Source organism: Lissotriton helveticus, chromosome 1_1 (genome assembly GCF_964261635.1).
Source record: "Lissotriton helveticus chromosome 1_1, aLisHel1.1, whole genome shotgun sequence".
Lineage (NCBI taxonomy): Eukaryota > Metazoa > Chordata > Amphibia > Caudata > Salamandridae > Lissotriton > Lissotriton helveticus.
The window spans coordinates 1,530,239,190-1,530,311,278 of NC_136057.1; the positions used below are offsets into that span (position 1 = coordinate 1,530,239,190).

General features: G+C 44.9%; 1 long non-coding RNA gene across 2 annotated transcripts; it reads right to left on the minus strand.

The window, feature by feature from the left end:
• Nucleotides 1-1,326: 1,326 nt before the first annotated feature.
• LOC144828687 (uncharacterized) lies at nt 1,327-59,696 on the minus strand. Of its 2 annotated transcripts, XR_013610515.1 has the most exons (5): nt 59,593-59,696; nt 43,119-43,388; nt 40,058-40,156; nt 30,765-30,961; nt 1,327-1,669 (listed from the first exon to the last, which is right to left on the minus strand). It is a non-coding gene; the product is annotated as an uncharacterized LOC144828687 (long non-coding RNA). The 2 variants fall into 2 exon arrangements; XR_013610514.1 differs by lacking the exon at nt 30,765-30,961.
• Nucleotides 59,697-72,089: the final 12,393 nt, after the last annotated feature.

Below are 72,089 nucleotides of genomic sequence, written 5' to 3' on the forward strand. Positions count from 1 at the left end.
CTTGTGTGTATAGTGGATTTCCCTTGATGCTATCCAGACAAAGATTTCTGTCCAGGTTACACCTCACTGGAGTGGAGGAGCTGGTTGGCCACACTGGACTGCAACACATGGAGCATGGCCATCTAGAGCAGCATTGTGTTTTCAAGAGTATTTTGTACATTCCTTGAGAGATACAACAATATGTGACATTGACCTTTCTTTTTAGAGGCATGTTTGTATCTGTGTTCAACTGTGCCTGCAGATGGATGGCTATTAGTTGTGTTTAGTCCCGGAATTACACACATCACGCAATTGGCATTAGTGAACTTATAGTGACCATCCAGAGAGAGGTGTTGCAACTTCATGGTGCTACCATGTTTTTTCAGGTCAGTCGAACCCAATATAATGTCCATTCTTAATGTAATTGTTTGTATGCTACTTGCTTGTTTTGGCTGCACTTATTGGTTTCCCTGTTCACTCATGTGTATGTCTGGTCTCAGTCCTGGGGGTGTCAACACAGAGTAAGTGTTATTTGATCAGGATGTAGCCAATTATCCACCTTCATTGACATGCCATACTCATGTTGTTGTGCATGTTACAAATACTTTCTTGCCATTGCATTGCCATGTCTATAGTCCTATATACACATTGTTGATTGCTGATAACTTGCCAGTTGTCCCATGGCTGATCTATGTGCCTTTGTGTGCTTATGGAACCATAGCATTGTTAGTTCAGTGCAGTGTTGATGGATGAATCATGCACAGAGTTAGTCATGAAAGACATGTCTTATTTGTCATTACAGTGACATGTGTTAGCTAGTGAGGTAGTGTCACTTGCTAATGTTGCATGAATGGATATGCTTTGTGTTAGAAGCATCCCCTGCACTGTACTGATACATCCGTTAGTTTGGCTGTACTATCCTATGAATCTTCATCCTCCACACCCACAAGTGGATCTGGTCCACATTTGTCATATATCTTTGAGAATATTGTCAGTTGCCTTTTTTCCTGTGCTGCAGAATTCATAGAGATGTTGTGTTTAAATTGTTATGATGGTTTAGAGCTGTATGTCCCCAGCTAAAATGGAGCATCAGACACACATTGTATGTTGAAATACACTCATGTGTGAAAATTGACCTGATTGTGCTCCTGTGAAAACACACAGTTTTTGATTCTCAATGAGATAGCATACACAATTACAAGTTTGAATGCCCAACACATTATCCTATTCCCAATCTTTCTTTAGTTGTTGTCATATTAGGTGAGTGATCTGTGTCACAGAGTTGTTTTGTTAAAGTGACTTTACATGATTGTTCACCTTCTGAAGACACAAACCAAGCATTTAAGACATTGTTGTAGTGATATTTTATTTTACAAACTCACAAGGTGTAAACTTTGAGTGAAAGAAATGTTTGAAACAAGACATTGGCTTATTGTGATTGTGAAAAAATGGTGTAGAGGATGGCATCCCTCCTTGCTGTTTCAGCTGTAGAAGTTGTGGTGTGTCTTGCATTATCTTCTTCGTCCTGCCCATCCTCCGGATTGTCCTGCACCTCCTGGTCTTCTGGCAGTGGTGTGTTGCTCCGTACACAGATGTTCATCCCTGTGCCACATTGTAGTCTCTCTGGGCCTGTTTGTGGGACACTTTGATTGGGTCATCAGCCATGGTGATAATGCATAGCCTTGATCAGCTGAAACAGAAAATGGAGAGAAGTGATCATTAGTATTTTGCCCTGATGTGTTTGCAGAGTGGGCTTGTTTATTCTGTGTCCATTGTGCAGCTTTGTACTTTCTAGTTCATCATTTTGTGGTACATTCAAGTGACTGGCATCACTGACATTACATCGCCTATACTTCACAGCCTACACATCACTATGTATTATCTCCATAATGTAACTGTCAGGATATCTGTGTACCACAGAACACCTTTGGGTTTATTTGCAAGCCCCTTGCGCCACAGGTATGTCACTTTTACACATAACAAAAATGATGCACCAGTGGCACATGGGGCTTGTAAAGAAGCCCTCTTGACATTTGGCGCATTACTATGTACGTGCATCAGCAAGATCCATCATTTTGAGTCATTGTACTGAGGGTAGCTGGCACCGGAAGCACTTGGATGCTAAATGTTGTACTCATTGTGGGGTAGTTACATCCCCTTTGAAACCCAGGTGGGTCAGTGTTTGAGATGCAGTAGCACTGCTACCTGTTGCACTCGACTTACTGGGACATGTCAAGACAATGCACATGTGTATTTATGTTCTCGGGCATACGGTAACTTTGAATCTGCTTGAATGCATGTTGGGGGCAGGCCATGGACATTGCTGTGCGCATGCGATACAACACACATTTATTTGGCTACATTTGTGCATCTGATACACCTCATCATGGGAGGCGTAGGGATGCACAACATGGAGTGAGATTTACATTTCTCTTGTTTCTATGCTCTTTCTATGCATGCTACATTCTGACATGACTCAAAGTAAAGCTAATTCAACTTTTTTGACTGTTTGTGTGCAGCTAGGTTTCTCTTCATGCAGAAATACTTTCCTCCCCATGACGCAGGCATCCTTGCACCATTGTGCATGGGTGCCTGTGTTTGTGTATATCAGCTAATTTTGCACCAGCAGAGGAGATAGCGGAGTGATCTGCAATCTTGCTGTACATATAACACATGACTGTTTCAGAATGAATGCAGCAAATGCATATGTCTTGTGGCACATGCAGCATTGATTCATTGCAATTTTTGTCTGATGAGTTCTGTAAGATCTGTATTCCTAGAGTGGCTTAGTGCTGCAGTGCAGTTCCTATATTCCCAATAGGCTCTGCGGATTGGAATAATATATCCTATAGATGTGAAGTAGGACTTATGTCTACTAGGTCTCTATCAAATATATTAGACTTAATTGTGAGTGCCAGCTAGCTCAGAGGTCACTAGAAATGTTCGAGTTCACAAGAAGGGATTAGATTCTGACAACCGCATAAACAGGACAACTTTGTTTCCCCAAGATAAAACTGATCTTCAGAGTCGTGGAAACAATAGATAGATATTTTACTCAGTCATTCGTGCATGCTTCGTTTCACCAGAGGTGCAGAGAAATAGAGAGACGGGTGTTTTCAATAAAAGGTATTTATTGAACAGTCTTCTTTATCATGCAAAAGAAATGAACTGCTACAATCGTAATACTGGCTGTAAAGTATAATGCGTACAGCAGGAAGAGTATTATAAAATAATACTGTAAAAGCATGGTATGGTTTCTAAGCCATAAAATACATACATAACTAAATAAAGACTAAAATTACTAAACTGGTGCTACTAAAATACGCCCACCCCGATGTATTTAACCTAAGTCTAGTACAAGGGAAGAAGTAAGTGTGGTGAAGCATAAGTTTAGTATTCTTTTTGCCAAGAATCTATCCAAGATTTCTCTTAGGTCTAATCAGCTCCGTACCTTGGTTTAGAATGAAGGAGGTCTGTCTCAGGACTCAATTTCCCAACACCCCACAAGGGGAGCTTGGAAACACTGGAGCTGGATTTCTCAGAAAGAGAAACTACAGCATCTCTCTCAGTGCGTTTGCTGGAGGGTCGGCTTCCTTCGGCACTTGCTGTAGCGAGATGCGTCGTGCAAGTAGATAGTCGAACTGCTCCAAACCACTGTGTGTTTGCTTGGGCAAGTGTGGGCATATTTATACCTTGAAGGTGCCGAGTTTGACATAAAGCTGGACATAATAACGTCATCAAAGAGTCTCAGTTCTTTGAAAACTCAATGAGTTCTTGGACAAATCAATATTCAAGCAAGGAGAAGTTCCTAACTGCTGAAGCCGAGTTTTCCAAGAAATCGTTGTGGATTTTCGGAACTAGTGGAAGTAGCCATGCCGTATTTGGACTGCATGAGCTATTTCTAAATATGGTTATGATTTCTATGTCTATATAAGGACAAGGTGATTTATACCTATATAAGGGCATGAATCGGGAAAATTACACTTGAGTCCTAAAATGCTATACAACAGTGGTTTGTGGAGTATTTCAAGCCTACTCCCTTGTTGGGACTACTTACATGTTGTTCTTTGGCATTAGGTGTTTGTCTAAAGTAGGTGAACCAGTTACAATGTATGCACAATTCAATTTGCTATTTGTACGTTCTCACATAGTTGAGCTATATGATTGGTGACTTGAGGTGTGTGGCGTGTTTTCCTTTTGACTTACCAATGAGCAGTCCATTTTCATTGATGCCATTCTGGAACAGCTGCTAAATGACAGATTGACTGAAGATGTATGAGTCATGCATTCTGCGAGAAAACTTGCGGATGACATTGATGACCATGCCAAGATGGTCCACAATTGTCTGCCCCTTTATCGGGTATGTGTGCTTCCTGTTCATGTACATGTGTGCAGCATCTGCAGGAGGCACAAGTTGCACATGGGTGCAGTCAATTGCCCCCAACACATGTGGAAAACAAGCAATGGCATTGAAGCTTACTTGTTGGTGAGTAGTTCTGGTGCAGTGTTGGGAAAGTGTAGGTGCTGCGGCATCAAGCTGATGATGGTATCCAAGACAGTGGGGAGAAACCTTGAGAAGGATGCCTGGGAGACTCCAGCACTCTGGCAGTGGTTGGTTGGAAGCTACCTGAGGCCACCATGTGCAGCCCAGCAAGTAGCTTAGTATGTGGCGGGATGTTTGTGCTGCGCTATGATGGGGCCTGCAGCCTTGAGGCTGTCTGGTTAAGTAGGCATAGGATGGATGAACTTTTATACTATAATGGGCTATCACCTCCTCTGGCCGGAAGTGTATCAGGTTGATTTTTGGCAGTGGAGTCACTCTCTTCTGCAGCGCTGCCTCTTTGGTGGTGGTGGGGTTCAAGTTGCAAGAGTAGTACCTCCATGGCATCATTGAAATTGCCAATGAGGGTCTGGGATTGTCTTCCTTATGTACAGGTGTAGTTGCACCATTTTTAATAGCAGCTATTTTTAGGTCCTAAAAATTGCGGCTTTCTGGACTTAGCAGCAGTTTTGGGGGGTTCTCGCCATACACGAATTTCATTGTAAATATCGTGAAGTGTGGTTAGTGGCAGTTTTTTCATGGGGCCTTACGGTAGGGTAGTGTTATAGTTGTCAGAGCTCAAAAAGCAAAACAGTGCCATAATGTCAAAAATTTCATAAATAGAAAACAAATCATTACTAGTAAAAAAAGGTTTTTATAAAACAGAATCAGTTATAAAAATACATCATTATATACAATACACAATTGTTTACAAAAAATCAATACCATAAAAACACATTATTAAAATATTTTCAGGAGGACAATGAGTCAGAAAAAAACAGTTGTCGACGAAGCATTTCGTTTTTTTGCTTTCAAACACCTTCATCAGGACAGTTTTCTAGGTAACAAGAAACATACAATTAATAATGCTATATTCATAGACATTCTCCTACATTCATTGGCATAAAGTTTAAACAAACAATTCAACGTGGCATATTAACAATGTTACACTTTTTGAACAACATTTCTTCTTTTCATTTGTGCTCTCAAAGAATTTTTGGAAAACAACATAACTCTTACCCATGGACAAAATTGCCTTTAGGAGTGTTTTAGTGGGAGAAGGTATTTTCATTTCTGTTGAATAAAAAAAACCATAAGCTACCTTTTAAATGGTATTTTCTTGACAGTTTCTAGAGTTTGAGGTTGTTAGGTTTATTTTGTTCTTCATTTGGATGAGTTTATAATGTGTTGTTTATTTATGTATACTTACTTTTTTATATCTTTTTCATATTTGAGATAGTTTTTTTTCTGGCAGCATATCCATTTTCAGGTAAAAAGATAAAAGCGGAAGAGTGAATAATTTTTATTTTCTATATTACATTTGTAAGTTTCATAACAGTTATGTTGTTTTACTTTAAATATAAGTATTAGTTTCTTGGTTATGGAGTTGTTCAAATGTACATAATTCTTCTTTATTGGCTTGTTGAGAGAACCCAGCAGCAAAGTTTATTTGTCTTGCAGCATTTGTCAAGTATTTAGTTGTTTAAATTACTGTGCCTTATGCATTGTTTATTTAATCATTTGTTTGATTTTATTGGTTAAAATTTGTTATAGTTTTATTTTATCAGTTGGGTTAGTATAGGTAGAATTTTATTTTTTCAGTGTGTTCTAATTTCGGGTTTACTATTTATGTATAATGTATAGTTAGATATTTTTGGTCATAAATGTATTTATATATATGAGTATATATACATATTTGCATACATACACTACCCCCCAAAAGTTGACAACTACAAACATTCAAACACTACCCTAAATATTAGGAAATATCTACATATATGTCCATACTCCTGCACAAACCCTATGCAAACATTGACACCCAGCCAATGTAGGTACACAAAGCCACACAACTTCTCAATAGAGATACCTACTCTAAGAACTAGATGGTATCATTTTCATACTAACAGAACTGTACTCACATATATCAAATAACAGCAAAAGATATGTTTTGACACACGAATATCACAAACAAAATGCAAATTGTTTGATTCAGCCTCCAGAGTATGAAAACAAAGGCCAATGGCAGGTCCAAATGTCCATGTTGTGGGCCAGCAAAGTGTGGCCCACCCAGACCTGCCTTCAGTAATGCTGCTGTGGGATACCTCCCCTGGAAGTGGATACTAGGGGCATGCCAGGCACAACAAAGAAAAACTAGGGGGGACTGGGTTCGTCTTTGAGAGGGATGGTCCTTGAGAGGGCCGGGCTCAGGATTCGAGGGTGATCTGAGTCAGTGGGAGGTAAAGTTGTAGGCGGGGAGGGGCGGGACTTCACCATTTTTGGTATTTTATATCCCTGGAGGGTGGTGAAGGGAATAGGGGGGGACCTTGTTGCCTTTTAATTTCTTTCCCGTGGAGGTACTGGGGTAGGATGGGGAAAAGATCTTCTGAGTTTAGGAGGGGGTTGGGCAGTGGCAAGAGTGGGTGGTGTCCTTTTCCTGAGTAGTCTAGGTGTTTTGGGGTGGATTTGGAAGTGTATGGCAGGGGTACAAGCATCTGTGTAAGTTTGGGAAGAGAGAAGGGCAAGGGCAATGAGGTAGACTTTCTGGGACGATTGGGAACGAGGAGAGGCAATGGTAGAGGTTGTGAAAGCAGAGGGTAGTGATGTATGCAGCATGTCTGTGGGTGCTGGTGTGGTGTCTGTTGTGGCTGTGTCTGATGGTGTTGTGTCTGTCTGCAGGTCAGTGGATGTGGAATGCAGGGTGTATTGTGTCTGCTGAGTGCTAGAACGTCTGTTTTTTGCCCTATGTATATGTGTCTGTGTGCTGCATGTGGATGTTGCTGTGTATGCGTGATAAAGTTTGCATGTGCTTTGATCAGGTATGGGAAAAGGGACTGTGGATGAGGAAGAGGCAGGAGGGGCCTGGAAAGCTGATTTGGGATAATGTTGCCGTCAGTGTGGAGGCTAGAGCATGACTGTATCTCTTTAGGGAAGACATGTCAAAGTGAATGCCCTTCAGGAAAAATACCATCTGAGTCTGCTGATTGGTATGGACCTGGAAGACATTCAGCACTGCTGCCTGACCCACAGAGATCTATCTCAGGAGGTCAATGGCCTCCACAATCAGAACAGCAGAAGAAACATAAAGAGGCAGGGGGTGAGGTGCTTGGTGTGAAGGAGACTCCTCCCCTCTTAGGGTAGCAGCCACGAGCAGCAGGTTTGAGAGCAGCTGTGAGGGTGGTGATGGTAGGTGGGTGGGCTCAGATGTAGTGGACACGTCCAGGGGGAGGGTGATGTCTGTCAGGTCCTCAGTGGCGCTCCCATCACCCTCTGTGCCATTGGTTCCCTCTTCTTCACTGGCTGCACGGGAACCACTGTGGCTAGCTGCTTCACCAACAGTTGTGGCACGTTGTTCCTTGCTGCCCTGGTCTGATACTGAAAAACAGATTAGAAAATAAAATTAGTTGAGATGTACATGGTACATAGGTGTAATAACAACTCTGTCCACATTGGCTAACGTCATAATGTCTACTTGGATGACAGCATTAGGTTATATAGAGTCAATAGCACATTAGTGAAAGCTTCAAGAAATGTGTGTACTCTCACACAATGGTGTCAGGAACATAGATTGATGCAACATCATGTTCATCCTTCTCAGCATCTTAACAACATCTATGCACAAACTGATGTTATGTCTCTCACTCCTGATGCCCTCATAGTATACCACCTTTACCTCATGTGATCTAAGGGAGAATAGACATTCCACTAACAAATGGAAGAACACTGCAGCCTTGACATACAGCATATAGTGAACTTGCCCTAATCCAGAGCTTGTGAAACAGCAGGTCCCTTGCTTCAGTTCACATAGTTTGATAATCAACATCAAGTTTTAGGAGTCATGGAATAGGCTATTTCACACGGATCACATTACCGTTGCACATCTGTCGATTAGCAGATGAAGCAGTTCTAAGTATAACATTGGTAACTCATATAGAAGTTACAAATGGAATGTAGGCATACCAAGGCATAAAGTGATGTCTACAAGTATTGTGTCATGTCAGAACAGTGCAATAATCAAATTTACTGTAGGCAGATTGCAACATATTTATCAGTGCTCCATGTAAAATCAGCTATTCACACTGTCAAACACAATGACCTAATATTACTTACGGGTCATGTGGCTTACTATACCACCAGGCCAGGTAGAATCATTGTTTGGCCACAATCTTAGTGCACAACATTTTACTTGATACCTTTTGACAACACTGATCCTTATTGTGGTAAATAAATAAATAATACCCTATTTTTGACTAGACATATATCATAACAGATAGCTCAATAAATAAGAGTCAGGATTCGAGGTAGTAGGAGTTTTGCAGGTTTAATACAGCATAAGGACAGGAACAGGACAACCTGCACGGGAATAGGATGGCAGCTGCCGGGGGCCAGGATCTGGGATGAGCGCGCCAACTTTTGATAACAATACACGAGCATATATACATAGCGCAAACACATAGCATTACATTGCAGTAGGCGTAGCAGTGGGTGGAACAGAAGGCATGACGCGTAGCAGTCGCGAAAGATAACAGTAAAAGTAGGTGTAACTGGGCGTATACATAGACATGTGGTGCAGACGTAACAGAATATGTCATGAATGGGCGGAAACATAGGAGGGGGCTACCTAAGGAGCCGGGACCTCTAACCTGATGGTGCGCGCAAACTGGCAATGACGTGTTACGAGGAGAAGCTGGGGGCTATGAACTCTGTGCTAGGAGCAGAGATTAAAGTCTGGAGGGTCGGAGCGACATGTACCTAAACCCTATCTAGTATCTGATGTTTAGGGAACATGTTGATATAAACTAGAAGTCAGGAGGGGAAAGGCTAACTTGATTCTAAGACTGGACCATGCATTATTCTACATGTAGTGCGTGATGAAGAATATTAAATGACCATTAAATACAGTATTTCTCTAACGTAGAGCCCTGAAGGCTAGACAATGACGGAAACTATTGATGCAGTTCAGTAGCTTAGGAATGCAGAGAAGGAGGACTGAACTGATAACTGGAACTATAACATACATTTGGCAGACTCAGAGGCAGAGCCAAGCTGCACCGGGCACTGCGAGGCAGGAAGTAAGTGAAAGGTCGAGGATACAGGTGGGGGCTGTATCGCTCCTTAGCGAGGCTTCAGGAGACAGGAGCTGAATCTGATGTCCAGGCCCTGTTGAGGCCTAGAAACGGGGACTTTATAATGAAATAACGTGCACACTGAGAAACGTGGCAACGTAGCTTTACATAGGCCTGGTATTCGTAGTATTCACGAGGACTGGAAACTGGCATACTAGAGGTGGACACAACTATAATTGTGTCATTAATCAGACATGGGAAATGCATATGCATATTGGTCATGCACACATAACATATGATGGATGACACGTAGGGACACAGAACATGGCAAAATTTACTTTTCCACATTCCCTCCTTGTCACTACGTTTCCATCAGGAAACATCAATATTCATGATACCATCTATCATTTCATATAGTATCATTTGTTCATCTCGAATTGTCTTGGAACGAGATTTAGAACGGGGCTTGGGACTAGGAATACAAGAGGTAGCACACATGCCGCAAATCGCAGGGCCACATTGTATACAGAGGCAGCAGCTGAATATGATTGCTACTGCGATACCTAGAAAGGACAGGACTTTCCATCCCCAGGCGGAAATTATATTCCAGAACCAACCGGACCATGTCCAGGTGCCTGGATTCTGGTGTAACAGATGGGCAATTTTATGAAGTCTGGTTATAGCTGAATAAACAGACGGCGCGTTATTTGGAATGAAAATGCAGCAACTAGATCCGATGAGTCTACAGGCCCCGCCCCTATCGGCCAGTATGACGTCAAGGACGAGACGATTCTGGAGCACAACAATTCTCATAAAGGATTGCTCTTCGGTTAAGTTACCTAGAGCGGAGGCAGTCTCATCTACTACTGCTTCAAGGGTTCTTGTTAACCTACGGATTAGCTTACTATTTACAACTGTACCTAAATAAGGGAACACACCTTTATCAATATCAATGAATTGTTCTGCAGCAGTTTCAGTATAATCGACAATCGGGAGATTTCTCTTGTGTCTAGTATGTACTAGGAAGGAATTCCTATGGTAGTCAGGTGGGGCTAGAAAAACAGGTGGCAGTAGGAAGGCAATATAACAGGTTCCCTCCCAATCGAGGGGCAGACGAACATATGCAGTTTGACCACAAACAAAATAAGAATGACGTGAAGCTTTAAAAATAGATTTCCCACTGTCACTATACTTGATAATAGTAGTACAATCACTATGTCCTACATGTACGGAACCCTTATTTCGGACACATAGTTCGCCTTTGACTGGTAGTACTGAAATAGCAGGTGAGTCTGGAGTAGTATCAGACTGAACATTCAGGACCATAAAATTCGACGAATAGTTACCTAAATTATACACTTCATTTTCTAGATCTAAACCTGTTCTGTGGGGGAGACCTTGCTTGTCTGGGAAACATGTGCTGTTAAGAAAAGACATATCTGTTGAGGATGACGTTAACGTGGACCATGCTCCACACGAACCATTATGTGAGAATGGATAAGGAAAAAGTGGCAGAACTCCATTCGGGGTCTGGAAAGGGGGGAGTCGACCACACACCCAACAATTAGTGGCATTGCTGGTCTGGTGTGAGTAATGTAACATGCGGATAAATGAGTTATTACGCATAGCGAGGCGATATGAATATTCGTGAGGAGGCAGATCACTAAACGTGTGCTCTGCTGTAACATTAGAATGCTTATTTACATGAGGAACTGGGAAATATAGGAAAAAGGCATAACTGGTGCAGGAAATCATAATGCTGATGAATAATATGAAACTTAGAAAAACGATACATTGAATTGAGTTTTTACTAACTCTCTCACTATGGGGGTCTATTTTATACATGTCAGAAACAGTCTAACCGTTTCACCTAGGGGAGGACTTATACAATCAAACTGACTGACTTATTTTACTAGACCGGAGTTTTTGCTTATACTCCTGCTGCGGAGTTTTCTCTAACAGGGGAGGGGTTGTATCAATGTCATTTGCGGGACAGTCCTTAGGAACAATGTTTTGACAAGTCTTGATATCCTGGAAAATGTTTTTAAAGACGGGTTTCAGTCCTTTTAAAAGTTTAACGTGAGAAAGGTGTATCCATCCTTTTCGGCCTTCCAACTTCACGGCTGTACGGGTGGTGAGGAGGACCTGACGGGGCTCTTTCCATCGAGGCTCCAGCGGACTTGATCTGTCAAAGTTACGGACCATCACCATGGAACCTGGAACGATTTCATGCGGTGCCACCTCGGTATTGTCTGGAAATGCGGCAGCAACCTGTGAACGACATGAGTTGAGGGCAGACATCAAGGAAGCTAGGTAATCTGTCAGCATATTACATGAAACATCAGTAATACTTCGGGGTCTAGGAGTACCCCACATGTTAGGGGGGCGGTCGAATACGACCTCATACGGGGACAGACCTGATCTGGAATGTGCGACCATGCGCATATAAAACAAAGCGACTGGCAGAGCTACTAGCCAGTCCACACCCTTATCTTTACATATTTTTGCAATTCGAATTTTCAGAGTCTGATTATGTCTCTCGACTAGACCGGCTGCTTCGGGATGGCGTACACAATGGAACTTCCACTGGTACCCTAACAACAGGGAAACGTGCTTCATCAACTCAGATGAGAATGGCTGACCGTTATCAGAATATACGACTCTAGGGAGTCCATATCGAGGGAAGAACTCACGAACCAACTGCTTGGCAGTGGTCGCGGCTGTGTAATCTGGGACTGGATATGCTTCTGTCCATCTGGACAAAGCGCATACAACTACAAGGACATACTTGAAACCTCGACATCGCTCCATCTGAATATAATCCATCTGGAGGACTTCAAAGGGGTGGTCAGGAGGCTGGAAACCACCTTGTTCCACCGGGACACTTTTACCTGGATTAAACTGACAACATATCATACAGGTACGGACTTTCTGCTTGGCTGCAGCTCGTAAATGTTTGTTGAACCAAATGTTCTGGATACTGTCTAACATAGCTTTTTCTCCTAAATGTGCTGGACTATGTGCGGTATTAATGATGACTTGAACCATAGAGTCGGGGAGAAACCATGTGGCTCTACCCTTCGTTAACCATCCTTGATCTGTCTGGACCCCTCCTTGTTCGGACCATTTCTTGATTTCTTCAGGAGTAGCATGTAACTGGATATCTATGACATCTTCAGTAGGGTCCTTAACTGTCATACATGTAATCGGATCTGGAGTGTGTGTCAGGTTAACTGGAATGTCTAGAGTCTGTGCTGTAAGCTTGGCTGTGCGATCTGCTAGATCATTACCTTGAGAAATAATGTCAGTGACTTTCGTATGTGCTTTGCATTTCATGATAGCAATGGATGTCGGTAAATGTATGGCATCTAACAGGGCTTGAATAAGGAGACCATGCTGAATCTTGGTTCCATGAGAAGTCATGAAACCTCTCTCCTGCCAGAGCACTCCAAAGTCGTGTACGACTCCAAATGCGTAACGTGAATCTGTGTAAATATTAACTTTCAGGTTCTTGGCGTGTATGCAGGCTTGTGTCAGAGCAACTAGCTCTGCTGCTTGAGCGGACAGAGTGTCAATACGGTGTGTTTCAATAACTTCGGTGTCAGTAGTTACTGCATACGCGGCGACTAATTCTCCTGTACTAGTTCTCATACATGAACCATCCACATAAAGTGTCAGGTCAGGATCTGGTAACGGAATGTCTGTCAGGTCTTGTCTTGGCTTTGTCGTAATGTTAACTACTTCCGCACAGTCGTGTGTGGCAGAATTTGAACTAACTGATGGTAACAGTGTAGCAGGATTCAGGACGTTGCAGCGTCTAATTACTATGTGTGGCTGGAACAGTGTCAATTCATAACCTGTTAAACGTGCAATTGTCAAGTGCTGAGTTTGTGTTCGGTTTAAAAGAACTTCCACGGAGTGTGGGACTTGTACTGTCAAGGCATGTCCTAAAACTATGGAATCACTTTGTCTGATAGCTAGTGCTGTGGCTGCAACTGACTTGAGGCACGCAGGCAACGCCTGGGCGACTGGATCTAGTGTGCTCGAAAAATAAGCACAGGGCTTGTATTGTCCTGCTTGATCTTGTGTGAGAACAGATAATGCTGTACCTTCGCGTTCAGTGACAAAAAGTGTAAAAGGCTTACTGTAGTTCGGTGTAGCTAGAACTGGAGCTTGGCATAGGGCTTTCTTTAACTCGTTGAAACCAAGTGTATGTTCGGATGTCCAAGGGAGAACAGTCGATACGGCTGCCTCCTGTGTCGTTAACTGTATCAGTGGCTTGGCTAGAAATGCATACTGAGGAATCCATTGTCTGCAGTAAGAAGTGAGGCCGATAAAGGCACGTACCTCCTTCTGGGTCTTGGGCTGGGGAAGACTCGCTATTAACTGGATACGGTCTGGTGTCAACTGCCTACCCCTCTTGGACAGTAAGTGTCCTAAGTATACCACTTGCTGGACACAGAATTGAAGCTTCGAAGGTGACACCTTGTGCCCCATCTCGGCTAGGAAATACAGAACCGTGAGTGACGCTCGCTCGCAGTCACGTTCAGAACGGGCTGTGATCAGTAGATCATCGACATACTGGAGCAGGGCAGTGTCAGTTGGCATGTGAATGTTGTCTAGTTGTCTCTTGAGTGCTTGACTGTAAATACTAGGGCTTTCTGTGAAACCTTGAGGAGCTCGTGTGAACATATAGCTCCTTCCATTTAAACAAAATCCGAAAAGAAACTGGCTGTCTGGATGAATAGGAACACTAAAAAATGCATTCTTGAGGTCTATTACTGTGAAGAACGTGGCTTCGGAATCAATGGCTGTCAATAGGGAAGAGATGTCTGGGACAACTGGGTACTGAGGAATAATACATTTGTTAAGTTCTCGTAAATCAATCACTAATCGATATACTGGGGGTGCATTTGGATCGGTACGTTTCATGACTGGAATGATCGGAGAGTTACATACATTGGAGTCAGTTTCTACAACTACTCCTTGAGCGATGAGCTCGTCTATAATTTTGGATAAGGCTGCTACAGCCTCGGGTGGCAATCTGTACTGTCTGATTCGTGGTAACACTACACCTGGTTTGAGAGTCACACGATGGGGTGTGATTTGCATGTAACCTACATCAGTTGGACCTTGCGCCCATAAATGCTGCGGGACATTAGACAGTCTGGAATCAAAATCTCGTAATACATAGTGACCCTTAAAGTCACGTAGGAACAGACGTATTCCCTCTGGGGAACAGCATATAACTGCACCTAACTCTTTCAGTGTTTTAATGCCTAATAGGTTTTCTGGACATGACTTAGTAAGTAACAGATCAGTAGTGCGGGACAATGGACCTACTTCTAGAGTGACTGGCTTTGAAATCTCATTAACGATAGGCTTTCCTGAAAATCCAAGGGAAACATTTCTTGAGCCTGAGAGCGGAGCCCCTGGAACTTCGGCATGACTAATTGTGGTCCTACTTGCCCCTGTATCAATCAAAAACTTTCTGTCTTTCCCTAATACTTGACTGTGAACATAGGGACCTTCTTGATCTACAGGTATCTCGATGAGAGGCAAGCCTACCTCCCTCTCTAGGCTGTTTCATGAATATGGCTGGTACTCTGGATACTCAGACTGTGCATACTGGTACATCTGCGATGTAACGTGCTGTGTTGCAGCGATAGGCTGCGGTGCTGTAACTGTCTGTGGTGCATTCTGTGGCTGAGGAATCTGTGAAACTTGTTCTTGTCTAGGCGGACGTGGTCTTTCTTTAGTCTTACCAGTAGCTATGTTGTGTTTCAGAACTGCACACTCGTTTATAAAATGACCTGGCTGTTTACAATAATTGCAGTTCCCTTTAACGGGAGCTGCAGGATGACTGGCTTGATTCGGACCCCTCTTCTGACTGTCTTGAGGAACAGATTGTGCAACTAGTACTTTCATTTTCGTGTCTTTCATACGTTTTCTCTCGTGTTCTTGCTCTTCCCTGATTCTATTCTGGTGGTACTGGAGCATCTGGAGCATCTGGGACGGAGTATTTGCTTGCCAGGTGCTTTCGACTTTCAGAACTCGGTTTTTAATTGGTGGACTTGAATTCTCGACTAATTTAGTAACAAAAAGGTGAGGGTATGACTCACTACTTGTCTTGAGACCACTGTTGATACTGAAACATTTTTCAAATCTAGAATAAAAATCACTAATATCTTCATCTTGTTTCTGTTTACAGGCTGAGATTGCATCCCAGTCTTCTTTTCTCGTTGTTAATAATCTGGGTAAAACTTGTATCAATAATTCTGGTAATTCTTTACATTTCTCTCCAAGACCAGTACCTGGTACACGTATCTTATCTTCTGCTTCTAGGACTGCCCAATCTATCTTTTTCTCTCCCACCTCCCATTCTTTTTCTTTTAGCTTTTCATACACCCCTGCGGGCAACAGGACCTTTAACATTTTAATGATATCTGGGTAAGTGTATTCTCCCATACGGAGCATGTCTTTTAATTCTCGATGGAACCCTGCTGGATCTTTGTCATGACAGGGAATTAATTTCTTCATTTCAAGGAGTTCCATCTTTGTGATTGGAGTGTATACAAACACTCGTTGCATTTCGCCACCCGTTCCTTTAACTGGGTGGACTTCTCGTAACGGATTCTGTCTGTCTATGTAGAATGATTTACTTTCTGGGGGTGAGACATGAACAAAATGCGGGTTCAAGAATGTTCTATATTTGTGACGCTGTTCTAAAATGACACTAATTAAATCGGTACCTAGACCTCTCCATCTATACTGGAGTAACTCGTTCAGGACATCATGTAACGGGCCTGGATCAGAGTGCTGACCCTCATACAGAGTAATGAGGTACTGAATCATATACATACCCACCAGTCGCTGCTCGGCTGGGGGCAATTTCAGAAACATTTGTGCCACTATTTCGTCTGGAAAAGTGGTAGAATCAGTAATCCATCGGACTGCTGATCGCACTAATTCCTGTTCATGCATAGTACTTAACTCACTATAACCGATTCGTGATTTCAGAATGTTATCGGTAGCTTGAAATACTTGTTCTAGGGAACCTTGTTCTGGTGCTGAATGATGGAAAGTAGACTTGGGTTCTAGACGTAAATGGCGATCTGGAAATCTAGGTTTCCCTACATACGCTATTCTGGCGGTATTCTCATCGTCTTCCTCTTCAGGATCAGAGGTACTTTCTTTCTCGCTTACTTGTGCTGCTTTACGCTGTTCGTGTATCTTTATTATCTCTCTACGGATTTTCTTGTACATACTTTCCATGGCACTAATGGTATTGTGCTTTCCTTCGGCTATATTATCACTCCACTTTGTCAGAGTTTTCATTTCTTCTGGATCTTTAGACGGGTAATCTTGTTCTCTTATTAGACAGTTAATTAAGAACTTTAATATCATGCGCTGAATCTCGGCTTTCCTTTGAGACATGGCATTACTAATACTTTCTGGATCATCCCCTGTACGGATGAAACGATATATTCTGTCTAGATCTTCTTTCATATTCGGCAAGGTGACTAGATACTCGGTCACCCTCCTTATGCGTACGGAATATAAAACCATATTAAATTCGCCTGGAACTGGGTCATAGACACATTCGCCAAGGGTTTGCCTGATTTCTGCAACAGACTTAGTACTTTTAGGAGTACGCTGTGATGCTTGAGCATGTAATTCGAGTGCTGATAAACGCTTGTATGGCGGCGGGGTTTGAGGAAGACCTCCCCCTGCGGCCCCTAAACTAGAATCATCAACTGATGCTTTTCGTCCTGGCAGGGTCGGTAATTGTAACGTGGGCTGGACTTGTATGGCGGGCTGACCCGGGGGGGCTGTTAAGGGCACCCCGGTGTCTGGAGGAGCAGGGATTACCTGATTTACAGGGACTGGCGGAGCGTGAACAGGATTTGCATATTCGGGGACTGTGTCGTCCAGATAGGACGAAATAAAAATATCAGCTGCGGTCGGTTTGTGACGTAGCTTGGTCGGAACTAATGGTGGCGGGAAATTACTGGATGCCTCTGGGGTCGCTTTTGGCAAGCCCTCAGCAAGAAGAGGATACATACCCTTATTAAGGGCATGCCTCTGTCTGTCTGATTGCTCAGTTCTAACTCGTTCACCTATCTCGATTAATTCTCTTTCTTGGGCTCGTTCTTGGGATTCTCTACTTAGTTCTGACTTTCTGATTTCTTTTTCGGTTCTTTTATGAGCTTCTTTGCGCCATAACTCTTTCTGTGACTGTCTGGCTTTCTTTTTCCATAATGCTTCTTCTACTCGCATGATGCATTCGGCATCCCATGTACCCGATACGGGCCATCTATACTTTTCTTCTAACTGTTTGGTATAATCTACCCATAAATCTAGATACAATATGGCGCTTATGCCATGTTTCTGATACATAAAGTGACCTGGACTGTCCCTAGGCGGAACAGGAACTGCTTCTTCTAACAAACCCTTTCTAGTTTTTAACTGACGTAATCTCGAAAAGAGAGACATTGTAAACTTGAATCGGAACACAATACAATAGACGAGGAACAATAACAATTGGGAAAACAATTCAGGCATACCACGACATTGGAAATACATTGAACAACATCATAACATTACAGTTCAGACAGAAATATTACCTGGAATACTGAGAACAGAAACACAAGAATTTCTCGAGAACGGAACAGACTAAAGTTACTGGATGCACTGCTGAAACAGTACGGAACATACCGGTCCCATAAAGGGACGCATCAAGACCCGTATCCACCTAGGTGAACACTTCGTTTGTGGGCCTGGGTACCACCAACCCACGGACCAGAGTCAATTTAGATTGACCCTGTCTAGATACTACCCCAGTAATGGTACTCACCGGGCAGCAAGAACAGAAAACTTCGGACTGGACTGGACTGCTACGACGACGAACTTCGGACTTCGGTTACGGGTGGGCCTCCGGATACCTCGGACCTTGGACTCTTGGCTTGGGCTCTGGTCGGGACTCGCCGCGTTCCTCCACCGTCTCGTTTGGATGCTGGACCGCCTCCTCCGTCTCCTCCGTGGGCCTGAGGGATACTTGAAGCAGAAATATCTGCACGTGGCCGGTATGGTTCCGTCACGGCTGCAGAGGGTCAGGGGGTCGGCGTGGCTTCACCGACGCGTGGGGAAAGGGCAAGTCCCTGTTCGGGCGCCATTATGTGGTAAATAAATAAATAATACCCTATTTTTGACTAGACATATATCATAACAGATAGCTCAATAAATAAGAGTCAGGATTCGAGGTAGTAGGAGTTTTGCAGGTTTAATACAGCATAAGGACAGGAACAGGACAACCTGCACGGGAATAGGATGGCAGCTGCCGGGGGCCAGGATCTGGGATGAGCGCGCCAACTTTTGATAACAATACACGAGCATATATACATAGCGCAAACACATAGCATTACATTGCAGTAGGCGTAGCAGTGGGTGGAACAGAAGGCATGACGCGTAGCAGTCGCGAAAGATAACAGTAAAAGTAGGTGTAACTGGGCGTATACATAGACATGTGGTGCAGACGTAACAGAATATGTCATGAATGGGCGGAAACATAGGAGGGGGCTACCTAAGGAGCCGGGACCTCTAACCTGATGGTGCGCGCAAACTGGCAATGACGTGTTACGAGGAGAAGCTGGGGGCTATGAACTCTGTGCTAGGAGCAGAGACTAAAGTCTGGAGGGTCGGAGCGACATGTACCTAAACCCTATCTAGTATCTGATGTTTAGGGAACATGTTGATATAAACTAGAAGTCAGGAGGGGAAAGGCTAACTTGATTCTAAGACTGGACCATGCATTATTCTACATGTAGTGCGTGATGAAGAATATTAAATGACCATTAAATACAGTATTTCTCTAACGTAGAGCCCTGAAGGCTAGACAATGACGGAAACTATTGATGCAGTTCAGTAGCTTAGGAATGCAGAGAAGGAGGACTGAACTGATAACTGGAACTATAACATACATTTGGCAGACTCAGAGGCAGAGCCAAGCTGCACCGGGCACTGCGAGGCAGGAAGTAAGTGAAAGGTCGAGGATACAGGTGGGGGCTGTATCGCTCCTTAGCGAGGCTTCAGGAGACAGGAGCTGAATCTGATGTCCAGGCCCTGTTGAGGCCTAGAAACGGGGACTTTATAATGAAATAACGTGCACACTGAGAAACGTGGCAACGTAGCTTTACATAGGCCTGGTATTCGTAGTATTCACGAGGACTGGAAACTGGCATACTAGAGGTGGACACAACTATAATTGCGTCATTAATCAGACATGGGAAATGCATATGCATATTGGTCATGCACACATAACATATGATGGATGACACGTAGGGACACAGAACATGGCAAAATTTACTTTTCCACATTATCATGACAACACTGATCCTTATCATGTACATCCTGCTGATGTTCACATCTCACAAGGAGAAGTCAGCCTGTCCCTCCCTGATAAACATAATGAGTCACATGTTGTCCAACTTAGATGCCACTGTATTCTTCACCTGAATATGTCTGCCCTCCTTTGATGTCGATGAAGCCACATTTCCAGAGATCTGAGTTACAGTGCTAAACCATTGTTTTATTTGCACACAAAGAATAATACCTCTTGTAACAACCATCAGTAGGTCACGGTCAAGGAAATCTTTATGCGATTGCCATATCAAACAATCATAAAAGCACATAAAATGAGACAATTATTTCATAAATTAAAAAACCAAATAAATAAGACATGTTATCTATAAATAATGCCAAATATTGAACAATATAAAATTGATCATATTTTAGATTACAGATAAAAAGAGATGAAATAGACCGGGGTCCAGGGCTGTCTTCCTTGCCCCGGTCCACCGTGGCTGTGTTTGAGTGGAGGGCGTTCCAGGAAGGAGCAGGCCCAATCACACGGCACTTCCGGCTGAGGGGAGGGCAGAGCTACGTTCCCGCACACTCTCCTATTTTAGACCGATGTGCCAGTGTTCGCGCAGCAGGAATTCTGGTAATACTGCTGGCGGCGCACTGCTTTGAAACAGGATGTGATTCTTGCTTTTTACTAATTTTACCGGCATATTTAAAAAAAAAAAAACAGTCTCAATCATTTTAATGCTTTTGCGCTTGGACATGATTTTTAACCCTGCACTCCAAACTTTTGTAGTGCCATTAACCCCCCTCACCTGACCTGGCTGCACAATACTGCGGTTCTCCCCGCTGCCTTCCTTGCCCCGGTCCACGCGTGGCTGTTTGCCATTAGAGTGGAGGGCGTTCCAGGAAGCAGCAGGCCCAATCACGAGCACTTCCGGCTACGTAGAGGGTGAAGCTACGTTACAGTGCACTGCCCTATTTCAGGCCGTTGTGCCAGGGTTCGCACAGCAGATGCGCGCAGCGGGTGTGCCATTGCAACGCCTAAGGCAAGCCTGTCTGCGCCAGTCCATGCCTTGTCGGGACCAGGGGCCAGGACCTCTGCACCCCCGTGTACTAGCCCGGAGCACTGTTCTGCGCTACACTAGAAACACACTTCCAAATATCTCCAATTTGTAGCGACTGTTAATATCCTGTAGAAAAGCTCATCCAGGGCACACCGAGGGTCCTTTCACCTGCTTAGGCAGCCAATGGAGCAGCACAACACAACCAGACCGGCCCATCAAAGAGGCGGGTCAGCGTAAACTGACTTGTGTTTATTTTAATGCTAGGTTGTTGCCAAAACACTCCCTCAAAATCTGAGATATTCTCAATGAGAGGAACCTTGACCTTGCCTTCATAACGGAAACCTGGTTGGATGATAACTCTCCAGATATCTCTTATGCCTTACCAGCAAACTACAGCATTTTAAAACAAGATAGAGATGGTCGTAAGGGAGGGGGGACAGCATATCCAGGTGGCACAACTGGGAGAGCATGAACTGTTACCATTTCAGCTATCCAAAGATGGCCACATAATACTTGCTGGAGAAGTGATCTATAATCCTCCCAGATACCAAGGTGAACTAAGTTCTAGACTGCTCAACCAACTTCTTCCTGTCTGTCTGAAACATGACAACGTTTTAGTAATAGGAGACTTTAACATCCACTTTGAGAAAACTAACAATCCTGCAGTTACACACTTTGAAAATGAAATGCAAATTCTCCAACTTAAGCAGTGGGTCAAGGGACCCACACATATAGCTGGGCACACACTAAACCAACTCTTTGCGAATATTGAATCCATACTTATCCAGGAGATACAACCTCTATCCTGGACAGATCATCCCCTCATATTCTTCTCATTTAGCCATCCGGTAAAAACAATAAAATACGGAAACCCCTCGCAGGTGGCCAATAGAGCCTGGAGACTAATTACCCAGGACTCCTTCCAGGCACACTTCACCCCTGATAATATGAAGTCACTAAGCTCTTTCCCAGTAAACATGGGAGCTGTCAACTGTGAGAAGTTGGCCTGATATGTGATGTCCACTATTCTAGTGGGCACCCTGTATCAGTCCACCAACCCTTATGGTGATGGTTGTAAAGTCAACCTTATAGACCAGCTATCCTAGTGGTAGCATGGACAAAGCAGTCTTAGGCTAAACTCAAGAGGGCATGTAAAGCCAGCTGTTTTACCATATGTAACCCCTTTAATACCAAGTGAAAGGACACCACACAGGTTATTTATAAAAATATAAATGTATTTATTACTAACACAATCCTCTGACCTCTTTATGAGGTCAGAGGCATACGCACATAACAAGATACTTAATTATCATACAATAAGTTGGACAAAATACAGTAGAGCCCTAGGGGCACGTACAACCATATACTAAAATAGTGGTATAAGGACGACGTCACGTACAAAGGATAGGCCTAGGGCATCGCTGGGACTACACTGTACTACCAAGAGTTAGGAAGCTGGAGACCCACGGGAGGCGTGTGCAGTGTCTTAACACACATGCGAGTTACCATGGAGTTAGAATGGGAACGAAAGAAATGGAAACTAGTTCTTTTAGGACACTTCGGGATGGACTAGGAGAAAGCTACTTGAAACTTAGACACTAGGATAGTCAATACCCACTGGAGTACTGAAATATTCACGTTACCTCACCCACAGGAAGGGGGTGCATAGGTGTCAAAGTGTGTTCCGTTTCGTCGCTGAATCCTATGGAGCCGTGAAGAAAGATGCTGCAGGCGACCAGGAGAGAAGTGTCCGGGTGGATCCAAGGGCGGATCGAGGATGAAGATTACCTGAAAGCAGAGGGGACAGAGTCTGGCTCACTAGCCAGTGACCAGGATGGAACCAGGAAGGAACCAGGCGATATCGCAAAGCAATCAGGTGATGTTGTGAAGCTTGACTCTGCAGCCACATGGACCAGGAGGTGTAGAAGACAACCAGGTGCTGGATACAGACTGTCCCACAAAGGATCTCGCTGGTGGCGGCATCGGCTTCCGGATTGGAGTCAACAGGCCTTGGCAAATGCAACCCATGCAAGAATTGAATATTCGCGTTGGGATAGACCAGCAAGGTCTATGGGGCTTCTCCTTTGCAGGGAAGCAGGGGCCCACATGGAGCAACCAGGCAGGTGGTGTAGATTCAAAGCATCATCGTCACAGAGACCATTAGCCAACGGGCAAGTAACCAGACAGACGCGTCGAGCAGGAAAATGCAGAAGGGCCCCATGCAAAACTCGTGGAGTGTGGAGGGCTGATCTTCGATGCAATTGATGCTTGGGGCTTCTCAATCCCCAATGCACAACTTCGAGGGTGCCACAGAAGCTGCACAAGTAGCAAGGAGCAGGCTTTTCAAGATGGCCGGTACCACGTCTCTCTTCCCCTCCACGGGTCTCATCTTTGCACAGACTGTGGATCGGGGTTAGAGAAGTCTGGAAGTCTGGCTCTTGCCAGACTCTGTGCTCAGGCTCCCGCGGGCGCGTCTTCAAAGTAAACCGCAGATTGCTGGATGGTGCCTGTAGGTACAGGATGGTCACTCCTTGACCACAAGGGAGATTTTTCAGTCTTCTATCTTCAAGTAGAATGTCGAAGGTCCAGAGTTTCATTTCAAGTTTCAGTTCAGGATAAAATCTAAAGTCTCTTGACTCAGCTCCTACCTATATACTAATCTGTGGGGCTGGATTACCTGCTAGGTCCCTCCTATAAGTGGGACCAGGGAAGGGGATGGTTACACCCCTTTCCCTTTGTCCAGTTTTGCACCAGAGCTGGGGCTGGAGTGCTCCAGCAACTGGTTTGAACCGGACTATGCATGGGACACCTTGTGTGCCCCAGGCAGTGTCTCATTTCATTCAGCCCTCCCTGCCCCAATACACTACGGCCTGTCTGGGGTTGTCAGGGACTGTCCGGGACTATGTGGGGAACACAGTCAGGAACTTGGGCAAGGACTGGAAACTGGGTAGTAAACTTACACAGGAAGAGGAGTACAGCGCTGCCCGGGATCATACAGGAGTCAGAGGAGAAAAGGCATCCAAAGGGGAGACCTGTACACATGAACAAGACGGGTAAGACTTAGAAAGGAAGGGCACTCACAAAGCCATTTAGCATTCAGAATAACTACACCCAGGATGAATGTGCAAGACATATATATGAAACAACATTAACAATAAAGGGGTGTGTGGGGTAAAGCACTCAGGAGCTCCACACGGGAAGACTGAAGCTCAGTAAGTTTCTTACCCACAATTGCTGTTACAGATACTGACTGCAAATACCCACATGTAGGATATGGATACAAAGGCAGGGTCTGTGGAGCTTATACCTATGGTAATGTTATACATGTAACTCAAAGACAATACTCACAGTGAACAAGAAACACCACCTAGGTAGTCAGCTGTGCCCACTGAGCCTGGCGATCAAACAGGAACGCGCACGGCAGTAACAGCAAAGGGTTAGAACTAAACACAAGCACAATAGACAAGGAGCTAGCAAGGAGGAGTGCTTAACAGGAAAGGAAGGAAATGACCGGGCACACTTGGCAGAAAGCAGGTAACAAACATACAAGGTAACAGAAGTAAGACAGCAGAATAGAAAGACAGCAAACTAGAACTGGAACCAAGGAAATGTGAAGTAAGGCAGGGACTGGAAACGGATGTACAGAAGGGGAGGCTACAAGGGTATACTAGAAAAGTGCAGGTTAAGGAATCAAGAAAACAAAGAAGCATATAAGGCAGTATTGGGGCAGGAACAAGAGGTGAGGTAAGACTCAGGAGTCAAGGCAGCATTGCAGGCAGTGCTGGTTCAGTAACAGGGAATTACTAAAGCTTCAAGGAGTCAAGGTAGCACTGCAGGCAGTGCTAGTTCAGGAACAGGGAAATTACTGTGGCTCAGGAGTCAAGGTAGCACTGCAGGCAGTACTGGTTCAAAGAAACAGGACATAGCTACAGCTCAGGAAACAAGGAGTTAAGAGAGCTCTGCAAGCAGTGCAAATCAGGAATAAGAAATAGCTAAGCCCAGGAACAAGAACAAAGAATAACTATAGCTCTGGAACTCAGGAAACAAGGTAGCACTGCAGGCAGAGCTAATTCAGGTACAAGGAATAGCTATAGCTCAGGAACTCAGGAAACAAGGTAGCGCTGTAGGCAGTGCTAATTCAGGCACAAGGATTAGCTATAGCTGAGGAATCAAGGAACAAGGATTAACTATAGCTCAGGAATCAGGAAACAAGGTAGCACTGCAAGCAGTGCTAATTCAGGAGAAGGGAAACTGCTGTAGTCCAGGAACAAGGAATACTAAGGCTCACGGGTCAGGGTAGCACTGCAGCCAGTGCTAATTCAGGAACAGGGAAAACAGCAGCAGATCAGGAACAAGGCAAAATTAAAGCTCAGGAAACAAGAATAGCAAAAGCTCAGGAGCACTGGAAACACGAATTGGTCTCGCCGGTAAACAGCTACAATGACCAACTTTTGCCTGAAGGGAGCTGGGGCTTAAAAGAGCTCACAGTAATCACATGCAGCTGGTGTGAGCACGCTAGCAGCAGCCAGCCACAGGTGAGCTGAATTCCTCCACCCATCCTTGGCCTGCAGGGGTGGAGACAAAGCAGGGAGCTGGGAATTCTGGGTAATGGAGTTTCAGGCATGAGTAGGCTGGCTTTAAGTCTAAACAGGCTGGCTTTCACAAAACCCGGCATGGATTGGGAATGGATTTCAATTCCCAAATAGTGTCCAAATGGCTGGAAGTCAAGATATGCATGCTGGGGAGTGTCAGGAAGCATATTAGAACACTGGAGAGTCCCACAGTTCAGCCCCCTGGTGGTGGACACAAGAACACAAGGAGCGAATCGTGACGGGGGGTGGTGCTAGCACCTCCCAAGACAGGAAACCTATTGTCCAAGCCTTCCTCGCTGGAAGGACTCCCAGCAGCAGGAGGTCAGACTTGTGTCTGTGGCAGCAGCATCCATTGTGTGATGCTGAAGCTCTGGTTAACTTTAACCGGGATTAACAGAAACAATATGTCTTCTCCCTCTAGAAGGGTGAAATGCTACCCCCATCGCCAGAACTGGCGAGGGGGTAGTATTCCAAAGCGTATGACACCTCACACAACATGTTTTGATAGAGCCAAACCAAAGTTAGCATTCAACCGCGAGGATTATAATGCACTTAAGAGTATATGGTATGGCTATATAATAAAACAGCTATAAGGACATCGTTCTGAAAGTTGCAGACAGGCTCAGCTCATGCTAGAGCCTCATCTCCCATAAAACCAAGCACTCTGCCTTCAGGATTGTAAAGGCCTGCCATAGGAGTGACTTATAGGTATATATGTGTCTATATATAATGGTAGGTATAGGAATACTATACCTAAGCAAGGGGTGATTACACGACCTTGCTCCAGCTGAGTGATCAGCCAGTTGTGTCAATTTGGATGGCCAGCCAGGGGTGGCATAATACATACTGCAGCCCCTGGTAGGCCTTGGATGCACCTATGCCCTGGGTACCTATGGTACACTATACAGGGGCTCATAAGGTGACCCGATGTAGTAAACTGCTCCACAAGAGGGGTTGATAAAGAGTAGTTTATTTGATAACGGACTACACAGCTCATCATCTGCCGGTCACACCTACCTCCAAGGCAGTTGACTCCCAGCATTGAAACATAACATTCCAAAGATGACCAGATGCAGTGACATCATAAATACAGTGACAGCTGTAAGCAAGTGTCTAGGTAAGATGTAGCTGAGAAATACATATAATAACATGGAACATAGAATATAACATACCTCCCTTTTTTCAAAATGATAAAAATAAAACTTAATTCACAAAACTAGTATCAAACAGATTGCATAACTTAGTGTGGAAAATAGAAAGATCTATCATGAAATATAGAATGTCATATTATAACACATTGCATAACAAAGAGCAACAGATCCTTTCCTTCAATTAAATCATACTATAAATACAAAAGAATTCCCAAGAAACAATTTTAATCATGAAATCTTCTGGGAATTATGGAACTTCTAGAGCTCTTCCTCCTCTGTCCGAGAGAGGAAAACTGTTTACTAGAAAACTGGTTACTATCTTGTCCACTCGAACTATGGCCATTAGAGGAAGGACAAAATCTAGTTTTAACTACTTTAGAAAGATTCCACCAACAACCGCCCTCTACTTGAACAGCATTATTACCAATTCTGATAACCTTGATAGGTTGACCAAATTTACACTTTCCTTTCTTTGTGTACACAGGACTCTTGATTCGAACAAAATCACCCACACACAAAGAAACCATTTTGACACCTTTTTTCCTATCAAACAATTTTTTTGCTTTCTCCTTTGTAACATCAAGATTGGTCTTAACAGTTTCCATAAGTGAATCAACATCAACCAGAGAATCAAACCATTTGCACATCCATCCAGGTCGAAAACTGGTATTAGCCTTTCTTCCCCTTAAAACTTCGAACTGTAGAACCACAACATACTTTCAAGAGATGCTAAAAAATCATGCCTGCCTTTGACAGCCCACTTGACACACTCACCTACGACCCTGTTCATTCTTTCCACAAGACCATTAGTCTGTGGGTAATATAAGGAGCTTTTGAGATGCTTGACACCACTGGATTTAAGAAAAAGTTGAAATTCATCACTCAAAAATTGAGTCCCATTATCAGAGACAAGAAACTGAGGAAACCCTTCTCTTAAAAACACCTCCTTGAGAAATTTGATAACACTAGAAGAACTGGCCTCTCTGACAACCTTAACTTCAGGCCACTTGGATGTGTAGTCCATCAAGACCAAGATAAATCTCATCCCCAACGGTAAGACCTCATATGGAACCATGATATCAACACCAACTTTGACCCATGGTCCAGATGGACACTCAATAGGAGATAAGGGCGGGATAGCAACTTCAAGAGTTTTCTCTGATGAACAACACACCAGACAATTTTCTATAAATGTCCTAATCTCATTGTCCATACTGGGCCACCAAAAATCTTGACGGACCCGCCGTAATGTAAGAGAAATCCCCAAATGTCCTTCATGAGATTCCTTGATAATGGTAGAACTAAGGGAATGGGGTGGAATTAACTTATCACATCTCATAAGTAAACCATCCTCTAATGATATCTCAGATTCAATTTTCCAGTACGGCTGAAGTTCAAAGGACAAAGATTTCTCTTTCGGCCAACCATTTTTGACAAACATGCAAATTTCTTGTAAAACCCTGCCTTCTGAAAAGGCTGCCCTCCAATCTTCTTCTGAACCAACAGCTAAAATAGGAATGTCTACAGACGCCACAAAACAATCTTCATCATCCTCATCATTCAAATCTAGAAAACTCGTCCCCTCGCAAAGATCACCACTCTGAGGAAAACGTAATAAAAAAATCAGCCCTTGTGTTCTTATCACCAGCAATATGTGTGATTTCAAATTGATATTGAAGTAGCTTGCTGACCATTCTGGTAATTCTTGGTGTACAACATTTGCTGGGACCCGAAGACAATATTGAAACAAGTGGCTTGTGATCTGTGACTAAGTTAAAATGTCTTCCCCAAACATATGGACGGTACTTATCAATAGCCCACAAGCAAGCTAATAGTTCTTTCTCAATTAAAGAATACTGAGTTTCAGCACTTCTAAGAACCCTAGATGCAAACGCAACTGTGTTTTCCTGATTACCAGACTGTTGCATAAGAATTGCTCCTAAACCAACTTTGCTGGCATCCACTGTTATGAAGCACAGTAAATCTGGGTCAAATGGGGTAAGAGCATTACTTTTCTTCAGCGCATCTTTGACTTCCACGAAAGCACCATCACAATCTGGAGACCATGAAAATTTGGTGGAAGTCTTAAGAAGACTACCAATAGGTCTAACCATAGATGCATAATTAGGAACAAACCTTGAATACTATTCCAACAACCCCAATAATGATTTAACACCAGTTTTGTCTTTGGGTACAGGAGCATTCATGATGGCGTCTATAAGACCTTGCCTGGGCTTGATTCCCTCTTGAGATAGGAGATGACCAAGGTATTCTATGTCATCACATGAAAACTTACATTTCTCGGTCTTTAGTACAACTCCATTTTTCTTAAAAACTTCTAAGACCTTTCTGATAATGTTATCATGTGTCTCATCATCTTTAGCATAAACCAGGACATCATCTTGAAACACAAGGACCTCCTCTACACTTCTCAACATGTTCTGCGTAACCCTCTGGAACACTGACGCCGCAGAGGCTAACCCAAACGGCATCCTCTTGAAGCGGAAGGTTCCTAGTGGAGATACAAATTCCGTCAAAAAGAGTGAGTCAGGATGAAGTTCTATTTGATGATAGGCGCTAGCCAGGTCTAACTTGGAAAAAACTTTTGCGCCTTTGATACTGGTAAAAAGATCTGTAATCTTTGGTAAGGGGTGAGAATCAACCCAGATCTCTTTATTAAGAGATCTGAGGTCCACACACACTCTCAGCTTGCCATCTTATTTGCGGGCAACGATAAGAGGTGACAACCAGAGGGAAGAATCAGTAGGTTCTATAATTCCCTTCTCACATAAGGAAGAAAGTTCTTTGTTGAAATCCTCCCTGATGCTGAAAGGAACACTCCTGAGTTTATGTTTGATAGGAGTTGCACCGTATTTGACAATGATTTTATGTTTGAACCCAGTGATTTTTCCCAATTCGTTATTAAAAACAGATGGAAATTCATTCATCCATTTGGTACTTTCCTCCTCGCAAGTGACAAGCAACACTTGTTCTTTGGTACCAGGTTTTAATTGCATGCCAAACAGGCCCTGGTGAAACCACCCTAGCATATTAAGCCCTTTGACCGCTACATAGACCTTCCCCCTAATTCTCCTGCCCTTGAATATTAGGAAACCCCCAAGAAACCCCAGTAATTCAATTTTCCGTCCTTCGTAAGAAACTGGTGATCGATCAGGAGGAAATAGTTCTCTCTCCCCATGTTTTATGAAAAAGTTTTTGTGTTATCATGGTGATTCTAGCACCCGAATCCACCAGTAGGTTAAGTTTCTTATCACCAACAAGTATTTCAACTATAGGGTCGACACATGATGACTGGTCTCCAGTAAGGGGTATTGAAGACTTGCTAGAATCGGTGTGATCCTTGACTATGGAGACAATTTCTCCCTCTGAATCATCATCATCTGATTCTAAAACACAAGCTACAGACTTCTTCTAGAATTTCTTTTTTAGACAGACAGCAGCAAAGTGTCCAACCTTTTTGCAATAATTACACAGAGTTCAAAGCTGGACATTTCGACCCCTTACCATGAGTAGAACTACCACGTGGTAAACAAACATTGCTGGGTATGGAATTATCATTTTTGAATTTAGATGAATAATTGCTCCCTTTTTTCATAACTCTGTTTTTTGATTTCTTCTAAGACCTACAAAATTCACGTTTTCAACTGGCTTGTCCTCGAGCTGTTTTAGCGAAATATGTGAGGTCTCAATACTCTTTGTTACCTTAATGGTTTCATCAAGTAAAGGATTGTCCATAGAAAGAAGTTTATGTCTAATCTGTTTATCTCTGCAGTGACCGACAAATTGATCACGAATCAGCTGTTCAGTAAAGTTCTCAAAGAGACACACAGAAGCTAACTTCCTGAGAACAGAGAAATAAGCATCAACATCCTCATTCTCTGACTGTTTCCTCTTGAAAAACTTATGCCTGAGTACTATTAAGTTAGGTTGTTTATCAAAATGCAATTTTAGTTTGGCAACAGTGCTTTGATATTCATCTACTAACTCACCATTGTCAGGCAGATCAGGTAAGTGTTTGAAAATCGATCTCCCTTCGAATCCCAAGGAGTGCAACAAAAGATATTCTCTTCTTCCTGGACGATATCTTAAAGCTCCAATGGCACCAAGATATGTCTCAAAGGCATCAAACCAAATATCCCACTTCACTGGAGGATCTCCCGGAGTCTCCAGAAATGAAGAAGGAGTACTAATGGATTGGATAGAAGACATAATAGAAAAACAAGATCTAATGCTCAATGAACTGTAGACTGAACAGAAAAAAATGTAGTGAAGAAAAACATACAATTCTTGGTTTGAAATGTGTATATGTTTGAACAATATATATATATATACGTTGTAAATTGATAAATAACTGTAATTCGCAAATATAATTTGTAAATAAAAAGTGTGCGAATCACAGTAGTCAGCAAAAGCAGGTATCAAATTTCGTAGTGTGTGAATTACTGTAATCCACATTGTTGTAGAAAATTGAGTGTGTGGATCACAGTAATCCACGTACATTCTCTAAATATTATTTGTAGACTCTATTATTTGTAGAATTGTTGTAGATCGAATAAATACACTTGAAGGGTAGAATAAAATAATTGATAAAGCAAAACAGTCAACTTTGCACTTGGAATAAATGTTATGTGCAAATCACAGAAGAAAGTGCTTAATTAGCTGATGTCTAACATGTAATGCAGTACAAAACCACACGATGGCAGTATAGGCCAATGAAGAAAAGAAGAACACTCTATTGTTGGATAGAATGAACAGCAATAACGTGGTTGGCAAACAGTGCTTGGAAAACGAAGGAATAATATTGTGGCGTGGTTGGCAGCATACTGATTGGTCGAAGGTTGAGGAAATGCGACCTTACCAATGGTAATTGACTGGAATAAAGGAATTCTAAGAACTAGAGATTCCAGAGCGAAAGTACAATGAATGTTCTTGGTAGTGCACGAGGCTCGCTCTCGAGGTGGTGCGCGAGACACTCTGTCACTAGCAGTTTCCCCCCCCAAAAAAAACTTCTGTTGGAGCGTGAGGGTGTGATAGAAGGCTCTCGTGATGACGCATGTTCCAACGCTTCACGAGACACTTCTCGCGATGCTGCTTGTGTCCTCGATGGTAACTGTTATGGGGAGGAGCGCACTGGAAATGTCTACAGATTAATAAAAGGGGCAAATAAATAAATTCACCCACCGGAGATCTTGTGGTGGAACAGAAGAATAGCTCCGGTTTTGATTGAAAACAGGTTCCGGTTCTGACAGTTGCTCAGATGCTTAAAATCCGGCAACAGGTAAGAGTGAAAGCAGCAGCTGTGCAAAAATACTTCAGATGAAAACCGGTGAAAGCAAGAGCAAGAGTAAAAAAAATGAAGAATGCTCCGATCGCTTCAAGTGATTAACATGAGTCTTTTAAAGCACTCCAACTGCTTCTATTGAAAGGTAGACTGTAGAGAAATATCCAATCTTGTATAGTTCAATAAGAAAAAAATATTGATAGAAGAAAGTGCCAGTTGATGGGAAATGAGCAGGATGATGAACTCCTTTGTTGAATAAATGTTGAGGATGATGGATGCAGATGAAAAAAAAATTGAAATTGAAGAGTTGTGGGTTCTGCTGTGTAGTCAAATTCGTCAGCTCATCATCTGCCGGTCACATCTACCTCCAAGACACCACCCTGATTTTTAGGCCTAATCCTGCTTCTGACCCATTTGCCTGCCCTCTTACCCAATTCTTGTGGAGAGGTCAGATCTGAGTCCACCAGGTGCTGGTGTAGAAGCTGGTTTTGACAATTACTAAGGATCTGCTCCCTCATAATCAAATTGTACAATCCTGTATAGTCCAGTACTTTGCTGCCCAATAACCAGCCCTTCAGAGCCTTAGTAGCACACTCTACAAAATCGGTCCAGTCCTGAGTCTGTGTCTTCTGGGTATCTCTGAACATCAACCTGTACTGTTCAGTGGTTAGGCCAAACCCATCAATCAGAGCACTCTTCAGGAGAGTGTAATTGTTAGCATCATCATCACTAACTGTGAGGAGCTTGTCTCTTCCTTTTTCTGAAAAGGAGAGCCACAAGATTGCTGCCCACTGACTTTGGGGTACCTGCTGTACTTTGCAGGCCCTCTCCAAAGCAGTTATCCATTTGTGGATATCATCCCCAACTTTGTAGGGGGGCACAATCTTACTCAGGTGTCTATTGTCCTAGGACCTGTCTTTATCCTTAGGGATATTGCTGCCACCAGTGGACTCTAGTCCACTTAACATTTGCTCTCTTGCAAGAGCAAGTTTTGCCTTGGCTAGGGCAAGTTCTTCCCTCTCAATCCTGAGTTGGACTTCCCTTTTATGGTTTTGTACTAAAAAAAAACGAATAAAGTATTTTTGAAAATTGACTTACCCCATCCTTGCCATGAGCTCAATCAGGTGTCTGAGGGTAGGGTGAGAACCCTGTTTTAACCTTCTACCAGTGCACAAGTGCCTTATCATATCTGGAAGGTATCCTTAAAGGATCTACCTCCACTGGGAGAGATCCACTTGGTTCTGCTCTCAGAGACATGATCTAGTGAGGTGTGGTGTGTGCACCTACCTACACTAAGTGTTTCCTACTAAACCTCTCTAGGAGTTGTAGTCAGGGTGTGCTAGGCCCTTTGGTCTACAACAACTAAGGGCCAGATGTAGGTAGGCATTTACCGGTCGGTAACGGCCGAATTCGGCCGTTACTGACCGGTAAATGGAATTTGAGATGTAGGGGGCATATTTTTACAGAATCGGTAAATTTACCGATTCTGAAAAATACCGAATCGGTATTTTTACCGATTCGGTAAATTTGATATGTAGGTGGGACTCTTCTGAGTCCCACAAGCCTTACCGAATTGGTATTTTACCATCAAATTCAATTTGATGGTAAAATACCGATTCCGGTGTGCATGCACATGTGTGCATGCACACCTGTGCCATATGACAGGCAGACCTGCCCTTAGGGCAGGTATGCCAGCCACATGGCACTCGAACCTGTTTTGGGGGTGCTAGAGGGTGTCAAAGTGACACCCCCTGCACCCTTGTGAAATTCGGTATTTACCGATTCGGTAAATACCGAATCGGTAATGCCCATTCATTCCTATGGGCTTCAAAGCCCATAGGAATGAATGGGCATTACCTGTCGGTATTTACCGAATCGGTAAATACCGACTTTTACTGATACGGTAAATCCACATCTGGATTTACCTACATCTCCCTCCTTATATTTTACCGATTCATAAATACCGAATCGGTAAAATTCGGTATTTATGAGTCGGTAAAATATATTTACCTACATCTGGCCCTAAGTTCAGTAGAACTTAAGTATTGTAACTCTTGTTATATGTACCTATGGTACCTAATGTGATCTTTCAAATGATATCTCAAAGATTACAATTGGTAAAACAACAGCAAGCTCTGATCCCAACCGCTGCACACCAATGTGAGAAGTTGGCCTGATATGTGATGTCCACTATTCTAGTGGGCACCCTGTATCAGTCCAAACAACCCTTATGGTGATGGTTGTAAAGTCAACCTTATAGACCAGCTATCCTAGTGGTAGCATGGACAAAGCAGTCTTAGGCTAAACTCAAGAGGGCATGTAAAGCCAGCTGTTTTACCATATGTAACCCCTTTAATACCAAGTGAAAGGACACCACACAAGTTATCTATAAAAATATATATATATTTATTACTAACACAATCCTCTGAACTCTTTATGAGGTCAGAGGCATAAGCACATAATAAGATACTCAATTATCATACAATAAGTTGCACAAAATACAGTCGAGCCCTAGGGGCACGTAAAACCATATACTAAAATAGTAGTATAAGGACCACGTCATGAACAAAGGATAGGCCTAGGGCCTAGGGAATCGCTCGGGCTACGCTGTACTACCAAGAGTTAGGAAGCAGGAGACCCACGGGAGGCGTGTGCAGTATCTTAACACACACGCGAGTTACCATAGAGTTAGAATGGGAACGAAAGAAATGGAAACTAGTTCTTTTAGACCACTTTCAGATGGACTAGGAGAAAGCTACTTGAAACTTAGACACTAGGATAGTCAATACCCACTGCAGTACCGAAATACTCGCATTACCTCACCCACAGGAAGCGGGTGCATAGGTGTCAAAGTGTGTTGGGTTTCGTCGCTGAATCCAACAGAGCTGAGAAGAAAGATGCTGCAGGCAACCAGGAGAGAAGTGTCCGGGTGGATCCAAGGGCAGATCGAGGATGAAGAGTACCTGAAAGCAGAGGGGACAGAGTCTGGGTCCCTAGCCAGTGACCAGGATGGAACCAGGAAGGAACCAGGCGAAGGAACCAGGTGCCGGGATCCAAGAAAAGGCCCTGGACTGGATCACCTCCTTCCTCTCCGACAGAACTCAGAGAGTCCTCCTCCCGCCCTTCCGCGTCGCAGCCACCAAGATCATCTGCGGCGTACCCCAAGGCTCCTCGCTCAGCCTACCCTCTTCACTGTCTACATGAGTCCCCTCGTGGCCATCGCACGCAAACACGGCCTCAACATCATCTCCTACGCAGACGACACCCAGCTTATCCTCTCCCTCACCAACGACCCGCCACCGCCAAAGCCAGCCTCCAGGAAGGAATGAAGGACGAAGCGGCATGGATGAAGCTCAGCCGTCTGAAACTGAACTCAGACAAGACAGAGGTCCTCATCCTCGGACCATCCCCCTCCGTCTGGGATGACTCCTGGTGGCCCCCGGCTCAGGGCACCGCCCCCAAGCCCACAGGCCACGCACGCAACCTGGGATTCATCCTTGACTCCTCCCTCACGATGACCAAGCAAGTCAACGCCTTACTTCTTCCTGCTTCAACACCATCCGCATGCTCCGCAAGATCTTCTGCTGGATCCCCACCAGAACCAGGAAGGCGGTCACCCAGGCCCTCGTCACCAGCCGTCTGGACTACGGGAACGCCCTCTACGCTGGTACCACAGCCAAACTACAGAAAAGACTTCTGCGCATACAGAATGCATCGGCACGACTCATCCTGGACATCCTCCGTCATAGCCACATCTCCACCCACCTGACAGACCTACAATGGCTCCCCGTCAACAAGAGGATCAAGTTCAGGCTCCTGACCCACGCACACAAAGCTCTCCACAACATGGGCCCCTTAATACCTCAACAACTGCCTCAAGTTCTACACACCCACCTGCCAGCTCTGCTCCGCCAGCCTCGCCCTCGCCACTGTCCCACGGATCCGCCGAACCACCACCGGAGGAAGATCCTTCTCCTACCTGGCTGCCAAGACGTGAAACTCTCTCCTCACCCACCTACATCTGACCCAGGACCATCTCTCCTTCAGGAAACAACTCAAGACCTGGCTATTCGAGCAGTAACAGCACCCCCCCAGCGCCTTGAGACCCTCACGGGTGAGTAGCGCGCTCTATAAATGTTCTTGATTGATTGATTGATTGCTTCGCGACAATCAATCAGGTGATGTCATGAAGCTTGACTCTGCAGCCACGTGGACCAGGAGGTGTCGACGATGACCAGGAGCTGGATACGGACTGTCCCACAAAGGATCTCGCTGTTGGCGGTGTCGGCTTCCGGATTGGAGTTAACAGGCCTTGGCAAATGCAACCCATGCAGGAATCGAATATTCGCTTCGGGATAGACCAGCAAGGTCTACGGGGCTTCTTCTTTGCAGGGAAGCAGGGGCCCACCTGGAGCAACCAGGCAGGCAGTGTAGATTCAAATGTTTGTCGTCACAGAGGCCACTAGCCAATGGGCAAGTAACCAGACAGACATGTCGAGCATGAAAATGCAGAAGGGCTCCACACAGAACTCGTGGAGTGTGGAGGGCTGATCTTTGGTGCAATTGATGCTCGGGGCTGAGTCTTCTCAATCCCCAATGCACATTTTCGAGGGTGCCTCAGAAGCTGCACAAGTAGCAAGAAGCAGGCTTTTCAAGATGGCTGGTCCCACGTTTCTTGTCACCTCCACGGGTCTCAGCTTTGTGGATCGGGGTCAGAGAAGTCTGGAAGTCTGGCTCTTGTCGGACTCTGTGCTCAGGCTACGGTGGGAGCGTCGACAAAGTGAACCGCAGATTGCTGGATGGTGCCTGTAGGTACAAGGTGGTCACTCCTTGATCACAAGGGAGATTCGTCAGTCTTCTATCTTCAAGTAGAACATTGAAGGTCCTGAGTTTTGTTTCAAGTTTCAGTTCAGGGTAAAATCTAAAGTCTCTTGACTCAGCTCCTACCTATATACTAATCTGAGGGGCTGGATTAACTGCTAGGTCCCTCCTATGGGTGGGACGAGGGAAGGGGGTTGTTACACCCCTTTCCTTTTGTCCAGTTTTGCGCCAGAGCTGGGGCTGGAGTGCCCCAGCATCTGATTTGAACCGGACTATGCATGGGACACCTTGTGTGCCCCAGGCAGTGTCTCATTTCATTCAGCCCTCCCTGCCCCAATACACTATGGCCTGTCTGGGGTGGTGCCTATTGTCCAAGCCTCCCTCGCTGCAAGGACTCCCAGCAGCAGGAGGTCAGACTTGTGTCTGTGGCAGCAGCATCCATTTTGTGATGCTGAGGCTCAGGTTTACTTTAACCAGGATTAACAGGAACAACATGTCTTCTCCCTCTAGAAGGGTGAAATGCTACCCCCGTCGCCAGAACTGGCGAGGGGGTAGTATTCCAAAGCGTATGACACCTTACACGACATGTTTTGATTAAACCAAACCAAAGTTAGCATTCAACCGCGAGGATTATGATGCACTTAAGAGTATATGGTATGGCTATATCATAGAACAGCTATAAGGACATGGTTCCGAAAGTTGCAGACAGGCTCAGTTCATGCTAGAGCCTCATCTCCCATAAAACCAAGGACTCTGCCTTCAGGATTGTTAAGGCCTGCCATAGGAGTAACTTATAGGTATATATGTGTCTATATATAATGGTAGGTATAGGAATACTATACCTAAGCAAGGGGTGATTACACAACCTTGCCCCAGCTGAGTGATCCGCCAGTTGTGTCAGTTTGGATGGCCAGCCAGGGGTGGCATAATACATTCTGCAGCCCCTGGTAGGCCTTGGATGCACCTATGCCCTGGTTACCTATGGTACAGTATACAGGGGCTCATAAGGTGACCCAACATCCAATTGGAGATGTACCTAGAGTAGATGGAGTCCATTTTACAGTGAGAGCAGATAGCCTGGGGGCCCTGATTAGCAGGATCCTAGGCCAACTAAGTCGAAAACCAGCTAAACACAAGGCAAAAAATCTGGGGTAACCATAGTCCGATATCCACCTTCCTACATCAACCACGAAACAGAAATTACAAAAGTCCTGGACATAGGTGCCCCCTTGGAAAAATACAAAAAGACAGATAGACCCCACTCTGAGAAATGGTATACAACGGACTTGAGGGCACTTAAAAGAAAATGTAAAATAATTGAACACCACTGGAAAATGTCAAAGCTGGAACCTGACAGGCTAAGGTATAAGTCTGAGCTTAGTACTTACAACAATGTCATGAGAAAGGCGAAGAAGACCTATTACGCACAAAGGATTAAGGAGAATTGCAATTCAGCAAAAGAATTGTATAAAATAGCAAGGAAATTTAGCAAACCTGGGGGTATGTCCCAAAAATTGCCCCCTCAGAAGAGGCCTGTGAAGAAATAGTAGATTTTTCTTCGACAAAATCAGTAGAATCTATTCTTCCCTTAACGCAACCACTACGGCAAATGTAATCAACTAGCAGTACCAAACTCCCCATCCAAGTGCTACATCCAGTAGGGGTAATTTTTCCCCCTAACAGAGGATGGGGTACAAAAAGAAATGGGGGAAGTGAAATCAGGATCTCCTTTAGACCCCTGTCTTCACTTTATTTTTGCTCGGATCACAGCAGTGTTATGCCCTTATGTCACTCAGCTACACAACGATTCTCTTAATTTGGTCACCTTCCCTGAGGTCTGGAAGCAGGCGATTGTGACTCCCCTGCTGAAGAAAGCAGGAACAGATGTGCACAATCCCGAAAATTATCGGCCTATTTCTCACCTCCCATACCTCTCCAAAGTTTTGGAGAAACTGGTGAACAGACAATTAACCAACTATCTAGAGTCCAAAGATCTATTAGATCACACAAACTGGCTTTGGAGCCACCAACAGTATGGAGGCAACAAGTTTGGTCGTCTTAGATAACGTCAGATCCCTGAACGACCAGGGGGGGGGCGGTAGCTCTGATACTATTGGACCTGTCGACAGCATTCAACAAGGTCTCACACAACCGCGTGCTGGAAAAGGAATTCAAGCCAAAGCCTTACAGTGGTTCAGCTTGTTTCTGAGTAACAGAACCCAAACAGTACAACTGGACCAACTCTTCTCTAAACCGAGGGCCATCAGCTGTGGCATGCCACAAGGAGTATCTCTGAGCCCTACACTCTTCAACACATTTGTGTCATCCCTAGGGAAAATCAGTAAAAAATGGGGTCTCGGCATTTGTTCGTATGCAGATGATACCCAGCTGATGGTAGCGGTCAGAAAAGGCTTACCGACACCAAAGCAAGCAAAACTGAAAAATTGCCTCGTAGAGATGGCGCACTGGATGTCAGAACATTGCCTGAAATTAAACGCAGGGAAATCGGAACTCCTGCTCTTTGGTGGAGCTAACTTGATTTGGGATGCTATCTGGTGGCCACAACCCCTGGGAGATGCCCAGCACCCAAGCAATGTGCTAAAATCCTAGGCATCCTCATCGACAACACCCTTTCCATGAAGGACCATGTGCAGGCCCTATGTGGAAGGGGCTTTGCAACTTTGAAAATGCTAAGGAGACTCTTTCCCTGGATCCCATTGGAGTGTAGACAAACAGTCACACAGGCCCTGCTCATTAGCAAGCTAGATTATGGCAATGCCCTGTTCGTAGGCATGGCAGATTATCTCTTTTCACGCCTTCGAGTACTACAAAACGCTGCAGCAAAACTGGTATGCGATAAAGGAAGGCTGAGCTCAGCATCCTTGTGCATGAAAAAGCTCCACTGTCTACCCATGCAACAGAGGGCAATGTTTAAGCTACTTAGTCATGCACATAAGGCACAACACCACATTGGACCAAGAATTTTACAGAATAAAATTGAATTGTATGCCCTCACAAGGTGCCAACGGTCACTTTACCAAGCACAAGCTAGGGTAAAGCGCATAAAGAAAGTGAGGAGAGGCGGGCGTTCATTCTCATACCTGACAGCAAAAAAGTGGAATGAACTACCTACGCCTTACAACAGATGATCTGGCTTTTAGGAAGAAACTTAAAACCTACCTATTTCCTAGATCCAGGTCCCACCACTCCCGCCAATAACTGTACAACGAATTCCTGCTTCCCAGCGCCATGATATCCTTCGGAATGATTGTTGAAGCTCTATAAATAAATAAATAAAGAAAACATACATTTCCTTTGGCTAAAGACTTCTTTAAAAAAATTTACGATCCTAAAAACATAGAGCACATTGTCCAAAACTTGTAATACAAGGAATGCTGGTCAACATTGAAAGAGCCCCAGCTATTTCAGAACAAGTAAAAAGCAAACTTTCCTTGCATCAAGATAAAATTTACAAAAAAGAACAACATGTATCATAGACTGTGCTGAATGATTATCACAAGGACACGTATCAAGATCTTTGGCCCTGTCGTTCATTTTGGGGATGGTGAAGAGTCTGTGAAAAAAAAACAGCCTGAATCTAGTCAATAAAAATCTATCAAACACACTTGGTACAAAGGTTAAGTAGGGTTGAATATTAGAAGTAGCTAAAATCAACTGGTTGTGCATAACTGTTGGCTTTGTAATCCTTGAAGATACTCTACTAGTATTCAGTAACCAAAGAGCCTCCTTTTTTAAGTCCTTCCTTGTTATGTCAATGGTTCTTGGATTCATAAAATATTTTATGTGACCTAGGTCTCGTAGGAAATTTTGAACAAATCTCACCCATGGAATCTTTAGGGCCCCTTCTAATTTCAAGGTATCTGTAAGGATATCTCGATTTACCTTTGTTTTTTTCTAGTCCAGAGCTCGTACCATGAGAGAACAGGCTCTCATTTTATTAAGTCAGAGATAAAGGGAGACCCAGCTTTGCTTGACAGATAAACGATGATGTACTATTCAGGACAGATAAAATATATTTTAGAAAATAATTTTCCACCCGTTGAATTGGGAGCAAATCAGCAAATCCCCAGACCCCTGCCCCATAAACCAAATTGGAAACACAGTTTGCTTTAGAGATTTTGATCAGCTCTACTGGTCATCTCCTACCTAGTTTTTTAGGAAAGTTGGTCAGGGCTTTTATTGATTTAAATAGCGCTTGTTTTTTTGCTGAAACTGCTTGTGCCCAAGTATCGTTTTGATCAAAGAGAATTCCGAGGTACAAATATCTCTTAGTGACCCAAATCTTCTGTCCTGCCACAAACATGTCCTTAGACCTCTTGATACCATGGCCACCCATATATATATGAAAGTCTTCGAGGTATTCACTCATAATCCAAGATCTTTCATGAACCTAGAAAAAGTATCTAAAATCTTCTGTAGGCCTACTTGTGTACAGGACATCAATACTGCGCCATCTGCGTATAAAAAAGCTGGTATTAGACGTCCGGCTACTTGGGTAAAGTCTTGATTACCTTTCAGGAGTGCCTCGTCCAAACCATTAGTAAAAAGATTGAAAAGAAAAGGGGTCAGGACACATCCTTTCCTGACCCTCCTCCTTATTGAGAACAGGGCTGAGCACTCACCCTTTAAGCCACAACGTACACAAGCCTTCGCATCAGTATAAAAACACTTCATGAAATAAATAATCTGAACATCAACCCCCATAGCTTCTAATGTTGACCAGAGGTTACTGTGAATTATGCAGTGAAAGGCTGCTGTGAGGTCCACAAACGCTAAGAACAACTTTCCCTGCTTTGCCCGAGTGTATTTCCCCACTAGAATTGAAAGATTTAAACTCTGCTCTACCGTCCCCAAACCTGCACGAAAACCATATTATAAATCGGACAAAACCGAATTGTCCTCAGTCCAGTCCTGTAGATGTTCTAATAATATGCCTCCTACTATTTTTGTCATAGCATCCAATAAAGAGATAGGCCTATAACATCCTGGATCCTGCTAGTCCATCTTTTTAAAAATTGGAACTATAGTGGATTCCACCCAAGTAGATAAAAAAGGGGTACAGCAACTAGCGGCATTTACCTGGACGATCATTGCCCCCCACAATGAAGTGTTGGAGTTATATAAATCTACAGGTACCCAGTGTGGGCCGGGAACCTTACCACCCTGACTTGCAGGGAGTGCCCGGTTCACCTCGTCCAAGGTGAACTGCAAATCTAAGTGGTGGAGCGATGGAGCCAAAATGTGTTCCTCTTCAACGTTACTGCCTATCACATTGAGATTAGCCTCACCATTATATCATTTGGAAAAGTGTTTGATGCATTGTTCTTTAGTAATGGCAATTTTAATAGATGGTCCTCCTTCATTGGACAAAAATGGCGCTTTAACCACCTTCCAGAACGCCGAGCTATCTTTCTGTGTAGGTGCATTATGGAGGGCCTCCCAGGCCTCATTTTTCAAAATAATGTTCCTGTTTCTATTGGCTCGCTTATAATCTGTTCTCTCCTGCCTCACGTTAAACATCTTTTAACAGAGTATGCTAGAGTACACCCAGAATCAAACTATTCATGTGGTTGGCCTTTACTGCATTTCCACATTAACAAAGATTCTTTTACTGCATTAGTTATCAACTCAAAAGAGGATACAATAGTGTCTGGGGCAGCTGTTTCACTCAGGCATATCTCGAAGGCGGAATTAGATTTATCAACCATGGCCTTAGTACCATCAGTACAATTGTGAATGTGTAACTTCTACTTCCTTGGACTTATGCTCCCTTACAACCTAATACCTACTTTGTTAGGCACTCACAGACATCTGTTGTCACCTACACATAGTCCAAAACATTGAATCAGCTCAAATTTAGATAGGAAGTATTCTGTCACTCACTTATGATAAGGTCCAGTCTGACATGTGATATCAGTATACATAAGTCTGAATATTACCAGCTGCTACATTGTACAACATATAGCACCAGTGCTGTTTTTAAATTATTTAGCATAGATCAATCTCCACATAACATGTCCTACTACCTGGTCGTGTTGCATGGCATTTCACAGTCAAGGTCACAAGCATCAAATGGCACAAAAACATGGCCCTGATTCAAGGGACCTAATTTGATACATTACATGGGTTTCGACAATCACAAAACCTAAAAGTCATGAAACTGTCTGCAAAATGTGTACATGCACTGCATTGTACAAAGTTTACCAAGGCACAGACTCACCCCTCATTGCTTCTGTCTGGCTCTCAACTCCTCATCAAGGTTGGGATAGGCCACTGCCAGGATGCAACACATAAGGGGGGCCAGGGTGTGGCACATGCCCTTCCAACCTGGGGGTGAAAGGCCCAGCTGTACTTCGGCGATCTTCTTTGTCCAGCCTGCCAGGTCCTGCGACCATTTGGGGCTGTGGGTACTGCGCCGACGTGTGCCCATCTGAGAATGCACCTTCCGGGCACTGGTCCTCCACAGGAATAGCTTCTGATGGGCGATGACCTGTAAGGATTACATGGATTTGGAAACTTAGTACACATGCAAGATGTATGGATCCAGGTACTTTGTCACGTAGGTCAGGAATAGTTAGCATAAACAATAACCAAGTTAGCAGACTACAATCCTCAATTCCTGTTGTCAAACATAGGTCTTAATATATTTCATGACACTTTTTCATTTCCTGTTGACACCACATTCCAACCTGAACTTGTCCTTAGTGACCATGCAACACCTTTCACTGCACTGTGAATGGGAGAACACAGATGGCATGACAACTCAGAACTACTAACCTCAGCACACCTACGTCTTCTACAGAAGGGGACAGTTATATTTTGGCCCTGGGCGTACACCTAACTAGTATGCTAAATTACCCATGATTACATTGTGTCAATTAGACATTGTCTGACGTGATCTACAGATGGCCTGAATGGAGATTATGACCCATACACATGATCACCTTCCTACATCTGACATTACCATTGTGAAGCACTGTGATTTGCTAAGTGAGGGCTTGTGACATGACCTGACGTAATGTTGATATTTCATCATTTGTGTGGAGTTGTTGTTGTAACTTTATAGTAACAACTTGACCACTTATGCAAATAACATTTCACATTCACCCTTAGAGTCAGTTTAGCTATGACTCCACAAGCAAATGTACTTTGAAATATGACAGCAAATGTTCAATTATCATGTCAAACTGATGCTTACATGCCTAACTAATACACCATATGAAGTTTGTAGTTGATGATTAGGTATTCACATGAGAATTGTGTTATAAAGTCCACACCAGTACTGACACACATTCAGCACTAAACTGGTCTATCACATTTCCAAACACATTTTTAAACAATTGGTTTCAGATTTGAATGTGTCTCATTGCAACAATTTTCCCTATATGCATGGTTAGCTGCCATTTAAACATATGTACCATGTCTGAATTGTTCTCATCTGCTCCTCTGGTGTGTCACACAGCTGCTTGTACAGGAGAAGGACCCTGTACACCAGCATCGTCTGAGACATTGTAGCTCCCAGAGGATGTGAACAGCAGCAGAGCGATGAAGAGGCCTGTAGAAGTGAGGATTCTGAAGGCAAGGGATCTGTCTAGCAAAACAAAGGCTTATATATAGACCGCATAGGCAGACTTCTGTGTGGACGGTCACAGGGATAGATGCGGATTGGTCGAATTTTGCAAAGTTTTCCAATTGATTCAAATTCTGCCTGACACTCTGCCTACTGTGCAGTTTTAAATATCTGGCAGTCCACGATTAAGATTGCTACTTTAGCAATGTAAGTAAATTGTATTGGTCTTTACTGCAGGCACACACAATCAGTGAGCTGCGACTGTCAGCTTAATTAGTTATAGTCTATGGCCAGGTCCACCTCTGTTCTGATCCGCCTACTCCAACTTTTGAATGAAGAGTTGGTTGGAGTAAAAAACTTGAAAATGATGATGTTTTGTACTACACCATGCCTGCATGCACTATATTTTGTGTTGAAGGAGCATACAAATCAAATGCCCAAATTCACATAAATAAGACACCTTGAGAGGGCCATAAAATACTTGTTGTCATGCTAAACCAACATGAAAGTACACAGCATGGTTTCTGATGTTCAACGTTCCCTCAGGCAGTATGCAGCTAATGTCCATTAACAGGTGTAAATACACCACATAACAGTTTAGGAAGCAAGGTGGAAAGGGTGTGTGTGTCTGATGTACAGGATCCTACCTTCCCAGAGTGCCCTTGCAGTCAAAATTCAATCACCCTTCAGAGTTATTGAAACTAAATAGAACATTGTAAGTGGTCTTTGTTTTCATACTTAAGTGCTCATCTGAATATTGAGAAAGAAGTACATTGCCACTGGTGTGTATATGTCATTGTATGTGTAATGCCGACATGACAACATGACAGTGTACACAATGTTGCGTGATCAAGAGGGAGAGATAGGACCAGAAAGCTAGTCCATGTCCCCGGGTTAATATGAGGTTTAATCAAAAAAGAGACTAGCTCAAATTATTTGTAGCAAATAATTATTAAGGGAGGGGGAAGACTCTGGTATGTTTTGTCACGGAGTGTGAACACCTGGCAAGTGTGTTCATAAAGCCCTCACCCACCAACCTAGTTGGTGGCATGCTTCATCATCGGGCCCACCCAGTAGCACCTAGCGTGCTCCGGGTGTGCTTCAACGCCTGACTACAGCGGAGCTGGTATATTGCTGAGTGTGCAGTGATGAAAGTTAAGGGAGTGATGTTAAAACGGCTGGCCGGTGGTCCCAGTACCCGAGGGTAAAATTAGACTTTAATACCTGGGCCTCCGTCAGCGGTTAAAAATAAGGCAGGGGGATGTAAGAGGCGAGTTACGACCTCTCACATCCAATGGGTCAACATGTTTCAGCCAGTGCCTTATGACTAAGCTGGCTTTCTTCAGGACCTAAATAAAAGGTGAGTGTGAATTAACTAGTGGGAGTGTAGTTTGGACTATGTGTCTACACGCCCTAAAGTGTATCTATGTGTGAGAGGGGGATTCCCTTCTCAAGACCACCTGTACATATAACATTAATGGACAAAGACAAAACATACAGGGAAAAATAGAGTCATTAGGATGTACAGGGTAGCGCACATCTGATTGCCGTCACTATAGCGGGTGCAAGTGGGCTATAGGCGGCAAGACAAGCAAGATTATGACACGGAGTGTCGTAGATTACTGAGTGATAACAGGAACTATCGACGGCTGGAACAAGACCCCACCAATGAACTGAGGACCACGATCCACACGCTAGTCAAAAAGGCATTGGATACTGAACACATATCCAAACAGGAAGCAGATTATCTCTGCCCACAGAACACCAGAACTCCGTATTTTTACACTGTTCCCAAAGTACACAAAGGGGTCAGCCCCCCTCCTGGAAGACCCATCGTGTCAGGGATCAACTCCCTACTGGAACCACTGTCACGTTACTGTGACTTTTTCTTGAATCCCCTAGTACAGTCAATCCCGACGTACATTAAGGACACCAAGCACCTCCTGCAAGTTCTCAACAATAAAGAATTCAACCCTACAACTCAATTACTGGTGGGCCTAGATGTGGAGAGTCTGTACACCAGCCTCCCACAAGATGCCACTCTCAAAGTACTCCATGACATCCTTATGGCAACCAACTGGGAGTACCATACCCCAAGGTCCTTCATATTGTCTTGCGCAACCCTGGCACTCAAAGAAAACTTCTTTGAATATGACGGTACCCTCTACCTACAAACTAATGGGACGTCTATGGGCAGTGTCTTCGCTCCCAGCGTGGCGGGGCTATACGTCCACCACTTTGAAGAGAGCCACATAACAACAGACTCAAACCCCTACATCAACCATATCCTGAGCTGGCGCAGGTATATAGATGATATCCTGGTGGTATGGCAGGGTTCCCACTCTGACCTGGATAAATTCATGACGTGGCTAAACAAACTACACTCCCACTAGTTAATTCACACTCACCTTTTATTTAGGTCCTGAAGAAAGCCAGCTTAGTCATAAGGCACTGGCTGAAACATGTTGACCCATTGGATGTGAGAGGTCGTAACTCGCCTCTTACATCCCCCTGCCTTATTTTTAACCGCTGACGGAGGCCCAGGTATTAAAGTCTAATTTTACCCTCGGGTACTGGGACCACCGGCCAGCCGTTTTAACATCACTCCCTTAACTTTCATCACTGCACACTCAGCAATATACCAGCTCCGCTGTAGTCAGGCGTTGAAGCACACCCGGAGCACGCTAGGTGCTACTGGGTGGGCCCGATGATGAAGCATGCCACCAACTAGGTTGGTGGGTGAGGGCTTTATGAACACACTTGCCAGGTGTTCACACTCCGTGACAAAACATACCAGAGTCTTCCCCCTCCCTTAATAATTATTTGCTACAAATAATTTGAGCTAGTCTCTTTTTTGATTAAACCTCAGTGTACACAATGTAACATGTGTCTGCATGTTGTGCTGAGTGAAATTCAAGATGAAGTGCATGATGCCATACATAACATAGTCGTACTGTGTTTACCACAACATTTGCTCATTCATCAGACATACCCAAGTCATTTGTTATTGGCTTGTGCAATTTGGACTATGTCCTGCTTGATTTTGCAAAAATCAGCCAGCCACTAGTGATATGAGTCAAGCGTACTTTCCTTCCTGTGTAAGTATACATTTAAGACATAATCAGAAATGTCATGTATGCTGTGTGTTAGAAATGGGATTTCTGGTTGGCAAGGGCTTGCGCCTAACCCAGACAGAAACCACCACTCTAGTCAGGGCAATGGAGTTACACACTGAAGATAACCCCTGCTCACCCCCTTGGTAGCTTGGCACGAGCAGTCAGGCTTATCCCAGAGGCAATGTGTAAAGCATTTGTGCAACACACACACATCCAGCAGCAACACACTGGGCACACTACAAAAGAAAGTCCACACAAGGTTATATCAAAAATAGCCTTTGTATTATCATAAACACGTTAGAAACCTAATCACACATATACACCATGTTAACTGGCACAGGCAATATTCAAAGGGGATTATATACAGGATCAGGCCAACCGGGCCATGATCAGAACCATCAGAACAGGTAAGTAAATGCAAAACACAACCAGTAACTCCTGGAACCATAATGACATAAGCATTATCATATTAGCATTAGACACCATCCTAAAATATCATAACAACATTAGGAAATAAACACATTAGGAATACTCAATTAGACGGAGAAGCACTTCTATTTAATCTGGTTTTTAGGTCTCGCCTGTCGATGCGCATGCGCATCGAGCAAGCGAGAGTATTGCGACTTATCCACTCTTTATCCACACTGCAAGGAATCGTGGCGATTCCTTGCAGTGCCCGTGACTTTTAAGGTCAATGCGCATGCGCATTGAGCTTATGCGCATTGACCTTAAAAGCGCGTGCACGTCCGTCTTTGTTTACCCGCTCCGCCCCCTCCCCTTCCCGCCGTCTCACATTTCGCAATGCCCTCCTAACAACACACACACCCTCTCCCCCGCTCCGCCCCCTCCCCGCCATGTCTGCCCCCTTCCCGCCGTCTCGCATTTCTCCTCCCCCCTCCCCTCTCTTCCCTCCTTAAAAACAACTTTATGAAAACCATCGACTTGCAAAGGTTTGTTGTTTCCATAAATATTATTCAGTTGCTAGAGTTTTTTTTACTTCAGCAGTTTGAATAAAATATTTGCTTGTTATACAGAGCCAGGCTCCCCTTTTTCCACTCCCCTCCCCAGCCCCGCCCCTTCACCACATCCAGATTGGCCCCTTGCTACCACATCACACCCCTCGTGACACACCACTTCCTGGTATTCAACTTTGTCGACCGGCTCCACAGTAACCCTGCCGAAGCAACAACGGCCCCTGGATTGACTCCATGAGAGCTCCTCTACTGACTCAGGTACACAGCCCGCCGTGTTCTTTTACCCCCCCTCTCCTCGACCGTCCTCCACCAGTCCTTATCCTTAGCCTTTCCCCTCCCTTTCCTCTGCCAGGTATTCTACCACAACGCGTGGAACGCCGTACTGCGAAGCACCTGACGTCCACGGATGTGGCACCGATCGCCCGCGCTGTGCCTCCCGCTTTATTCAGGTATTTACACGCTCCCCCCAGCTCACCCGCCCGGCTTCACCAATGTTCCCTCGTCCCTCATTCCACTCCTTTATTCCCCCACTACAGATGTTGCCCATCCGACTGGAAGCACCTTAATTACTGATCTTCCGATCTACATTGTTTTTCCAGGTAACTCTGCCGCCTAAGCGCTTCATCTGGCCACTTCTCTTTCGCACTGCTCCGGTATGTCACCCCACCCGGTCCGACAACTTGGCCATGGTTTGAGCGCTTACTTCCAGATGCCGCCACACTGATACTATGCCTTACGCGAGTGAATCAGCCCCAGGATTTCGACATCCCTCCTCCTGCACTTTGACCTTACTAACCCACGGCTTTTGTACTTCCCATTCCTGGCCCCCACCTTGAAACTGTTCGTTGTCACCCTTAGTCTGACTTAATTGCACATCGCGAGTTCGGGTCCTTTGCCTCTCGCTATTCCGCCTCGGTATGTTCTTCTAGACTCACCTACCTGCCGGCTTCCTAGCCCATTACCATGACGTGATTGCAGACGTTGAGGCTACTCTCTTCATTCTGTTCTTCCCGCTTACTGCACAGCCACCGTGAGCTTCTTCGCCACTCTGTGTTTCACCCCTTCCCCCCACCTGGCCGCCCTTGCTCCCCTACCAATTGCCTACTCACCCAGATGCCCCAGAATTGACACACAACCTTATGTCCAGGCTCTTACTTCACCACCCTGGTAGTGTTCATGCCCCCTGCTCTTATGCGCAGCAGTCTCTTAGACGGCCCACCTAGGAGCCGCTCTATAGTCTTGCACGCACCTCCTACCCTCCCTCACCTCTTCTTTCCCTCCCACAGCACCCTCTAAACAACACAATCTTGTCCTGTAGACGATCCCAATTGACGAGGATCGAAACGTCGTCGACAACACAGCGCAAGACATGGCGCAGTTTTCCATGATGACTCATTTCAAATCAATAACTCTCTAAATTCTTTCACCTCTGTAATTCATTCTTGAGCCACTTTTTTCACTGTATATATTGACACTATCACTCACCTTGCGCCGCTCACGCTGTCCGTTTCTGTTACTTGCGTCGCCACCTATGTCACCTGCACATACCTGAGCACCAAGTACAATCGGGTTGTTTTTGATTTGTTCATACAGTGCTGCCATAACTGTATAATTGTTTATTTGTTCTTTTTTCCCTCCTCTTGTTTAACATATGATGAATAACAAATCAAGTCCTTAAATTGTTCTCAGTCTCCTTATTTCGGTACTAGTAATGCTTTTAGCATACATACTTAATTGTCTCCTAAATATTACCAGTTGGGATATTGTTTTTTTTCCTCTACCTGCCCTTCAGCTTGTCACGTGCGGCTTGTCATAAATAATATGACTAGCTGGCTTCCATCTTTTCCTCTGATAATATCGCGGCCCCTTTTGGACGAAGCGTCCACGCAGTTCATGGATAATTCAGTGGATTTCTTTTTGGGCCTAAATATTTTTTCCTGAGAATCGTAGGTAGAAACTGCTGTCCTATTTCAGAATACTCTGTCCGATGACCGACTGTGTCAAGTGAGCGCGGGAAAACTCGATGTGCCTTTTGTTAATTTACCCAAGCAGTCTATAGTTACGTTTGTTGTTATGACATGAGCTACATTTTTTAACAGCTTTAAAGTAGGCTACATTTTCGAAAGAAAGAGCTTAACTTCCGTATTGTAATAAGCCTGATTACAGATGATTTTACACACGCCACTCCATAATCTAAGCTTTTGCTTGACAATTGTTAGGGTGGAATTCTGTACGAATGTAATGTGGAATAATCGTTTCCATTGTTACAGCACTGCAAAAAAACACAAGCGCTTTTTACTTATATACTGGCTTGTTAGCCAACGCCGTGGTTCTTGTTTGTCTACTTCAAAAGGATGGAATGCTAGGCAGGCCCTGTATGGATTTATACCTTTCACCTACAAATATTTGGAGAGAGCGTTTAAACAAACTATCTCGCATGCTATTACCATATGTTTTGGTAAACACACCACTGCAGCAAATTCTTTCAGTTCACTGCTGTGCTTAAAACAAAAACCTTATCATCACCGGAATGCACATAATAAAAGAGGGGCACCTTTTATTATAAGTGTGCACATAGACTTTTTTGTGCTAAGTGCAAATTGCAACTTTTCAATAAATATTTTACTCTGAGTGATAGAAGGGGCTCTGTTAGTAAAAAGCTGTTACGTACTTTAGGATGCAATTTAATCACTTGTTGAGTAACATTTTAAACCCCTCACCCTCCCTCACCCACCCTCACCCTCACTCACCTTCAACACCTCACCCTCACTCACCCTCAACGCCTCACCCTCACTCACCCTCAACACCTCACACTCACTCACCCTCACCCTCAACACCTCACACTCACTCACCCTCACCCTCAACACCTCACACTCACTCACCCTCACCCTCAACACCTCACACTCACTCACCCTCACCCTCACCCTCTCTCACCCTCTACCCTCACTCACCCTCAATACCTCACCCTCTACCCTCACTCACCCTCAATACCTCACCCTCTACCCTCACTCACCCTCTACCCTCACTCACCCTCAATACCTCACCCTCTACCCTCACTCACCCTCAATACCTCACCCTCTACCCTCACTCACCCTCAATACCTCACCCTCTACCCTCACTCACCCTCAATACCTCACCCTCTACCCTCACTCACCCTCAATACCTCACCCTCTACCCTCACTCACCCTCAATACCTCACCCTCTACCCTCACTCACCCTCAATACCTCACCCTCTACCCTCACTCACCCTCAATACCTCACCCTCTACCCTCACTCACCCTCAATACCTCACCCTCTACCCTCACTCACCCTCAATACCTCACCCTCTACCCTCACTCACCCTCAATACCTCACCCTCTACCCTCACTCACCCTCAATACCTCACCCTCACTCACTCTCACTCTCACTCACACTCACCCTCACACTCACCCTCACTCACCCTCACTCACCCTCACTCACCCTCACCCTCACTCACTCTCACTCACCCTCACTCACCCTCACTCACCCTCACTCACCCTCACTCACCCTCACTCTCACACTCACCCTCACACTCACCCTCACTCACCCTCACTCACCCTCACTCACCCTCACTCACCCTCACACTCACCCTCACTCACCCTCACTCACCCTCACTCACACTCACCCTCACACTCACCCTCACACTCACCCTCACACTCACCCTCACTCTCACACTCACTCTCACACTCACTCTCACACTCACCCTCACACTCACCCTCACACTCACCCTCACACTCACCCTCACACTCACCCTCACTCACCCTCACTCACCCTCACTCACCCTCTCACTCACCCTCTCACTCACCCTCTCACTCACCCTCTCACTCACCCTCTCACTCACCCTCTCACTCACCCTCACTCACCCTCACTCACCCTCACTCACCCTCACTCACCCTCACTCACCCTCACTCACCCTCACTCACCCTCACTCACCCTCACTCTCACTCACTCTCACTCACTCACCCTCACTCTCACTCACTCTCACTCACTCACCCTCACTCTCACTCACTCTCACTCACCCTCAACCCCTCACCCTCAACCCCTCACCCTCAACCCCTCACTCACCCACCCTCAACCCCTCACTCACCCTCACTCACCCTCAACCCCTCACCCTCACACAGTGCAATAGGTCTCGGAGCATTTGAGTTAGAGCTTTTAGAAATGTTTATGGCTTTTTTTTTTTAAATTCTTTAGCATTGGCTACAGGAAACAAAAATGCTAAAGATTTACAAAAAAACCCATAAACAATTCTAAAAGCACTAACTCTAATGCTGCGAGACCTATTGCATTTCCAATGCTTGTTGTTTTTTATTACTAATACTATTCAAGTTTTATCTAAGCATGCTGTAGTGGTAGCACGTCTGCCTAAACCGTGCCTATACTGAAACTTCCTTACCTCGAGTCGTTCCGTCCTGACCACTGTTGCTATGGTTAGTTACCACCTATGTTTATTCACAAAAAATAATCAATTGTAACTGAAATATTTTACACAACACTTGTCAAATGTCTCCATTAATTTAAACACAACACACTTAAGCTTTATATATTTAAGTACATATACACATGCATTTTATACAGCGGTCAAGAATTTTTTCCAACTTTCCGAAGAGTGCCCAATGCATTTTGGGCAGAACGGCCCCTTCTTCGGGGGCCGTGGATCTACAAAATACATAAATCTAATTGAGAACTTCATTCAATCAAATACTTTTAACCACAGACTTGAAACCTTCATATTTGTGCAGGCAAGTTCATATTTAAAAACATTAATTTTTCATCATCTCTAAATTTTATGACCATTTTTCACAAGAACACCATGGTTAATAAATGAAAAATAAAGAAAACACAGAGAAAACCAAATAGAATTGTCCAAAAAACAATCCTGTCTACTTCCTGACACCTACACCACAGAGTGAACAGCGCACTCATTTTGAAAACTACTCACAAGTCAGACGATGCCTTGGTATTAAATATACTCTGCAGAAAATTTGAGGAGCGTTTAATGACAATGCATTAATCCATGGAACTGCCCACAAGAGTCTACAGTTTTTCTACACCTACCGCCATTGATATATTCAGTTTCAAAAAAACTCCAATGGCAGTCTTCAGCTTTACAAGTGATCCGTCTTCAAAAATAATGAAATGTCACTTGAAAAATCTAAACCTCATCTTCTGCCCCGAAAACTACTCCATGGTAACCCGTCAACTCCTACCTTTCGAATAACCTGTGCCCTTGTATCCAGTGGAGAACTAAATGCTCAAACTTCACAATGCTGCTACCATGGAGGAAACTCTCGCCGTTCTAATAAACACTGTACGCCTGGAAACGCGAGCCGTACTGGTTCATAGAAACAAACGTAGACCACGCGCCTTACACTACCGGCACCATCTTGGAACGGTCTGCCTCACTGAAACTGTTGACAATAAAACTTTATGAAGACACTGGATTCCCAAAACGCTAAACTGCTCATAAAAACTACAAAACAGAAACCAAATAATTTCACCTAAAAATAACAACCACACTCTCGGATCACATCCCGAACTATCCTAATGGTCAATGCCAAAAAACCGTGCTCCAAAATAAAAGAAAAGAAAAGAAATTAAGAAAAGAAAAATAAGACTTGGTGTGCTTAAACCATGTTTAGTCTTGTAAGGTATAACAAGTTGCTTACACATGTAGCATGAAACCAGTACCACAGATCACATCTCAAGGATATTCAATGTCATGAACCACAGTCTTCATAAAAAACAAACATAATCAATTTTCTCATTTAAGCCCTTTGGATTCTGAGTTTCCAATCTTTTTATCCAATACGTTTCCCTTTGGAGCAGGGATCTAGTTGGATCCATGCCTGCGTGTTGCTTAACTTTTTCTATCACAGAAAACTGCATTTGGGCAATGCTGTGTCTAGCCTACGTCCACTGTACAGCTAAGCTACTTTTTTGGTTTTAATTCCTAATGGTACTTTTATGTTCAGATATTCGAATTTTTAATTTTCGCTGTTTTACCACATATAACTTACCACACGGGCATTTTATGTAGTAAATTAAGTCAGTAGAGTTGCAATCCGAAATATGAAATAATGTAATAACTTCTCCTGTAGGCGGATGATATAACATTGCACCACAAATAACATTTTTACAATGTACGCAATTGGCACACTTTTTTATTCCTCTATACTCATTCAACTGTTTTTGTTTATATTTCGATGAGGTCATAAAATTTTTTTTTAGATTTTTTGAACGAGTAAAAGCAAACAAAGGTTTTTGACGAAAAATACCATGAAAATCTGCTTCAAGTATAAAGCTGAAGTAGAAGCTTACATGTGTTGTGGTTAAATAATGGTGACATTTGACAAGTGTTTAGTAAAATATGTCAGTTAAAATTGATTATTTTTTGTGAATAAACATAGGTGGTACCTAACCATAGCAACAGTGCACAGTGGTCGAGTCGGAACAACTCGAGGTGAGGAAGCAAACACATTAGGCCCAAACCTTATCAGCTCAAACACTTTACGCATTAGGCCTCAGCAGCATACACACAGTATGCAATAACCTCATAACCATAAACATCATTAGAGGCGTAGATCCGGGTGTGTAAATCCAATCACATAAATGACATTATGCAATCACAATTACAAGGGGCATAAAACAAATGTGGGTAGTTTTGTAGAGGCTGGAGTTCTACCAATCTCACCCACAATGGCCCAAGGCCATCTGGCCTTCTCGGAGGGCTCAAATGCCCTATGTCCAAAATGTCGGGGCGGCTGCCACGGCAGCAGAATCCATAAGTGTGCAACTGCGCTGGCACCACTGTGCCTCCTGGGTCCTCACCGGGACTCCCCAAAATGCTCCGGCCTAAACGTTGCAGATGCCGCTAATTGCCGTGCAGCTGTGAAGGAAATCTGGCACTGGAACTGGCTGTGCCCTCTGGAGCCCCACTGGGACTGCCTAAAACAACTGTGTCCAAATGAGCACCGCCGACAATGTGCCCCAATCAATTCAATTCAATTCAATTCAATATTAAGCTTTATTCGACCATGATGAAAACAGTCATAAAAGCACAAGGCATATACAGTAAATGTAAAGTTATTATTATTTTTTTTAATTCATAGAATAAAAAAAGAGCAATAAAATACCAAATTCACATAACATTACAAGATTACACCTTATAAAATAGTAACACATAACAAATCCCTCTTCACCGCCTAACAGGGGGAATCCAAAACCTCAAATTACATACTTTTCCTTAGCCAAAGGACCTTTTTTTAGCAATTTCGATACCCTCCGGTCCACATGCTTGTTCTCTAAAAGTTGTAGACGCACAAGCGCTGGGACACATTGCCTAAGGCCTTGCTGTCTTAAAAGAGGCAGTAGCCAAACTTTCCTTAATTCTTAAAACAGCTTCCAAAAGAGAAATAAGTGGATAGTAGACTGCTCTCAATGGGAGTCACATGGGCACGGGAGTAAGAGCCTTGACCAGTCGTTCATTATGGGTATTGTCGCTAGTCTGTGAACAGTGCCCAATCTGAATCTTGTCAGAAGCATTCTGTCATAGCCACTTGAAACGAAATACAAATAAGGTTCCATGCTCAAAGAAGTGAGCCTTAACTAATGTTGCATAACTGTGGGTTTAATGATTTTGTCTGCTACTCTTAGGGAGCCCAACAGTTCGAGGCCCTCTTTCTTCAATGCTTTTCCGGAGATCCGAGCCATGGAGCTAGGATTTGTGAAATAGTCTGGGTGTCCTAGATCATTCAAGAAGCTGTAAACAAACCTGAGCCAGGGGATATTTAGCGCCCCTTCCAACCTAATGCAATCGTGCAGTATATCTCTGTTTATATGGATCTGTTCACTTACACATATCCTGTGCCATAGAGTTATTGGCTCCAATTTGATGAGGTCCAATATATAAAGGGAGTCCAAACACCTCATGGCACACAAATGAGGACGTGCCATGGGGAGCTGAAAGGATGTACTACAGGAAGGCATTTTCCACCATTTGTAGGGGGAGGGAATTGACAAAGCCCCACACCCCAGCCCTGTACATCGCCGCTGATGTACACTGCAACTTGTATATTAGCAAGAGTTCCCACGGTGGCTTTCTTCCCAGCGTCTTCGCAAAGGTGGCTAGGGTACTAGTTGATCTGCTAAAACCTATTTTTTTCATCTCAATAGCGCAAGTCCAGGTGTCATTCTGATTAAAAAGGACATCAAGATATGAGAAAGTTCTTGTTGACGCTAACTTCCTATCGTCCAGGCATATGTCCCTACCCATTTCCCTTCGTGACCCTATTCCACAGCTCTTTATGAAGGTCTTCGAGAAATGAATGCTTAAGCCCAAATCCAGCATGAAGGCATTGAAACTATCCAGAACCCTTTGCAGACCATTTCGCGGGCGCGCCACTAATACGGCATCGTCGAAGTATAAGAGGGCCGGTATAGGTCGCCCATCTACTTGAGGAAAATCTTGTACGGTCTTTAAGAGAGCGTCGGACAACCCGTTAATGTATAAATTAAAAAAAGAAGGGGGCCAGGACGCAGCCCTGCCTAACCCCTCTCCTTACAGGGAATGCTTCTGTGCACTGACCCTCCACCCTACATCTGACACTTTATGAGGCTCCCTTATAACAATGCTGCAAAAAGGCAATAATGTTATGGTCCACCCTTAGGCCTGCAAGAATCTCCCATAGCCTACTATGTATTACAGAATCAAATGTGGCTGTTAAATCAACAAAGACTAGATAAAGTTTACCCTCTTTTCCTCTTGTGTATTCCCCTATGATGATGGCCAGGTTTAAGATCTGTTCTATGGTGCCCAGCCATACTGAAGGTCTAACAGAACCTGATTTTCAGCTGCCCAATCCTGTAAGTGCTGCAGGACGACACGTCCCGCCACCTTCAACATGGAATCAAGTAGAGAAATTGGTCTGTAACAACCAGGATCTTGAGGATTTCCCTTCTAAAAAATCGGGACTATGATGGACTCCACCCAAGTCTTTGGAAATGTAGTACAAACACTAGCATTGAGCAATTGGGTTAGAAGTGGGCCCCATTGCAGGGCGTTGGACTTAAATAAGTCATCTGGAACCCCGTCGGGCCGGGTGCCTTACCCCTCTGTCTTCGAGCAAGGGCTAGATCTACTTCGCCCAGCGTTACATGGAGGTTGCTTTGATGTTCGGAATATACTCCCGGAGATTGATGATCACGAATGGCTGGGCCATTATATACTGCAGGAAAATGGCTAACCCAGTCTTTTTCTGAGATCGCAATCCCCCACTCAAAGGAGGGGCCCTTATTACCATCCAAAATGCTGCAGAGTCCATACGTTTGGCGGCTGCGTGGAGCGAATCCCAGGCTTCCTCCCTCAGGCACCTTTTTCTATCAGCAATTGCCCTCTTATAGTCTGCTCTTACCCTCCTTACCACCCCGCCCCGGCGATCTCGGTTGTCTATGGAGCTCTATCTTCAGATTAGAGAGTGCATTAGTGCAGGCACTGTTAATCCAACTTCGAGTTTTCGGTTTAGAACAACATTGATTGCTTAGTAAATTTGTGACCTCTTTAGTTATCTTAAGGAAGGAGTGCACTATGTCGTCCTATGTGGAAAGCTCACTCAGTCAGCTTTCAAAGGCAGATTTACATGTCAAGATAAGCTGTTTTGTCAATGCCTCTGGGTCAACTTTGGACCAGCGAAGGGCATAACCATTCTTTTTTTCAACTCTAGGGTACCCATCACCTGATTTGCTGGTTTCTTCCCCATAAAACCTTGGGCAGGTAGGAATAGCTTAAGACAAAGCAGATAATGGTCACTCATGCGATGCCCCCTATCATAAAAGAAAGCAGCCTCGGGCAAGGGTATATAAAGCTAACATAAAATCAATGGTAGAAACAAGACCTCTACCATTAAAAGTCAAGGACATAGTCATGGTGGTAGGAACGAGTTCATTGTCAAATCCCAGATCGTATCGGGACAATAGTTGATTAAAAAGTTTCCCAGCCTTTGTGTGTGAGAAATAATAATTAAAATCCCCCTAGTCATTATGGTGACCACAAAATCTGGGATCAACCGATTTATACAGTGCACAGTTAAAGTCCCCCAACAGAATTATCATAGTGTCCTTTGATCTCAGATTACATATGGCGTCCAAGGTCTCACCAACCCTTGTAAGCTCAAATCCAAGCTCCTTCACTGGAACATTATTTAAAAAATTTACCATGAGCACACACTGTGAGTGATTTATAAATAATTGAATAATGTGATAGTGACAGTCCCCTGCACAAAATACATTATCAGACACTAGCTTATTAGAAATGTACGTGAACAACCCTTCCTTGGGCTTTCCTCCCAGACCCTTCACCGCAGGAGAATTAAAAGTCATGTAGCCATTAATATGTATTGGCTCTAACTCACATGTTTGCTGTACAATGACCTGAAGTGCTGTCAATTGAAAACTGATAGCATCCCTCCGGGCACTCTGGATGGGGATATTGTCTTTCGTATGAATTTCAAAACGTGATTAATTTTCATGATTTGAAAATGTTCTTTTATTGACATTTACTTCAATAGTTCATGTTAATTCACATGTTCAATATGAATAAAGTTTTCAATAAAGTTGCTTGTAGTCAAAACAATGTTTTATGCGGCTCCAACGCATTTCGGGCAACTGCCCTTCATCTGGGAGCATCTACAAGAACGACATAAATGGCGTGTATATCAGAGGTTGAGTTCATAGAAATATGCATGCAAAGTGACTAAGCTTTAAATGTTAGAGGTAACTGAACTTAAATGTGAATAATAAACGGACAAACGATGGTGGAGTATAATACACGGTGATAGAAACAGTGACTGGGTGTGCGGTAGCAGGGGGTGAGGTAATGGTGATAGGTTAGGTCAATCTACTCGCGTTAAGGCTTTAAGGTGCGTTAAACGATCAAAATAGTAGAAGGTAAATTGAAAAGGTTAGCCGGTTCACATCGCTGACACGCGTTCACAGGTATTAGCGCTCAGTTTTACTTACGATTTCTGACAACGGGGTGTCGCGCTGGGTGCGGGCTTCTTTCGTGTGAGCTAGCGGGTTTGTTAAAGAGTGCGTTAGTCCTGTGGTATAAACCGGAAGGTTCTATGAGTCATGTGATTGAAAAAAGGTCGAAGTAGAAAGAGGGCTACTGCGCGATAAGTAAAATGACTGTTACTAAATGTGAACGTGAACAATACAAATAACGGATAATACAAAAAATCAAATGATAATCAGATGTAGGTGCCACTGCATATTATCACAAACATTACGGTGTGGATTTGAGCATATGCGGTCAGGAGGTTAATCAGAGCGTAGATGCCCATAGTGGGCTGAAACAGTCATAAAAATATATAGTTCAGAGGTAACAAGAAAATTCAATTCGTACAATGACAACAGACAATGACACTTTATTTGTGTGATTAATAAAAACCAATACAAATAAGGAGCAATCAATATAAAAAGAATAATTACAATTTAATAAAATAATAATGTATATATATGGCTAGACCCTAAAACCACCATTTGGTGTTTTGTTTTCTAAGATGCAGTAACTATTGATCCTTTGGCTGCACCGGACAAGTTTTTAGAGGGAACCGGACTGCATTAGGCCTTCCTCCAGATGAATTCGATGCTGTGCCACAGTTGACCTGTCCATTAGGGAAAGCTCACTCAGGCAGATAGATATTAGATGAACTTACCAAAATTAGCCATGTGCTTCACCGTGTCCAGCAAGTATAGCTGAAGGATTGCCTCCTTTGCTGTCTGTGTTCCCAGTTGGAGGGGAATGGGCCTTAGATGGATTTGGTGGATTGACAACAGGGCGGGACAGCATGGTAAGATGTGAGCCAGTGTTTTACGCTTATAATGGCAGAGGCGACACTCCATAAACGCTGGTCTTACTTTCACTGAAGGATACAGGTGTTATAAAGGAAGCATTTGCAGTCTAGCTGCAAGAATCCTTTGTCGTGCTTGCCTCCCCACCGGCTGTGTGAGGTGAGGTTTGCGCCATATGATGTGTAAAGGGAACTTAGGGTCTCATTGAAGCCTCTAGCTGTAAAAGCTTCAATATCCAGTTTTCAAGAGCATGATCTTACTTGCTTTTTTATTGAAGTTTTAATAGTTGTGTACTTAATTATGTTGGGGTCCCAGTTCTCTGTAGCTAGGTTCAAGAGGTCCTTGGCTGAGGCAAGACTGGTTGACGAGGGGTTGCCTGGGTTTTTAAATATTTTGTTAATGACAAACTCCATGGAGTTCCCTGGGGCCACAGTGGTTAAGTAAAGGTATTTTGCCAGACTTGCTGGTTCTTCCAAAGTTTGTCGGTTAAGATTAAATTCAAAACTAATTAGAGTGTTCCTTGTGCATGACGGAAGACAGAATAACTTTTTGTAGGCTGTACAGTTGATCTTTTCAAGGTCTTGTGCCACTTTGCCTGGAAACGCCTGTATTGCATAGTTTCCTGTACACAAAGGATGTCAGTACTTGCAATTAACTCACACCACAACAGGTTTTGAATCTTGGAGCGCAGCCCTGCAATGTTCCAAAAGGTGATGCTGGTAGCAGTGGTTACAGTTATTGGGGTGGGGATCACTTGTGGTGTAGGGGGAGGGTTACTTAAGCTGTGTAGAGGCCCCGCATTAGAACTAAGCGCACTATTATTTCTCAAAACATCTGGGGGGAACTACTGCACGCAGACTCCCAATGATTGCACAGAGTTGGAAGGGGAAATGGATTGGTCACAGTACTAGGGCTAACTGTCGTATTAAAGTGAGCATTTGGGTAGGCCACTGGCTTGTCAAGCTCCCCATCTGCTGATTCAATATGCTGTAAGGGAATAGTCAGTCAGTCGACCTCTTCCAAATTGGAGAGAAGTTCGAAGGGGTTACTTAAAGGGATTGGGTAGCTATGATAAAGAGGACCTACACTGAAGCCCCCTGAATGATGTTGAAAGGGTCTTGGAGTATGGTAAAGGAAACCCAATGAGATAATACTTAGCCCTTACCTCTAACTGACCAGTTACCCACCCTAGTCAAGATGGTACGAACAAGTGCTGATGATCCAAAAGAAAGAACCACACAATCGCCCAACAGAGACTTATTGATGTATCCCACCCACCCTGTCCGACGAACCATTCTAAATTCAGAATATAGCTCAGTTGTCAAACCTGTTTTCCCACTTAAATAGTGCAGAGATGTATTACATAGGGTAGACCAATGTTCAAACTCCCCTTGCGGCAGCTGGGGGACGTTGACCAGGACTATGAGTGGTGTCGCTTCCGGTTGGAGATGTAATACTTTTGGCCCGTGAATCCCCTCCTGTATCCCTCTGAGGTCCTAAATCCAGACCAATGAGAACCCCGGGCCAGCCTTTTGTAATGACTGTTGTTTAGGGTTAGATGGTAAATTGGCGGCTTTCGGGTTAGCCTGCTGCGAAATAGGATAAGGGCATACTGAGTGACCTGCTAAAGATTGCGAGGAAACAGACTCATTAGAAACAGAAAGTTCTATGCTGGGATGCAGGCTAGCGCATGGGAAGGCCACTAGAGATAAAGGGGTCTTATACTGAGCACTATTCAGGGGAAGATTATAAACGGAGGTGTCCAAGGAACTAGGTGGCACCTTTCAAACAGGTTAACTGGGGCCTTGTGACATTACGGGGGGTGGTTCACAAGCCTTTCCAGGCTAGCTAGACTACCCTCAATATTATTAATGGTAGCTGCTAGCGGGCTAACAACATATGAAAAGATTTCCTCCAGCTTCCACCAAAACCCCTGAGTGTGCGAGCCTAAGGGACAGGTGGTAGCCGCCTCTCCAGGAAGTGTATACTCAGGGGGTGGTGCATGCAAGCCCGTTATCGTCACATGTTCTGACAATGTGGGCTGTTTGTTAGTATCCCTAGTATTACTCAACACCTTCTTTTTCTTCCCTGGAGGGTTTGACCACATTGGTTGACTTTTATTGGCTTTTTGACCCCTGGTAATGACTTTAGGCCTTGCGCCCCCTTGGTCACTTCCTGTGAATCATGTGAGTGAACACACGATGAGTCTATTATAATACGTTTGGGAGTGGGGGATATCGTAGGAGAACATACAGAAGGTAAATTAGCTTCCTGAAAAGACAATGAAGGATGTGGTCCTACTAGCATAGGCTCAATGGATAGTCTACGTTCTGTTAGCGCTATTTCATGCATTAATGCTGATTCTGCCCGCGTCAAGAATGCATCCAAGGTATCCACAACCTCCTTTCCTGTAAGAGACTTACTCTTGCTCATTGTGCAGAGGCCTTGGATAAAAATATATAAACCCAAAAATAAAAAATTACTATGTCAGACACAATTAGAGTCCTTTTCACAAAGTGGTGAACTTAACACAGTAGAACACGTCACAAAGTCTCACCAGCTAGAACAGATGGATAATAAGTGTCAGTGGGATTGCCCAGCATGGCCTCCTACGGCCCCTGACGGACACAGATGGGCCCGCCACGGAGCGAGAGGCAGCGCTTTATGTGTGATGACCACATCTCCCCCTCACTTGCGGAAGCTGTGGTCAGAGGGTTGCACCCTGGGAGTTGGAGTCCGCTCCCAAGGTGGTATTGGCAGACACTGGAGACAGATGGTGATTAATCCTGGGGCCACGTCCCACCAGGGAATACTCCACAGCTCACACAGGGCACACAGGACAAACAGGGCTTCACCAAGGTCAGCAGTAGGTTAGCAGTGGCTCCAATCAGCACCACTGTGACCTGTGAGCCCCCACTTGGGTCTCTAAACTCTAAATCGCCCCATGGTGCAGCTGCCGTCCTCGCACAGTGCAGCTGATGCAACAGTGAGCCCGAGCACCACCGTGCCTTTTTTAAGTCCCACTTCGGGACTTTTGAACAAATATGGCCATGTGGCAGCTGCCTGTGCTGGTGCGGCACAGCTGGGTATAACAAATAGGCCCTGGCATGCGGGGGCCCGCTCTGTGGCTCGGCAAAACAAAAGTGCCCCCCTGATGCAGCTGCCTGCAATTGCAGTGCAGCTGTAAGACCACACAAAAACTAGCACTCCCGGTGCCTCAGCGGCTTCAACCCGGCCCCCACTCACTTGGCTGTTTGGTCAGGAACTCTGGTCCCTCTTCTCTCGCTGTTGACACTGCGGGGCTCTCCCTCGCACATGGGAGCCCCGCTTCACCGTCGGCATGTTCAGGAAAGCCCCTACTCCTTGGGGACTCACTCTCCTTCCTTCGCGGCGTCTCCAGTCAGCGGGACTTCCTCTCCCAGCTCACTGGATGCGCTTTACATCCCGGCTACAGTCAAGTAAGGTCACCTGGCTTCCTGTTAGGGAGATCAGGCCGCTGCGGTAACTTCTCCGTAGCAGAATGAGGGGTGGGCACCCGCGAAAAGGCACCATGATGCGGGGTGGGCACCCGCAATTTAAATAAGCATAAAGCGGGGTAGGCTCCTGCTTGTTTTGGCAAAATGCGGGGTGGGCACCCGGTCGCTCCTCAATGAGGGGGAATCCCCACGTCGGGATTCCCTCTGGAAAGAATACAACTCAGCACTGCAAAGCCCTCATGCTCCTTTTCTTTGGCAGAATTTGAACAGGGTGCAAGGGCAAAAAAAGTCCTTAGATTACGGCGGCAGGGCTGGGCCCAGGGAGGCAGCCCTCATTGTGGTTCCTCCTGGGCCCCAGCAGAAGCACAACCCAGCAAGTTCAGAACACCACACTTTCATGGGGTCACAACCCCAGTATTTATACACCTTTTCCCTTTGTCTGCGCCAGCACAGGGCTTGGGGGAGCAGCTAGAACTGGTTCTGGAGCACTCTGTTTACAGTGCTCACACCCTTCTTTGGGAGATGGGGGCTCGGCTATCAGACGCACCTTAGGGGGGTTGAGACAAAATTGACCTAGGCAGGCACAATCTTATTCAGGGCTAGGGGACTACTCCTCCCACCCCTCTAAATGCAGATGTCCCATTTAGCCTAGCCCTAACTCACCCTGCCGCTCCTGGAGCCACACACAACTCACCAGCACCTGTCATTCAAAAGTCAGACATGCAACTTTCCGCAGGCAGACACATAGCACACAGAAATGCCAACTGCTAAAAGTGCCATTTCTAAAAAAGTTATATTAAATTTGCACACACCATTGCGTAGCATTTATTATCACTATTCTAAATGTACCAAACTTGACCACGCTGCACCTTGCATATCAGGAATTACCACTGAAACACTTATCAGGGAATCCCCAATGCATTCTGATGAGATGGCAGCCCCTCAGTAGTGAGGAACCAAAATGGCTGTTTGTCACTACCAGGACATGTCGAACACTTAAGGTACAAGTCCTACCTTTTACCGACAATACACCCTGCCCATAGAGCTAGGTAGGGCCTACCTTAGGGGTGACTGACATGCAGTAAAAGGGGGTCACAGACATGGCACACACTTTAGGTACCACGTCACAGCGGCAGTGACACTGCACACACAGGCCCTGCAATGGCAGTGGCCTGGGATAAGTTTGCAAGGCTACTTTGGAGGGGGGGCACAATCAGCACTGCAGGCCCACCAGTACCATTTAATTAACCAGCCCTGGGTATCTGAGATACCACTTTACAAGGGAATGACGGGTAACTTAAATAGGACAAACAGGTGTAGACCAATCTTACTATATTTAACATGGAGAGCTCACACACTTTACACTGAGCAGCAGTGCTAAAGTGCTCAGAGTCCTAAAACCACCAACACCATGTCAGAAAAAAAGGCTAGGAGAAAGGCAAGAAGTTTAGGGATGACCCTGCAAAAAGGGACAAGTCAAACACTGTGGTTGTTCTGTGAAATCTGGTTTGCACTGCCATGGACTGTCATGGGTGTTCACTTGGTCTTGGTGTTTGTGTAAGTATATCTTGCTGGGCCTATGCTAACAAGCCACATATCACAGAGGAGTTGTAAGACAGCCTCCCATCTACATGCCCCTTCCTGACCTACTAAACGTGGAAGAGAGAGACGAGATCAGAAAATTCCATCTCAACAGCCTAACCCTGAGCAGTTTGTGTATATTCCCATATAATGTAGTCAAGCTGTGACTGATTGCCTCATTATTTTTTAATCAAGTGACTGTGGTACCTCTGCCTGAAAATGCATCTGTGTTTGTGCATAGCACTGTGTAAACACAGCTCAGCAAATTCGACCTTACACTCCACAGTGAGATGTGAGGTAAATGGTTTTAGAGGTACATCATAGGTGACTGTTTCTGTGAGCTTCTATTAGTAGTAACGCTAGGCGTAGTACTATGCTATGCCCGCGGAGTGTGTGTAGTTTGCTCAACTACGCACTACGAGAGTTGCACGTAGCACAGTGGAAAAAACACATAGCGTAGCGGGCATTTTTTGCTTGCTCGCGGTCCTCAACGTCAAGTTGGCGACCGTATGCGAGCAAAATTAACATCCTGGCGTGATTGTCAACGTAGGGATGTCAGGTTTCTCATTGCGAGTGGTCATGTATGATCGCGACCTCTTGTGATGAGAAACTACTAGTCTGCATTGCGAATGCTCCTACTTGAGTACAAATCTACTTGAGCGGCAGAAAAGAACCGCTTGCAGTGTGCAAGATGCTGTTTACAATGATTGCACAGTGCGGAAAAGCAGCCGGCACTGTGCAATCAGTGCGAACAACATTTTCCCTACCGCACTTCGCAGTTCGCGTAGCTACGCGTAGCGTGCGTAGTGCAAAGTGCTCTTCGCGTAGATACAGTGCAGGAACACGGGCAGTCCACAGTAATTACACATCTACAATACTTTGGCTACTGCTTCATTTCCAAAAAGGCATACTTACAAAACGTAGGCAATTGCGGTTCAGTGTAGTATGGTGTCGTGGTTGACTTGTGGCTAATGTTTGGGGGTCACTTACCCGACTCTATTCCTTCTGGTGTGCAACCCCGTGGTTCCCTTTTAAACATATCTCAGGCCTGTTATTGTAGCCTGTGTGTCCAGTTTAAACTCACCCCTAGCATAGGCAATACGCATCCCCATAGGGCAGGGTGCAGTGTATTTAAAAGGTTTGACATGTACTTTTCTCTTATACATGTCCTGGTAGGGGACAACTCCTAAATTCGTTTTTCACTACTGTAGAGCCTTCCTCTCCCATAGAAAAAAACCAGGTTAACTTATAAAGTAAAGTAAAGTTTAGAATTTATATAGCGCACTACTCACCCAGAGGGTCTCAAGGCGCTTGAAGTTTTTAGTTGTTTTCTGAAGGAGAGGTGGTTCTGTGTAAGGCGGAGGTGGGTGGGGAGAGAATTCCAGGTCTTGGCCGCTAAGTAGGAGAAGGATCTTCCCACCATGGTGGATCTTTGGATGCGTGGAATTACGGCAAGGGCTTGATTGGACGATCGTAGTTGGCGGGTGGGGGTGTAAAAGGACAGGCGCGTGTTGAGGTAGTCGGGTCCTAGGTCGTAGAGGGCTTTGTGTGCGTGGGTGAGGAGACGGAACGTTATTCTCTTGTTGACGGGGAGCCAGTGGAGGTCTTTCAGGTGACCGGAAATGTGAGCTTGGCGGGGGATGTCTAGGATGAGTCTGGCTGAGGCGTTTTGGATGCGTTGGAGTTTTTTCTGCTGTTTGGCTGTGGTTCCGGCGTAAAAGGTGTTTCCGTAGTCCAGTCAGCTTGTGACCAGTGCATGGGTGACCGTCTTTCTTGTTTCGGTGGGGATCCAACGGAAGATTTTTTTGAGCATAGGTAGGATGTTGAAGCATGATGATGAGACGGCGTTGATTTGTCTGGTCATCGAGAGGGAGGAGTCCAGGATGAAGCCCAGGTTACGTGCATGGTCCGTTGGTTTGGGTGCGTTTCCCAGGGCCGGTGGCCACCATGAGTCGTCCCAGGCGGAGGGGGATGAACCTAAGATGAGGACTTCCCTTTTGTCCGAGTTCAGTTTTAAACGGCTGTTCTTCATCCACTCGGCTACTTCTTTCATCCCTTCGTGTAGGTTGGTTTTGGCTGTGTTTGGGTCTTTGGTGAGGGAGAGGATCAGCTGGGTGTCGTCTACGTAGGAGATGATGATGAAGTTGTGTTGGTGCGCGATGGATGCGAGGGGACTCATGTATACGTTGAAAAGGGTGGGACTGAGTGATGATCCTTGTGGTACGCCGCAGGTGACTTCGGTGGCCTTTGATCTAAAAGGGGGGAGGCGGACTCTCTGGGTTCTTCCGGTGAGGAACGAGATGATCCAGTCCAATGCTTTTCCTTGTATTCCGACGTTGTTGAGGCGTTGTATAAGGGTGGTATGACAGACTGTGTCGACGGCTGCGGAGAGGTCAAGTAGGATGAGGGCAACTGTTTCTCCGTTGTCCAGTAGAGTTCGAATGTCGTCTGTTGCTGCGATGAGGGCGGTCTCGGTGCTGTGTTTGGCTCGGAAGCCGGACTGTGAAGGGTCGAGGGATTTGTTGGATTCGAGGAAGGCGTCGAGCTGACTGTGTACGGCTTTCTCAATGACTTTGGCAGGGAATGGGAGGAGCGAAATGGGGCGGTAGTTCTTGAGTTCGGTGGGGTCTGCTGTGGGTTTCTTCAGGAGGGCGCTGAGTACGGCATGTTTCCAGCTTTCTGGAAAGGTAGCGGAGTTGAGGGAGCAGTTACTGACGTCTCGGAGATGTGGTGCGATAATGGAGTCTGCTTTGTTGAAAATGTGGTGGGGACAAGGGTCGGTTGGCGATCCTGAGTGGATGGAGTTCATCAGGCGGATGGTGTCTTCAGTGGTGATTGGGTTCCAGGCGCAAAGGTTGTTGGAGGGGGGTTTTAGCTCGGAGGTGGGTGGGGTGGACTGGTCGCTAAAGCTGTTATGTATGTCAGCGATTTTGTTGTGGAAGAACGAGGTTAGAGAGTTGCAGAGGTCTTGGGAGGGGGTGATGTCGTTGGTGCCGGCGGTGGGGTTGGTAAATTCTTTGACGATGTTGAATAGTTCCTTGCTGTTGTGGGCGTTGTTGTCGAGTCGATCCTTGAATGCTGATTTCTTGGTGGATCGGATCAGTTGGTGGTGTTTGCGGGTGGCGTTCTTGAAGGTGGCCAGGTTGTCAGTGGTTGGGTTTTTTCGCCAGGCTTTCTCGAGGGTGCGACAGATCTTCTTGGATTTCTTAAGGTCATCATTGAACCAGGGGGCTTTTTTGCTACCTTGCTTGATCTGATGGTTTTTCAAGGGTGCTAATTCGTCAGCGCTGTGGGTGATCCATTGTGTGAGGTTGGTGGCTGCTTGGTTTGGGTCCGATGATTTGGCAGGAGGGTTTTGGTGAAGCGATGAGAAGAGCTGGTCGGTAGTGATTTTGTTCCAGTTTCTGCGGGGAATTGGTTGTGGGTGGTTGTGGGTCGAAGTCTTTTTGTAGTTGAAGTGAACGCAGCTGTGGTCCGTCCAATGGAGAGCTGTGGTGTGATTGAAGGAGATGTGCTTGCTGGAGGTGAAGATTGGGTCAAGCGTGTGCCCGGCATAGTGGGTGGGGGTGTCAACAAGTTGTTTGAGTTCAAGATTGGCGAGGTTGTCCAGAAGGGTGGTGGTGTTGCTGTCGTTGTCCTTTTCCAGGTGGAAGTTGAGGTCTCCCAGTAGAATGTAGTCCTCGGAGGGGAGGGCCTGTGGGCTGATGAAGTCAGTGATGTCTTCGCTGAATTGTGTGCGGGGTCATGGTGGCCTGTAGATAAGGGTGCCTCTGAGTGTGGTTTTGGGGTTGGTGTGAATCTGGAAGTGGAGGTGTTCGGCGGCTGCGAGGTTATCGTCGGAACTGGTCGTGATGCGGATGGTGTTCTTATGGACGATGGCGATGCCTCCCCCTGTTTGGTTGATGCGGTCCTTTCGGATGATCTTGTAGCCGTCCGGGATGGCTATGGCGATGTCGGGCGTGGTGAGGCGTTCATCCAGGTTTCAGTAAGAAAGGCGACGTCCGGCGATGTGGTGTCGAGTAGGTTCCAGAGTTCAATGGCGTGTCTGTGGACCGAGCGGGTGTTGAGCAGGATGCACTTCAGGTGGTTAGTGTCGGAGCTCTGTTTGGAGTTTGTGGATTTGGTGTGGGTCCTGATGCAGTGGAACTTGCAGGAGTGGCAGCTGAAGGGTCCATGCGTGTGTCCTGGGGCGGCTTGGTAGTAGTTTGGGAGTCGGCCGGGGTTAAGTGCTGAGAGGGTTGCGGCGTCGTACGATATGCGGGCGGAGTTGATTTTGCGGGGGCCAGGGGGTTTGGCGCTGGGCGCGGTCCAGGCGCGGACGGGCGTAGACGGGCTTACCTTTGGCGCACCTTCGGCACGCGTCGGCTGCGCGTGAACGCTGCGCGCAAATGCATCTGTCATATGTGGATAGTGGAGGGGGGCGGAGCGAGGGAGGAGCAGCTGGGAGGCGGGAGCGGGGTGGAGGGACTGGCTAGGAGGCACAACAAATTGGCAGCAAAAACAAAAGCGAAAACAGGACGAGATTGGGGCCACAGTCAGGCACAAATTATATTTATCAGGCAATGCGACCAATATAGCGCTACGATACTAAGGAGGCACAAATGATATATAAGACAATGCGAGCAATGCACAATGGGTAAACAGAGCAGTAGGGCGCTACGATGTTAAAGAGGCATAGATACTAAGGAGGCACAAATGATATATAACACAATGCGAGCAATGCACAAAGGGTAAACAGAGCAGTAGAGCGCTACGATGTTAAAGAGGCACAGAAGAATTTAAATCAATGCGAGCAATGCACGATGAGTGAACAGAGCAGCAGAGCGCTACGATACCCAGAGGTCAGGGAGCGTGGGGAGCGACCGCCTCTGAGCGAGTCAGGACGGTCACATTATGACATTTAATAAGTGGTAACTTTCAATTGACAGAAAGGAGGAATATTGATTTTGGTGTCTAAAGAATTGCAATTTAAAACCCTCTTTAAATGGAAAGTCGAATTTTAAGTCACAATACTGAAAATAACACTATTAGAAAGTTGGCATTTTCTTGTCCTCACAATTTAGTGCCTGCAGCCTGTATCCTGTTTCACATGACTAGGTGTAGCTGGAAGGTATTCTTTGTGTATTACTCCTAGACAGTGAGACAAAGGAGAAGAGGTACTAGCAGTATGGGTGATCTCTGTCTTAATGAGGGGCAGAAGCGGTCCCTACCACACTAGCACATCACAAAAACTCCACACATCACACTCTAAAAGGGCTTTGATACTAATCTTGTGTGCCCCAGACAATCTGGGGTCTGACCAGTGGGGCAGGAAACTCCAAGCACCTCTGAAAGTGGAAACCACCAGAACCTTCCACTACTTCAAAGTGGGCACTAGGTATAAAAAAATTAACCTGAGTCCCAACTCTTCAGTACACATCTGGACCTGTGGAAGGCTAAAAAGGACTGCTCAGCAAAACAAAATGTTACTCTGCTGCCTGGCTGCCCTACTGCCCTGTTTCCTGAGTAAAAGGACTGGAACAGCATCTTGATCCCAGGACACCAGAGTGAATCCAAGGGTAGTTGGCTGGCCTCTTGTCAGAGCCTAAGGGACAGAAGAGAGTGCAACCAACTTTAACCAAGCACATGAACTTTGTCTGCTGTGAGTCCTGCCTCCTAGTGCTGCCACCCCAATTCTGGACCCTTGAAAGTGGGCCTGAGGGTGCTCTACCAGACCAGCTGTGGTTATGTGAGCAGAGCTGACACAGGCAATGCATTTCCTTGCACCTGCTTTGGAACTGCAGCATGCTTGATGCATCCCCAATGCTGGACCTCGCATTGTAGCTTACAGTCTCCTAGGAAACGCCGCTGCGTGATGCATCATTGACCCAGACCTTTGCATCAGAAGCCCCTCATCAATGACAGCCTTGACAACAACTCAGAACTTGGCATTGCAGCTCCGCAGCTCCTTCAGAATGGACAGTGTGTGACGAATCTTCAACCTAGGCCTTCGCATCACGCCCCTCGTAAACAGCATCCTCAATGATGACACAGGACTCTGCATCGCAGCCCTGCCGCTCTTCCCAACTGTTTCTATGTGAAGCATCCTTGACACAGCAACCTTCAATGCTCCCCAAACCAGGATTTTGACTACTTTGTTCAGCCAGCTCAACTTGGTCCCTGTATCCGTCCTGCGCTCCATCGTCGTTGGCTTGAACTTGTGACTTTCACCCGGTACAGCATGACCAGATAACCAGAGATGTGTCTTCATGCTTCTAGGCCCTATTTTCACTTACAAATTTTAAATTACATATCTCCAGTTCTATCGATTGGATTTTTGTCATTTTGATCGCAAATCATTTATTACATTTTATGCTATCTTTCTAATTGGTGTGGGATTTTTCTTTCATGGTGCACAGGTTAATTTGGGGTTTGCTTGTGACTTCACTCTGACAGGAATTGTGGCTGCTGCTTGAGCAGGGATTCACCCCCTAAACCACTAACCCAATTTCCAACATTCATCATTTTGCTCAGGCTGTCTTCCCTTCACCACCCCCAGGGTCCTCCTAAATATAAAAATATTATTTTGGGAGAACAACTGGCACTATGAAACCTTCACACATCATC